Raw genomic sequence first — 72,089 nt, 5'->3', positions numbered from 1 at the left:
GCATCGACCTACCTCCAGTGGCGGAGCTTCATGGAGTGCAACCTGGGCCACCGCCCCCATCCCATGAAGAAATCCATCACCACCCCTAGGCATTTGGGCCATAAGTACAGGAAAATAAGGCCAGACCTCATAACTTAGCCCCCCACCCTCAGCCCATTGCCCCTCCAGAATTTTGGCCCAAGCTCCGCCACTGCGGCAGAGCTTCATGGAGTGCAACCTGGGCCACCGCCCCCCATCCCATGAAGAAATCCATCACTACCCCTAGGCATTTGGGCCATAAGTACATGAAAATAAGGCCAGACCTCATAACTTAGCCCCCCCTCAGCCCATTGCCCCTCCAGAATTTTGGCCCAAGCTCCGCCACTGCCTACCACAGTCCATCCCACGTGGATCCAATCGAGCGACACCGGCCGCATGGATGGAACCGACCGCTCCTCTCTGCTCCTCGACCTCGCATTGGGAGATCGGGATTGGATGGATCGGACGTGGTCGCTCCTCTGGATCCCCTTTAGGGAAGCCCAACAGTGGACCTACTCTGGTGAAGCGATATAATGGGCTGGCCAACGGCCCAAGGAACCACAAGCCTTTGTTTCGGCGTCCAGAGCAGCGGCCTATATGATAGACGTGCCAATGTTGGACATATGCGAGGCAAAAGGCTTTACGCAAGAGATCTGACGGCCGGATACATCCAGATCATGAAAACGGACGACCGAAAACGCAAATCGCAGTGAAAACAGGGATTGGGTGTGGTTATACTATCCTTAATTGGTCAGACTTTGTCAAGGAGACAGGGAACAAGAATATCAATTATGCATCTTTGCCTTCAAGATTAAAAGGGGGAACCATTGACACTATCTGTACGCTTTAAAAGGCTATGGTACAAAATCACAAGTGCATTATCTATGCAAAAGCGTTTCAGTTGTTATCTATCTCACGAACTATTCGCATTAGGTTCAAATGGAATGGAACCATGGAGTTAATCGACAAAGTAGTTGAACCAAGTTATATATTATTATGCCTAACTATGGCTTTGTAGTTTTACCGTCTCCATTGCCACTGTGTCTGGCTTTTGCTCACTTATGTTCCTGCTCTTACTACTGAACTTAATGCCAGCTATTTAGCTTTTGTAACCTCTTGACCATATGTTGCTTGCTTCTTCGATGGATTGGATTTTACAATCTCATGACTTCTGAACTCGATGATGTCTTGCTTCTGGTACAGAGTGAATGTTTTTTCTTCTCTTAAACCGGAAAATTCAGTTTTCATGTTAAATACATGTGCTAAACTTGCCTTCCTACCAACGCATCATATTGGTCGATTTTTACTCTGTGTGACACATTGTTGGGATGGGCACCCCTGTGCCAAGGCACGTTACTGATCTAGTATCATGTGACACACGATGTGGTCATGACTGATCTAGTAAGTGGACGTAGAACCTAAATTACAATCCAGAGTTTCTTTCCAGATTGATGATTGCATGAAAACCAATGAGCTGGCTGAATTTGGTGGACTCCAACGTCTCAAAGGAAACAACATAGATGGTAAAACTTTGTACAAACTAGAATAGATGCACATCAATGTAATATCAAGCATGTGCTCATGCATCTTCATCTCCGCCATCCAGCCACAGTATATATAGATTGTTTACATCTCTTTTGGGCATACTATTTTCGTTTAGAGAGCACACGTTGAGTGTGAGTTGATCATTCAATTCCGATGGTATGTTTACAGCCGTTGGCGATGAATGAGCTCGATGAGTAGCATCAATCCATCCATCAGTTCAGTTCACCCGTTTCTTGCTGATGAATGAGGGTGGTGTGACTCGTGTGGGCCAAGACCAATGGGCTGTTTGGTTTGCGACTAAGATTGCCAAAGATTGTCACACCTAAGGTTAGACAAGTTTGACCAACTTAGATGAGTGTTTGGTTCAAGCCACATTTTAGACAAGCCACACTAAGGCCCCACATGACATACACACAAAAAGTGTGGCAAGATTTTTTTAGACTTGCCAACTTGTGGCTCTCATTTTGAAGAACTAATCTTAGACAAGTTTAGCAACATTGTATGGCAAAGTGTGGCATTGCTAGGCTTAAAACAAAATGAATCCACAAGATACTCTATGTTTGAGCTGAGAGCGCCACATCCTTACACAGATTGACTAGCTAGGGAGTTATGGTTGCATTGAAGAAGAGCGGGAAAAGCAAACAGCATGTTCGGATGGCATCTTTAATCTTAAGACGGGAGGAGGAGAAGAACCTACTAAGTAGTGCGGTTGTTTGGAGGCCGGGCTCCAGTGAGCTTGGTATTTTGAAAATCTCAAAAAGCATATTTAGGAGTTTCAAATAAATCTGAAAAAAATCCATGAAAACATATATGTATTCCGTAAGAGTATGTTAAATCCCGTTTAGAAACGCTGTAGGTTGTACAAAAAAACCAAATTACGGCCTAATAAAAAGGCCCGTTTAAAAATGCGTACTTGTCTTTTTTTTTTGTATGCCGCATGCAAAAGTATAATCCTGTAAATTTTGCACATATATAGTATACATGTGTATGCGTGTTCAAAAATAAATTTGAAATTTTTCGTTCCCTGAGAAAATGAAATTTGAAGGAGCTCAGCCTCCGTTGGCATTCTCCGGAGAAGAACCCTGCAACTACGGCTGAATTAACAATTAAGCACGCACAGCAGTTGCACTATTCTGCCATCCGTATATACATTTTTATCTTCATTTTATGATTATAAGAAAGGGCAACCCGTGTATACGCACGAGGTTCTTCCAGCTCCAAGCTGGCACAGCATACAGATGAACATAATCGACATGGGAGGAGGAGGATAAGAAGAAGAATGTTGTTGTGTACTGTACAGATGAGCTAGAGCTGTCAGAGTGCGTAGTCTGCCAGAATGTAGAGATAATTAAGATTTAAGAAGGCAAACAACTGTACAGCTGGGGCTGATGCGTGTCTAATCTCTGTACTGCAATGTAATCTATGACCCGGGTCCGTATAAACAGATCTCTGGCAATTAAATTAAATTGACCCATCACGTCAAATTGAAGACTTTTGAGGAAACCGAACCAACCTTCTTGTTTATGTGTAATGATGATAAAGCTAGGTAGCTGCCTAACTGCACTGCATCCACATCAATCTTGTTTGCGGTCACTCACTCACTAGTGCCATGTTCAGATTGGATGGGCAGTTAATTGACCCTTTTGCGAGAGAGAGAGAGAGAGAGTTGAACCCAAGCAGGAGTAGTATGCGTGCCCATGAAGCATGTTGTACTACTCCGTAGAGTGTCCAACAAGAACTGTAGTAGCCTACGCTACCCTGTCGTGCTCGTTTTATGTCCGTCTGACCCTATTTTCAGACCAAATTTGAACTGGATTTGGGGCCAAAGCGAACAGAAGCGGACGCGTTCTGCGTCCTCTCCGTCCGCGCCAGTCCGGGGCGACCCCACTTGTCACCCACACACCCCCACCTTCCATCACTCTCTCTCTCTTCCTTTTTCTCTCTCCTCTCCCTTTCTCTGCCAGGCGCCAGATGCAGCCGCACACGCCATGGTTGAAAGCACGGCCGAGCCGGTGCTCCTCCCCGCCGGCGGACCAACGAGCACCAGCACCAGCCTCCCGAGCACGCGCAGGTCGCGGGGCTCCATCCGTGGCTCGCGGCGGAGCCGGCGTGCTGTGCCTGGCGCCCGGGGCGCAGGCAGCAGTGCACGGGCGCGGCGGGGCGCACAGTGGTGGGGCGAGCGGGGGTGCGCGTGGCGGGCGCGGCGGACCGAGCGGCGGTGCGCGTGGCGGGCGCGGCGGGGCGCTATGTTACATGGTACGGGGATACGGGTACGGGGATACGGATACGGCGATACGGGAAAACGACATTTTCTGAAAATAGACTTACGGGGATACGGCCAGTATATGTACAAATGCATAAAAAAATCATAACCAAAAAACAATTTCTTTGGGAGGATGAGTATCATTCAGGATTGGTATACTTGTTAACAGAGGATTGACGTTGCCTAACGTTGAGAAAAATAGATAGCTAGATCCCCTTCGTTCTGCCCTAAATCCTAATCCATATCATGCAAAAAAAACAGAGATCCTGAAACAATGGATTGAACCTTACTTGCGTACAGATTCCGGATGGCAAAGACTTGAAGAATGGAGACGAACTGTGAGGTCTGGCCGGCGGCGCCGAAGAGCAGACTGGATATGCGCCGAAACTATCGAGTCTAGCGATTTGGCAACTGCCCGGTGACGGCGAGAGGAAAGATTCCAGCGATTAGGTTTATTTATCCAATCGATTAGGCCGTCTGATGGGCTGCAGAGTCGAGTAGTAGCAGGCCCTTACGAATCCCTGATGTATCCCATGCGTGTCCCAGTCGTATTCCGATTTTTTTTTCTTTATTTTAATTCGAAAAAATGTGATACGTACGGACACGCGTATCCCACGCGTATCTGGCCGTATCCCCGTTCCGGTGCAGTATCCTGCACCGATTCGGCACTTCTCTGCCGTATCCCTGCAACATAGGCGGGGCGCAGCAGGGCGCGGACGCGGCGGGCGTTGCGGGGAGCGCGTGGCGCGGCCATGCGCGGGGCAGGCTGGGCAGTGCGCCGGCGCGGGAGCTCGCGGGCGCGGCATGCGACGGCAGGCGAGCGCGCAGGCAGAAGCGGACGCGGCGAGGCGGGCGCGGCGAGGCGGGGCAGGGCGGGGCGAGCACGAGGCGGGCGAGGGCGCGGCGAGGCGAGGGCGTGGGCGGGAGCGGCGAGGCCCGGCGAGGCGGGGAGGCGGGCGCGGCGAAGCGGGGCGGGGCGAGGGCGAGCGCTGCTGGGGCGTGACGGAGGGCGCGGGCGCGCGGGGCGAGCGCGCGGCGGCCGGTGCGCGACGGAGCACGCGGGCGCGCGGGGCGAGCGCGCGGCGGCAGTGCGTGGCGGCGGAGGGCGCGGGCAATGCGCGGCGGTGGGGCGCGAGCAGTGGGCGGCGGTGGGGCGCGGCGGCCGGTGCCGGGGCGCGGCGGCCGGTGCCGGGGCGCGGCGCGGCGAGCGGGCAGTGTTGGCTGCTGCTGCTGCCGGCGTTAGCGGCGGCGAGCAGCGAGGCGGCGCAGGCTCTGGAGCGGCAGGCGTGTGGCCGGGGCCGGGGCGTGGCAAGCGTATCGGAGACGGACAAGTTGAGGTCCCTCTGCCGCGGTGGGCGCCTCAAACCCAAACCGGACACACATGTCCATTCTTATCTCCGTTAACATTTTAAACGGACAAAATCCGGATAAAACGGACGTCCGTTTAAGGTCATGCGGTGGAGTTGGCCTTAGGTTACTGTTCCTGCACAAGATGGTTATTATGTCTCGGAGATGGGTCGGCGGTACGTACGCGTGCACAGCATCAAATCTGGCGGCTTCATGAGAGAGAGGAGAGCGGCTGCGGTATGGTTTGCGAGTGCGATGTCGATCGACATTTTGGTCATTAATTTTCTTGGCTTTGGAGGAAACAGGAGGAGGCAAGGCGAAGAACAAGTCCACGAGTGCGTGCAGCGGTTGCTGTCCCGGCGGGGCGGCTGACTCCGACCGCCCGCCGCGCCGCGGATCCAGGGGGAAATTCACCAAACATGGACCTGACCTCATTTACCGGCCGGCCTGATTCAACAAGCTGTTCGGAAGTGCATGGGTTCAGACCACATGCTTTCCTCGGGTCAATGTATACCGTACGTCTGTACATGCCTGAAAAGCTCTTGTACGCCGTGCGGTGCTCCTCGCGTTGATTATCCTTGATCTCTCTTGGACAAAAGAAAGCAAATTTAAACCTATTCGTAACAACACTCTGCACCATCATTACGGCTTCCAGACAATCATATTCAACTTGGATAGATAGATTGCTCCATTGGAAGGCCAACATTAGGCTTTCCTTTATTGCCAAAATCTCCGTCTCTAGAACATCGTCACGGGAGAATAGATGCCGACATGAGCTGAAAATAATGCTCCCATCATGAAGAATCATACATGCTCTGGCAATTCCATTTAGGACTGACCCATCGGTGTTAAGTTTAACATGCCCAGCCGGTGGGTGAGACCATGGGTTAGCTAAAGGGGTGTTGTTATTGCATGTATCAGCCATGAGCGGGTAACAAGTTGAGACGGAAGTCATTCCTGTATGCATGTTCACACATTTGGGTTAATGACAATGAATTGAAGAGATTCAAGATAGCTAGCTAAGAATCTGCACGAGACTTCCACAGGTGGTGCTGGTTTTGCATGGATTATTTCCTTGCGGACATACCAGATGCGCCATAGCAACATCATTAACCTGACCCTCATTTTTTTTGAAAAGGTGGTCTTTCTGGCCTCTGCATCAGAATAATGCATACAACCATCTTATTAATCCAAATAAATAGGATCCAACAAGGTCTCACAGTCTCCAAAAGCAAAACGTTAAAAAAAAGAGCTCACACAAAACCAAAAGGCTAGAAACACAAACTAGCCAAAAGAAGGATGCCACAACCGGCTGGCTAAAAAGAGATAGGTAAACTAATTGCCTATCCTATTACATGACCGCCATCCAAACCGGTTGAAGATATTCCGAGCTACCGTCTCCCAGCGGATAGATCCAGTAACCAAACGCTCCAGGGCCTCCGTCGGAGTGAGTAGCGACCATGAACGGATCAGCGCCGTAGCTCTGAAAATAACCTGCAAAAAATGAATGTGTGTTGTTCTGTTAAAAACCAAATCATTCCTGCAATTCCAGTTGGCCTTAGGTTACTGTTCCGGCGGTACGTACGCGTGCACAGCATCAAATCTGGCGGCTTCATGAGAGAGAGGAGAGCGGCTGCGGTATGGTTTGCGAGTGCGATGTCGATCGACATTTTGGTCATTAATTTTCTTGGCTTTGAAGGAAACAGGAGGAGGCAAGGCGAAGAACAAGTCCACGAGTGCGTGCAGCGGTTGCTGTCCCGGCGGGGCGGCTGACTCCGACCGCCCGCCGCGCCGCGGATCCAGGGGGAAATTAACCAAACATGGACCTGACCTTATTTAACAAGCTGTTCAGAAGTGCGTGGGTTCAGACCACATGCTTTCCTCAGGTCAATGTTTCCGCGACCTTGCACGTACCTGCTCCTCGCGTTGCACGGTGATGCCACTGTGGTCTTGCTATCTCCAAACTATATTATCGCATGTCTTCCTCAAGTCACATTTCTATGGCATCAATGCCCGTTTCTTGTGTACTCCTCAAGTCACATTTTCATGGCTTCATCAAAGCCTTGGGACCGGTCGGCAGCAGCACGCATCACATCATTCACATGCACACCACCATTGCTGCTGATCAATGCGGGCAAGGGAGTACTACGACCATAGTTGGCGGGTAGAGGTCCTCCAGTGATTCAGTTCAGCTCTTCACCTGCTCGCTGCTGCTGCTTATGGCGTGGCTGTGACGCGGACCATGGTAGACCGAGCCAGGCCTCGCTCGCGCGGGCGACGTGATAAGTTGGCGACGACTCCGACATGGGCTCCAACTCTGTAGCTTCACAGCTGTCCGGGAGAGAGTATCGACGGCCACCACGCCGTCAATTTCTCATCAAGGACTTTGTTGCCGCTAGCGACCTGCCCATGAACTGTCACAAAATGACGACGTTTGCTTTCTCCGACGATGGAGATTGCAGCCGCCGGCGTGGCTGAACTGCGGGCACAGCAGCTTCTGTCGTTTCACGGATCTAGCCTTCTTTTCTGAAACGGTTTCACGGGGCTTTGGACAAAAAGAGGAGCAGGCGAGGGCAAAGACAATCCTAGAGTAGAAGTGCGTGCCGGCAAAGAGGTGGCAAGGTAGTACGTCGATCTGTGACTTCCAGGCGTGTTGGCTCTCAGGCGTTGCTGTCCGGTCGGCCGACTCCGACCGCCGTCCGCACCACCACCGCGGATCCCGGAAGAATGGACGAGCACAGGCCAGGGAGAAACCGTGACTTGATTTTGCCGGCCTAATTAAACTGTCCGGAAGTGCAGGATTCATCAGACATAAAACGTCCCGTCGAGGTCAACTTTTGCACCTACGTTTGTTGGACGTGGCTGCACGGTGCTCCGCGCGCTTTCACGGTAATCCTACCTATGTGGCCGCAATGAAATCGTGGTCTTGCAACCTGTAAACAATGTCCCTATTTGTCTCCATTTTCGTGCGTTTCTCGTGAAGCACTTCCAAGTCACATTTTTACTACTTGGAAGACTTGGGACCGGTTATACAGTATATACAGCTGGTAGGTAGAGGTCAAGTACTAATTAAGAAGAGAAAATAAAAGGAGGGTCAAATCCAAGTCCAAGATCTTTCTTTTTTTTGATCAGGATCATGTATGGTGTGAGTGTGACGTGGGCCGAGACCAAGTCCAGGATCCCGTCCGAGCGGCCTCATCACATGGAGGCCTGCCGGTTGGCAAAGCACGGTCAATTTTTAATTAAGGACCTCGCTATTGCTACCGACCTGCAAATCGGCATTCACAGGATGACCGTACTTTCTGGCCTCCTTGGTTTAGAGGAATTTTGTAGGAATTTCATAGGATAAGATTTCTATAGAAAAAATTTCATTAGAGCCCTTTGGTTTGTAGGAATGGAATCCTATTCCTATGAAGGAATTCTTCTTATCCTTCACATTTCATAGAAAAATAAAATATTAGTCTAGACTCAATGGAAAAAAAATCCTATGATGTGTGAATCAAAGGGCATCTCCTTACCTATTCCTACTCATAGGATTTGAGATACATGTTACCTCATTTCTTAAGACTTTTCTATTTCTATGACTTTCTTATCCTATGAATCAAAGGTTTTAATTACGATGGAGGTCTAATGGTAACGCCGTGGCAGCAGCAGCAGCTTGTGTCGTTTCACAGATCTGTATCTTGCCTTCTTTATCCCATATCTGCCTTGTAACAAATACTCCTCCCTCCCTCCCTGTATGGAGACCAGCCCTGTTTTCCAAAGGTCACTTCTGGATCTTGTACCCTATTACTTCGTGTCTTCCTTTCCCCTGTCTCTGCTTGACCATGATTAATTCCAAGGTCGCCAAGTATAGCTTCCTCTTGGACCGTTGAGGGCACATGCTCGGTGCATCTCCACCCCGGGCCCGTGTGCACGCCCTCTGGATCGATCCCTTGGCAAGCAGATCGGACGCCATTAATCCCACCTTAATTGCCATCAGCATCTACTTCCTCCGTTACAGTTTAGAAGGCACAGTTAAATTTGCGTGCGTTTCCACAATAAACAAAGTTTAGGGCGCATTGCATTTATGTCTAGTAGCTAATTAGTACTCCTATATATACTATTTCTATATGAATGCATAGTGTGAATGCTATTTTCTAACTCATCTCACAACCAATAGATAACCACCTAGGTCCCAGAGAATTTCCAAGCGCGTCTTCTAAACCGTGACGGAGGGAGTAGCGCTGATGCGGCAGTAGCATCAGGGTTGGCGTCTGTTTGTTGTTTTCGCCGGTGGAGTGTGACGCTGCAGGGAGGGCCGAGTCCAATTCTGTCTGCGCCACTTGGCAACCTACCGGCGACGACTGACTAGTCGTCCGGCCGCCGCGCCATGGATCGGGGGGCATGTTTTTTTATTTTCTTTTTGCGATTGGAGGAGACATGTTTTTTTAATCACACAGAAAGACGTGCGAGAGTTGAGGCGCGCACATGCACAAGAATAAAAGGAGTGCGAATCCACATGTTTTTGATGGGTTTGGTTGGAGTCCGGCCCAGCAGAGCGCCTCGCCCACAACGCGGTCGACTGGGCCTGGCCTGGTCAGCTACCAACATTTTTATTAAAAGTTCCACGAATGTATATTTCGATCTTTAAACAAAATTTACAGTGACTGGGTTAAAGATGAACTTTTCTGTTAAATATGCCGTCAAAAAAACTTTTATGTTAAGTAATAAAAATATGCCTTCAGATTAATAAAAGGTCAGTATGATTTTAAAATATTTCACCCATTTAAAAAAATGTTTTACTAAATTTATTAGAAGTGCCCACACATTTAAAAGTGTTCATGAAATTTTAAAAGAGTTGACACATAGCAAAGTGTTCACATATTTCAAATTATGTGCATGCCATTTAAAGAAACATCCATGGAGTTTTAAAAGTGTTCTTGTACTCATAAAAAGAACGCTCCCTAACTTGAAAAAAACGGCCACGTGCATGTTTTCTGGAGCTAACATTTGGGCAACTAAAAAAAGTGTTTGCGAATATTTTAAATCCTTGTAAATATAATCGTGTGATATCTTTTTTGTGTGAAATGGCCGTGTTGAATTACTTATTGCCAAAGATGGCTAGACATGATCGATCTCAGCGGAAGAACACGTAATAAAAAAAACATGAAAAGCGGAAGGGGTTCGCAAAATCAAAGTCAGGCGAGATATTCTGACAGTACATGTACGTAGTGGGTCACTCATTTCATTGGCCAATTAATTAAGGTGCACGAATGTTGCGCGAATACACCAGGACAGCAGTGCTCGTGTAGTACGTACGTAGTCGTATATTGCTGCTGTGAGAGCACGTATGCAAATAATGGGAATAAAGACCAGTACTGTACTACTGCAGGCATGCGTGCTGAATGAATGAATGAATGAATGAATGAGATGTGCCGGCAATAACACGCACGCCTTTTATTGGCTCCCACAGCATGTGCTCGCTGGTCCTCCGAGCCAGTTGATCCGTTCATGGCGGTGCATCCGTGTACAAGCCCTCTCGCTGGCTCTCCTGACAGGCAGATCGGACGCCATTAAACTCGTCTCCTTTCCTTGATTGCCACCGGCATCCACTGCCCCCGGAGAAGAGAGGACAGTTGCTGTTCCTGGAAGCGAATCGTTTGATTAGCCGGTCGGTGCGGCATGTGTGTAGAGCACAATTGCTGTTGAATTGAATGTGTGGACGTGTGCATCGGCGGGCATCAGGGTTGGCGTCTGTTGCTGTTTCTGCCGGTGTACGCGCCCGCGAGCGTGACGCTGGGAAGGGAGGGCCGGGTCCGCCGAGCCGATGATCGCGGAGAAACGGTGGAACGATGATGGGACAGCGCGCGAGGCACTGACCTGAACAATTTATTAAACCCGGAACAATTTAAGAACATTTTTTGAATCCATGAACAGTTTTTGAATTGGCAATCATTGTGAATCCACAATATTTTTTCAACTTTGTAAACATTTTTTGAATCCATGATTTGTTTTTGAAATTTGTATCCTTTTGAATCCGCAAACATTACCTGAATCCACTGTTTGTTTTGGAATTCATGATTATTTTTGAATCCACAGATATTATTTGAATCCATGACTTGTTTGTTAGTTCATGATCATATTTTAATCCGCAAACAGTTTTTAATCCACATTTTTTTAAATTGTGAGCAATTTCAAATTCATGATCCTATTTTAATCTGCAAACATTTTCCGAATTCATGATATTTTTATAGAATTGTGAACATGTCCTGAATTCATGACCATTTTTTAATCTGTAAACATTTTTCAAAATTCATGAACAATTTTTGAATCCATCATTCGTTTTGAAATTTGTGAACATTTTTTAATTTCATGACCATTTTTTATCCGCAAACATTTTCTGACATGAACATCTTCTAATCCAAGATGTTTTTAAAAAACCTGTGAATATTTATTGAATCCACGAACATTTTTTTGGATCCACTATTTTTTTTGAATTCTTGGTCTATTTTAATCTGCAAACATTTTTTGAAATTCATGAACATTTCTGAATGCATATTTTGTTTAAAATTTGCAAACATTATTTGAATCCACAAATAATATAAGGAACCGTGAACATTTTTTGAATCCATGGACATTATTTGAATCTTTGAACATTATCTGAATCCCTGAACATTTTTTGATTTTTTTTGAACCCATGAACATTTTTTGAACCCGTGAACATTTTTTGAATTTTTGTATCCGTTAACATTTTGGTAATTCATGAGAATTTTTTGAATCCACAAACACTTTTGCAAATGCTGAACATTTTTTCTGTAAATATTTTTATTTTTTTTCTAGTTGCACTTTTCTCTTCTTTTTTTTCTTCTTCAATATTTCTTGTATGTATGGGCTGGGGCCCAAATAAGCCAACCGCGCAGCAGCAAAAGAAAGCGTTGGCCCACACCCCTACTTTGGATCGGCCCAAACTGCATAGGTGGGTGCACGTTTGGTCACGAACTGGTAGCCCACACATTATATTTTTGTTGAGTTTCGCCTAGCATTTCACCTAGGGTTCCACCCAATCCTCCGGCGGCTATCACCGGAGTCCTTCGGTGGCGGTGGGCTATATAACCTAATCTGTTTGTGTGAGCGTTGTTTTGCATGACACGAGGGACAACAAGCGCACCGGGGGGGATGAAGTACAGGCGACACGGGTGGTAGAAGGAGGGAGCGGGAGTGGAGAAGGAAACAGACACATGATGGTGGGAAAGACAACTAGACAAGATGAAGGAGGCGAGGGGGTCGGCGAAGAACGCTGACCCAGGATTGGTCGGCTTCCCTTTTTTTTATCCTTCGGGTTGGTAACTACAAGCGGAACTGAGAATTCAAAACTCAAACAAATAGCTTCATTTTTATTAAAGATTTTTTAAAATAATTTTTTTGAAGTTTGACCAACATTTATGTATATAAAAGAAATGCTCAACCATCCACAACAACAAATAAATAGTGTACTAATTTGGTGTTGTAGATGCAATATTTTCTATATTTAGCTTGACTTGACAAAATGTAGAATACACTACATTATGAAATGACGGGAGCACTAAAAGTTACACCCACCGTTCCACAATATAAGCCTTTTTTAGCAAACTATAAACTAGCTTGCTAAAAAGGCTTACGTTATGGAACAGAGGGAGTACATGCTTATCTTAATGAGTTCATATAGGAGAATTTGGCCACTACCTCTAAAATAATTGTCTTTATAGGCTGCCTCAAATCGGTGTTCTTTGTACGCAAAAGAATGATGGTATGTTAAAAACAAAGACACATTTTAATAGTTATTGTAGGTAATTGTGCTTTCGGCTCACCAATAAGTAATTAGAGGTGCCATCTTTGATTTGACTATGTGAATCATCGTATGGGACATCAGTACAACACTCTCGTGCAGAGCGATTGTAAGCGGGCATATCCCTTGTAATCACCTCAATCCAGTAGAGGCCATGACTGGTGGCAGAGCCCGCGATAGCGAGCACCTGCGTCCTCACGCTCGATCGCAAAACAAACGGGGCGTAAGTAGGTAAACAAAGCAACGGAAAACCTGACAAGTAACAAGAAATTGACATTCTTGATATAATTCCTCATTAGTCCTTTGCAATATCCTACTTCTCGGTTGATCTTTACTACGGTACAAGAAGCCGGGGACTTGAAAATCAAGCTCCCTGCAAAATGCAGGAAATTCCGTGGCTGTATCCTGATATGGGCACGGTATATGTATAAGCAGATCATGAGCAGAACCTTTGGAAATTGTAGTTGCGTTGAGGTGCTGGGCATATGGCTGTTTTTCCCCCCGAAAAGGGGATAGCCCAGGCCTCTGGCGCATATCGCAGTGTCAGTCGTGATCTGCAGTGTGTTGCTTGCATCCCCTGGGACCAAAATGCTGCGAAGTTTTGTGGACAGTCTTCCGGCACAATGCACAGAACCCTGTTTGGCATGACCCACAGGAGATGTGGTTATTGTTTCCGATCTGCGACCAAAGTAGACACATATCATGAGGCGTTTGTGCTGTGCAATGTGGAAAGAAACAATAAGAAGAAGCACAGCTTCAATCAGTTAAGAATTCATTCACTCGGAGCATGCATGCGGGCTCAAAGCCAACAAGCAATTATTACGGCTTGGAGATCAGCCGCTGATTTACTTTTATTTAGCATTATAAGCTACGCCAACAAACAATTTCTTTGTCGAAGTTATGACATAGTCATGAGTGATCCAAGTTATATATGAAACTGAATTTGGAATAAGCAGTCTAAATACTATATACACACACCTGCGTAGAGGCACCAAACAAAAGAGTAAAACCCCTAATGGCAACATTTTTCTTTTACAAAGAATGAACTGACCACGAATAGTTGTATAAGAAAAAACACTTAGTTTGATTTTTCGATGCAAAAGAGAGGCAACTGACAGTTTCAGAAACAAAAGGTAGGCAAATGCACCATTCTCATTAACTATTATTACGGTTGCTTGTCTCAGATATCTGTATATGAAAGCAAAGGAAAACAAGTTCACGTTACCTTTGGAGTTCCTTTGCCACATGTAGGACAAGGGTGACGATATCGTCCTTCAGGCAATGGGGCAGGAGCTGGAGCGTCCTCTACATGCCCCGTCCCTGGATTCATCCGCGCTTCCCATTTACGTATTTCCTCCCGAGAAAAAAGATCACATGCACCCGGTCTGAACGCAACACATGTTTCTTCCTTGTCAAGGCGGATATATGACAATGGGGGCAAAATATATCACTAAAAGAGAACTCACCTGAAATGTTCATATCCAACAATTGCAAAGTTACATTGGTAGCAGAAGTAATGCCCGCAGTTCGAACACGTCATCTTATTGCATCCTGATATCTTATATATAGCGATCTTGCATCCTGGGCACTGTTTTGCATCCCTCATAATTGCCTGGAGGCTGAGTACTTCATCTGTCAAATTCTGGTCGCCGCGTTCCTGCCTAGATTTTAGGCGTTCCTGCACCAAACAAAACAAAGTTAGTTTTCACATAGATCATTTAAAGACATAACAGATAAAAAATGACAGCAGATATGTAATTTTTTTTTTATCTCCAGAAAGAATACGTTTTGCGCTCATTTTACCAAAGTTGGTCGAAATGCAAAATCCTCTTCATCATAGTCATCCAGCAAATGTAAATAGAAAAGAGAAAAGTAAATGTGCACCGATGCTATAATATAAAACACTCCTAGCCATATCACTTTTCTAGATTTCTCATTTTCGCTGTTAGCTAGTGGATACTCCCTCCATTCCGGTTTATAGGGCTCAGTTTGGAAATATCTCCAATCAAGGTGGATAGTGAATGGTAGAATACATTTCGTAGTTTGCAAAAGTGCTTAATTAGTACACTAGTTTTTCTCAAAAAGTTGTCTTTATCGAAGCAACAATAATTGAGATACCAAGGGTTAACAAATTAAACGGAAAATATCCAAGTTGGACATGGCATGCATCATGAATACCCCCATTGCACTATAATTTTTATTGTATTACAAAAAAAAAGACAGTACCCTCAGAACAAAGGCAAACAAAAAATTCATCTGAATGAAAATCTCTAATATGCCATCTATGCAATGGTGTTACAGGTGTAGTATGTAGTTAACTCAAAGAATAAGGATAATGCATGAGGTAATGCACTAGTAGAAAAATGGTCAAACGTGAAGCACATTAGTGCCGGTTTGTATTTGAGCCGGCACTAATGTATACATTAGTGCCGGTTCCAACGGATAGCCGGGCCGCTTTCATTAGTACCGGTTCGTGGCGAACCTTTAGCACCGGTTCGTGCCACGAACCGGTACTAATGAGAGTGGTGGCAGGATGTTATCAGAGTGGGGCCCCTCCAGCACCTTTAGTACCGGTTCGTGCCACGAACCGGTACTAAAGGTCGTCCTATATAAACCCTTCGTCCACCAGCACTCTGTTCTTCCCCCTTTCCCCTCTCCGGCCCTCTCCTCTGTTCTTTCCTTCTTCCTCTCGAGTTCATCACAAAATTTGCCCAAAATTTGTCAAGATTTGAAGGCCCTCATCCATTCAAATGATCACAAAGGTTAGCAACTTTGTCCTTTCATCTCTCATTGCTAGATTAGCTCTTGCATTGGTTTATATAGTGATTAATTTGTGAGTTTAGTAATTTGGGAGGATATATATATATATATATATATATATATATATATATATATATATATATATATATATATATGTGCTAGTATTTGATTTATATGCAATTTGAGGTCAAAATTAACACTTAGTTTGCATATGTAGGTGTGGTTTACTTAGTGCCTTCTAAATCTTCATCGTAGCCACCGTCGATCGCCCGCACCGTCCCGTCGCCGGCACCACCTTGTGGTGAGCCTCTTGTTCATGAAATTTTATATAAAAATTGATGTTTGTGTGATTTGGATATATAGTTACTCGTATAATTATCTTACCCGTACGTTGTTTGTTATACATATAGTGCCATGGTTTTGATATCCGTCCCCGTCGGCCCTAGTCCTTGTTATGATTCGGATGTGGTATGTATATTCTCTTTTAAAACTAGTTGCATTTCGTGTTTATGACAAATTATGCCCATCAAGTTGACATAGAAATTTTTTCTAGGAGGTATCTGAACCGGAAATTCCAACCGACCCTATTGCCGAGAGGTTAAATTTAGTTGAAAGAGAAAACGAGTACTTGAAAGAAAAATTGAAAAGAATTGAGGGGGAGAAGATGGAATTGGAGTTGCATGTTGCCAATGTCATCGATGATCACAAGATCAAGATGGAGAAAATGCGCTTGAAGATTAGAAAGATTAGAAAATATGCCATCGATAGTGAGGCTTGGTATCATTATGCTGTTGGATCCATTGTTACCTTAGTTGCGATCTTGATCATATTTGTTGTTGCATTTAAATGCTTTAGCTAGAGAGTTATTTGTTTGTTGCATTTAAGTGTCGTATGAACTTTATGTATGAACTTGTATTAATTTGGTCTATTCGGTGTTGTGTAATGAAGATGAGCCGGCAATGGATGTACGATGACCGATGCTCTCCCCAGTTCGTTGAGGGCGTGCATACTTTTCTGCTTGCGGCTGAGGCAAACAAGCGGGCGGATGGTTTTATGCCTTGTCCATGTGCTCGCTGTAAGAATGGTCACAATTACTCTACGTCAAGAACCATTCACGTCCACCTGTTTAAGACCGGTTTCATGCCCCATTATAATGTTTGGACCAAGCACGGAGAAAGAGGGGTTATGATGGAAGACAATGAAGAAGAAGAGGACGATGACAGCTATCCTGGCCATGGGTTCCCTGAATACGATGATACAACAATGGGGGAAGAAGCTGAGCCGGTAATGCGGGAAGAAGCTGAGCCGGCAATGCGGGAAGAAGCTGAAGAAGAGGCATCAGATGAGCCCGTTGATGATCTAGGTCGGGCCATTGCCGATGCAAAGAGAAACTGCGCAAGTGATTTGGAGAAGAAGAAGTTGCAGCGCATGTTAAAGGATCACAAAAAATTGTTGTACCCGAATTGCGTAGGTGACAAGAAAAAGCTAGGCACCACACTGGAATTGCTGCAATGGAAGGCAGAGAATGGTGTATCTGACAAGGGATTTAGAAAGTTGCTGGTAATGATAAAGGATATGCTTCCAAAGGACAACGAATTGCCCGAGAGTACATACGAAGCAAAGAAGGTTGTCTGCCCTCTAGGGTTAGAGGTGCAGAAGATACATGCATGCCCTAATGATTGCATCCTCTACCGCGGTGAGTACGAGGATTTGAACGCTTGCCCGGTATGTGGTGCATTGCGCTATAAGATCTGCCGCGATGACCCTAGTGATGTCGAGGGCCGGCGCCCCAGGAAGAAGATTCCTGCCAAGGTGATGTGGTATGCTCCTATAATATCACGGTTGAAACATTTGTTCCAAAACAAAGAGCATATGCCAAGGCGATGCGATGGCACAGAGAAGACCGTAAGAAAGACGGAAAGTTGAGAGTACCCGCTGACAGGTCACAGTGGAGAAAAATTGAAAGAAAGTACGGGAAGGAGTTTGCAGATGACGCAAGGAGCGTATGGTTTGGTCTAAGCGCAGATGGCATTAATCCTTTTAGGGAGTAGAGCAGCAACCATAGCACCTGGCCTGTGACTCTATGTTTGTATAACCTTCCTCCTTGGTTGTGCATGAAGCGGAAGTTCATTATGATGCCAGTGCTCATCCAAGGCCCTAAGCAACCCGGCAACGACATTGATGTGTACCTAAGGCCATTAGTTGAAGAACTCTTACAACTATGGAATGGAACAGGTGTACATTCGTGAGATGAGCACATGGGGGAAGAATTTGACCTAAAGGCGTTGCTGTTCGTGATCAATGATTGGCCTGCTCTCAGTAACCTTTCAGGACAGACAAACAAGGGATACCGCGCATGCACGCACTGTTTGGACGGTACTGACAGTATATATTTGGCTAATAAGAATGTGTACCTGGGACATCGTCGATTTCTTCCGAGCAGGCATCCCGTAAGAAAGAAAGGCAAGCATTTCAAAGGTGAGGCGGATCACCGGACGAAGCCTCTCCACCGTACTGGTGCTGATGTACATGATATGGTTAAGGATTTGAAGGTGATCTTTGGAAAGGGTCCTGGTGGACAACCTGTTCCGAATGACGCTGACGGACGCGCACCCATGTGGAAGAAGAAATCTATATTTTGGGACCTGCCCTATTGGAAAGACCTCGAGGTCCGCTCCGCAATCGACGTGATGCACGTGACGAAGAATCTTTGTGTGACCCTGCTTGGCTTCTTGGGCGTGTATGGGAAGACAAAAGATACACCTGAGGCACGGGAGGACCAGCAACGTATGCACGGAAAAGACGGCATACATCAGGGTCATGCAAGCTACGCTCTTACCAAAGAAGAGAAGGAAATCTTCTTTGAATGCCTGCTCAGTATTAAGGTACCGTCTGGCTTCTCGTCGAATATAAAGGGAATAATAAACATCGCAGAGAAAAAGTTTCAGAACCTAAAGTCTCATGACTGCCACGTGATTATGACGCAACTGCTTCCGGTTGCATTGAGGGGGCTTCTACCGGAAAACGTTCGATTACCCATTGTGAAGCTATGTGCATTTCTCAATGCAATCTCTCAGAAGGTAATTGATCCAGAAATCATACCAAGGTTACAGAATGATTTGGTGCAATGTCTTGTCAGTTTCGAGTTGGTGTTCCCACCATCCTTCTTCAACATCATGACGCACGTCCTAGTTCACCTATGCGAAGAGATTAACGTTTTGGGTCCTGTATTTCTACATAATATGTTCCCCTTTGAGAGGTTCATGGGAGTCTTAAAGAAATATGTTCATAACCGTGCTAGGCCAGAAGGAAGCATCTCCAAGGGCCGTCAAAATGAGGAGGTCATTGAGTTTTGTATTGACTTTATTCCTGACCTTAAGCCGATTGGTGTTTCTGAATCGCGGCATAAGGGCAGACTGGATGGAAAAGGCACGCTAGGAGGGGAACAAATAATATGTATGGACGGACATTCTCTCACTGAAGCACACTACACAGTTCTACAGAATTCCGCCTTGATGGCTCCGTATATGGATGAACACAAGAATTTGCTACGCTCCAAACACCCGGAGCGGTCTGATGACTGGATTACACGTGAACAAACCAGGAGTTTTGCCAGCTGGTTGCAAGCACGTACCATGCATGACATCTCTATTGAAGATGACCTGTACTTGTTGTCCCAGTTACCATCTTCGAATATAATGACTTTCAAAGGGTACAAGATAAATGGTAATACATTTTACACGATCGCCCAAGATAAGAAGAGCACCAACCAAAACAGTGGTGTCCGCTTTGATGCAGAAACCAAGACGGGAAAGAAAACATATTATGGTTATATACAGGACATATGGGAACTTAACTATCGACGTGGTTTGAAGGTCCCTTTGTTTCGGTGCAAATGGGTCAATATGACACGAGGCGGGGTAACAGAAGACCCGCAGTACGGAATGACAACAGTGGATCTCAACAATCTTGCGTATGCAGATGAACCATTCGTCCTAGCCAATGATGTGGCACAGGTTTTCTATGTGAAGGACATGTCTACCAAGCCAAGAAAAAGAAAATATAAGGAAGCGAATGCATCGTACGATGAGTCAAAGCGGCACATAGTTCTTTCTGGAAGAGAAACATCGTGGGAGTGGATGACAAGACAGACAAGTCAGAAGATTATGAAAAGTTTGATGAAATTGCTCCATTCACAGTGAATATTGACCCGAGCATCCCGTTAAATGATGAAGATTTTCCATGGCTACGACGCAAAGGGACACACGCGAAGAAAAAGTTTCACACCCAAAGATCTGGGATGTGATCGGCTTAACTATCATCACTTTCTTCTGTGTTTCACACCCAGGAGGGAATCTCTGTAATAGTTAGGGTAGCTAGTTATGTGTTTTGGCATTTGAAACGCGAAGAAATTTTATGTGCAAGCAAATTCTTTCATGCATTTATTGATTTTTTCAGCTAAATGACCCTGAAATTGAAAAGCATTTCAAATGAACTCAGAAAAGGATGAAAGTTGGCATGGTATCATAATTTCACCCACATAGCATGTGCAAAAAAGTAGAGAGGGTTACCGCAAAAACTGGATGCACTTCGTGTACAAAATAAACAATCTGTTTCGAAGTATCAGGGTTTCGGACGAAAACTCATCCGTTACAAAGGCATTTCATTTTTAAATAACTTAAGCATTACCAAATTGAATATAATGATAAAACACACAAATATTAAATATAAGAAAAAAGAATCACTGGAAAATGTATTTTTAAAGTTAAGTTATTCACAAACTAGTGATTCACACAAATTTCAAATAATTCAAAATTTAAACTATTCAAATTTAAAAACTACCGGCACTAACTGAAAGTTTCTAAAAACTATCAAAAATATTCACAAAGAAACTCTAAATACAGCAAAAAACAACTAAAAATAAATAAAACAAAATAGATAAAGCAGAAAAGAAAAAACTAAATGAAAAAAGCCCACCTACCGGGCCACAGCTGCCTGCATACGACTAGAAACCCAACCTGTTGTTGGGCCAGGATGCAGGCCCGCAAGCCCAATAGGCCCCACAGGGTAGAGTAGCAGAGGTAGGCCCAGAAGGCCTGCTTTAGAGAGGAGCTCGAGACAACAGCGTCGACGGGGTTTATAAGCAGGTGTGAGCGCCCTTCGGCTAGCGAGGTGGGACTAAACTTCTGCCCCCCTCGCCTGGCAGCGCACACCCTTTAGTACCGGGTCGTGGCACCAACCGGTACTAAAGGGGGGGGGCCTTTAGTACCGGTTGGAGCCAGGAACCGGTACTAAAGGGGGGTGCTTCCCGCCGCTTGGCCTGGCCAAAATAGGCCTTTAGTACCGGTTGGTGGCTCCAACCGGTACTAAAGGTGTCCCCTATATAAGAAACACTTCGAAAATTTTCAGTTTCTCATCTCCCACTTCTCTCTGCCGCCGCCCCGTCCCGCGCCATCGCCGCCCCCGTCGCGCCGTCCCCATCGACTCCGCGACGCCCCCGTCCTCGTCGCGTCGTCCCCGTCGACTCCGCGGCACCCCCGTCGCCGTCCCGGTCGCCGATCCCCTCGCTTCGCCGTCGCCGTTGCCTTTGGATCGACCTCGCCTCGCCGTCGCCGTCGCCTCGACCTTGCCCGCGCGCGCTGTGAGCCCCTCCCTCGGCCCCTCTCCTCCCTCCAATCGATCGTAGCGCACACCGGCACCGACGCCGACCGTAGCGCACACACACGCGCGCACGCACACACACACTACATGCACACACACACACACAATACACACACACTAGACACGCACACACACACACAATTTTTCTGTTTTTAGCTTTTAGTTTTTTCTGTTTTTCTGTTTTTCATACAAAGTTTTAGATGAATTAATTAATTAGATTAGATTAATGTCAAATAGTATGTAGAAATGTTAGTTATAATATCTATAATGTCAAATGTTATAGAAATGTTAGTTATATAGAAATGTTAGAAATTTTGGAAATGTTAGTTTTAGCTAGCTAGATGAATTAGATTAATTTCAAATTGTTAGACGATAATCGATGTTTTTTTAGTTTCTTATATTTTTAGTTATAAAATTTAGAATTTGCATATATGAAATCATCACAATCCATCATTTAGAAAATGTTACTTTACTTTTGCGGCATATAGTATTTTTTTGTCGACGATGCCCAGCCCGCATCCTCACCGTCGACACGTCCGCGATGACGTCCTGCTTCAGAGGACCCATGTCTGGGACTGGGCTCCGCCGGGCTGGCACTGGGAGGTGCTACCTTCAGGGGCGCGACGCTTGGTGAGGAACCCGGCCCCGGGTCCCGTCGTCGACCCTCATCTCCTTTGGTGGCATTCGCGTGGGCCACTTTCGGTGCGGAGGGAGCCGGCCTGCCGGAGGTGGACGTCGCCGTGTCAGGGAGGAGGACGAGCACGTCCATCGCTACATGGCTGCTATGGACGTCAGGTTCTCCAATACCTGGCAGGTTCTTTGGGGAGATCACCCGAGCTATGATCCAGTGATGGTTCCTTCTCTTTGGGTGTCCACCGCCTAGATTACTCTCTAGTATTCGATCTTTATTAGCTAGCTAGCTAGCTAGTGATGTATTCGATATATAATATTCGAGATGATTTATTCAAGATTATATATATTATTTGAGACGATGTATTCGAGATTATATCTATTATTCGAGACGACGTATTCGAGATTAAATCTATTATTCGAGACGATGTATTCGAGATTATATCTATTATCCGAGACGATGTATTTGAGATTATATCTATTATTCGAGATTATACTAAATTGTTTTATATTTCTTTTGGCATAGTTAAATAAAAGCTATGGTGGACAATACCGACAGAGAGAGAGAACATACCATGTTCGATATCATACGCGGGCCAGATGATGATCAGAATGAAGAAGATTTTGACGGCTCTGAATTTCTAAACAACACCGGAGAGGGTGATATGATATTCGATCGTGACGACCGAGAAGATGAAGTCATGAACTACGACGAAGAACATGTTGATCCTGAAACAACAAACACCGGCGAGGTATATATATTTATATAAGAAGGAATCTGGTGATCATCGCATGTTTTAAATGAGTTGAAGATATATTAACGAATCGATCTTTCTTCTTTCAGCCATCCGAATCGAGCAAATCTTCAGGAAAAAGGACGAAACGAGGCCCGAACAAAAAGTTGAAGGAGGGCGTAAAGTACAATATCGAGGCATTCAAACCTAATGGCGAACCATTAGCGCCTAAGAAGATTGCGGACAAGTTTGTTCGTCAGTGCGGAGTTCTTGTGAAGGACCAACTCCCGATCTCCCTTCAAGAATGGCGAAAGCCAGCAAATCCACGTCCAGATGTTACTTTTGTCGACGAGAATCAAAAAAATCTGCTTTGGGATACTCTCATGAAACATTTCACCCTACCAGATAATTTCACAGAAGCAGATGTGCGGAAAGTCAAGGATGCTGCTTTTAGGAAGATGGCGGTTGCATTCAAGAACCACAAGAGAATGACGTGGGAGAAGTACGTCAAGGGAGGAAGGAAGACTCCAGTATTCGAGGGGATACTAGAGAATCAAAGTGCTCATTGGGACGATTTCGTGAAATTCAAGGATTCAGAATTAGCTAAGGAACGGTCGAAAATAAACAAGAAGAATGCCGAAAAAAGGATAAGTTCCATAAGCTGGGGCCAGGTGGCTACGCGGTGGCAATGCCTAAGTGGGATAAGTCTGAGAAAAAGATGGAGGATGCAGGTGTCACTCCGGTTACTAAGAGCTGGCCCCCCAGGTGCAGGACTTGGTTCTATGCGCATGGGGGGGAGTTGGACCCGAAGACAGGCAATGTTTCGACGAAGGCATGTCTGAACGGAGCCGACGATGCGCTACTTGTTGCAATAGAAGAGGCTCGATCGGGGGTGTTCCAGCCCAACAGAGAGAACGACGAGCTTACGTGTGCCTTGGGAAATCCTGAACACCCGGGAAGAACACGAGGCAAGGGCGCTCTTCCGTGGTATGAGGGGTTTTCGGACTGGAACACCGACTACAGAACCCGTGCGAGAAAGAAGATTGCGGAGGAGAAGAAGAGGAAGATGGAGGAGGAGTAGAGGAAGCGGGACTATGAACGCCTTCAAGGCCTAGAAGCAAGTCAAGCACAATTGGCAGCTAAATTCCAGCGGCAGCAGGAGCAGATCGACTCACTTAGCCAGCAAAGGGGGTCTCAGCATCTGCAGCAGCTAGCGGATGATCCAGCATTGGATACCACCGCCCCATCCATGCCGAGAAGCAGCATGGGTTCCACCCCGGGCGACGCAGTAGTGCTGGATAGATACCCCGTGGATGACATCACGGAGAACACTAACTGCGAGCTACACTTCAAAATGAAGAACATATCCATGAAGGTGGCGGACGCTGTTGCTTTTTCAAATTCCCCCGAGGTAACCTTCCATTGCAACCCGATTCCAGCGGGCTATACTCGTGTTTTGGTTGATGAGGTGGTCGATCCATATTCGGAGCTACAGCTTGACATTCCTGGAGGTGACGACGAGCACACATTGGGAGAGGCCATACATCGTGTCATCCTATGGAGAAAGGATTGCATCATCTTTCGAAGGCCACCGACACCGCGTCACCCGACTCCTCGTCGAAGTCCGCCACCGAGTCAGCAGACTCCCGCTCCTCCAAGTCCACCAACGCGTGAGGCCACTCCTCCTCCTCCAAGTCCGGCAAAGTGTCAGGCCACTCCTCCTCCAAGTCCGACACAGCGTCAGACGTCCACTCCTCCTCCAAGTCCGGCACAACCTCAGGCCACTGCAAGTCCGGCACAGCTTCAGGCCACTCCTCCTCATCCAACTCAGCCCCGTCAGCCGTCTCTGCTGCCTCAGCAGTCGCAGAAGAGACACCCCGCAGCTATGGTGCGTAGCGGTACGAGTCGAGGTCATAGTACAGGAAGTACAGGCGGAGGCAAGCGATATAAATATGGTCCAAACCTCACTACTCCTCTTCCTGTGAGGGCTTACGACAGGACCGAGGAGCAAACCAATGCCATAGTGCAGGCAGAAGTCGACGCCCATTTTGGACCGAAACCGCCACCGCCGCCAAGGGAGAAAGTGCCTGTGGAAGTAGTTGACCACTTCATTCGTATGGCTCAACCACCAGCTCCTAAGCCTGTTGACTCAGACTATGAGCGCCAATCAGGAAGTTACATCGACGATGTCTACAGAAGGAGGCGAGCTCGAGCTCGAGCAAACAACAAGCAGCTGTCAAAAAATGCAGGAAAACCGTTGCCCAGCTGGGAAAACAGGCGGCGCAATCGACCCCCCCCCCCCCCCGCTTGTTGTGCCGCCAACAACACGTGACAGTACGCGCGCCCAATATTATTGTGGCCAAACAGTTTACGTTCCCGAGGTGGGCAATGTGGTAATAACCCAGGAGCATATAATGCAGGCTGAAGAACTCAAGATCACTGTTGGACAACTCCTCGAGATCGAGGACATGCCTGGGATTACAGAGGAGGAAATAAAAGGGAAATATGTCCGGGGCCAACCTTTGGTCGAGCCAGAAGATGTCAACAAGCTCCCAACGAGAATGTATGAATTGCATCAATGGTACATGGACATTACCAAGAGATCCAATCAAGAGTCCCTCATGGTGAATATCAAGAAGGATGATTACTACCATGAGAAAGCTGTGGCCGTTGAGTATCCTGAACTGTTTCAGTTATACAATCAAGACGCACTCGACAAATCTATCGTCAGTTGCTATTGTCTGTAAGTGATTTCTTTCTGTAATTTAAGTCTCAAGCTAGCTGTAGTGATCCTTTTGATCAATAATTACCTGTAATTATCCTCACTATATTCTTTTCTGTGGTATTATGCAGGATGAAGATGTATGAAATGAGAAAAGGTGGATGCTATGGCATTGGGTTCATTGACCCAAACACCGTTAATGAATACACATGGAAAATGAACAAGCATCAAGAAAAAGAGGTAGAGGACAGCATATGCTAGAGTTCTTGAAGCGCCTCAAATACAATGAAGATATACTACTTCCTTACAACTTCCAGTGAGTCACACTTTCTTGTACTACAAATTCTTTGTTTTTGCCTACTAGCTAGCTACATGTTTTTGCTTACATATGCCCGCTTAATTAAGACATGCAAACGTGTGTGCATGCAGATTTCACTGGATCTTGTGTATCATTAAAGTTGACACCGGAACAGTTAAAATACCGGACTCGCTACTCAAAGCAAATAGTGACTATAACATCTTGTTTGGGATAGTCAACAGGTAATTTCAATTATTATTAACTATATATCTCGGCCTATTTAGTTCGTCATTAATTTCATGATATGAACTATTTAATAACCCCTTTATTCATTTTCTTTGTCGGCGGGCAGGGCTTGGGCAAGGTTCATCAGCGTCACGGAAGGCGAATGGAAACCAAAGCTGAAATGGTTTCGATCCAAGGTAAGTAATTAAGTAGTACTAGCTAGCTAGCTAGCTGCCATCTCTTTAATTATCATGCTTGATTAATTATTATCTGATCAAATTAAATTCCATTCTCGTAATAAAGGCCCTGAAGCAGGCGCATGGGATTGATCTGTGTGCATTCTGCGTTTGCGAGAACATTCGCATGATGGCGTCCGAAAGGAGCAGATCTCAAAGACAGGAATGGGTACGCTTGTCAGAACACTATTCACAATTTTTACACCATTATCGATATCTAGTCACACAACTAATACACATGCATATTGATCTCCTTCTTAACAGTTCAAAGAGGTGCGGGACAAGCTCCTACCAACGGAGCGCGTAGAAGCACTTCAAGAGGAAATAGCGGGATTTTTGCTCGACCAGGTCATAAATCCGAAGGGAGAATACTATTACCCGCTACCGCCCCCATGAACCACTTCCAATTGTCATCGTGCTCCGAAGGCACCAATTAGGCTTATGCCACTGGCTCCGAAGGCAACATGCATATGTAGGAGAAATTGTATATAGCTATACATGTGTGTATGTGTAAATTAATATGGTGGTTTATGAGACATTGATGATATATATATATGATTGGTTCTACTAGAAATTCTATATATATATATATATATATATATATATATATATGCATAACATGTACAATGTGTAGTACCGTAAAATACCAGCGAACGAAAAAGAATTAAAATGAAAAACACAAAATTAAATGAAAAAGAAATCATAAAACCAAAAACCCCACAACCATTTAGTACCGGTTGGTGTTACCAACCGGTACTAAAGGGCTCCCGGCCCCCGGAGCTGGCTCATGCCACGTGGATCCCCTTTAGCACCGGTTCGTGCTGAACCGGTACTAAGGGGGGGGGGGGCTTTAGTGCCGAAACTTTAGTGCCGATTCCTAAACCGGCACTAAAGGGCCTTACGAACCGGTGCTATTGCCCGGTTCTGCACTAGTGATGGGGACTAGCGAAAATAGGCCATTGTTAGTTACTCCCTCCGTAAGAAATATAAGAGCGTTTAAATCACTAAAGTAGTGATCCAAATGCTCTTCTATTTCTTTACAGAGGGAGTATAACACAGCTCAAGACCTCTACGTATAAGTCTCTATATAACACTACAAACAGCTATGCAAAAACTAAGACTTACCAGGAAACTCGCTGAAGCATATCATGCAGCCATGAATATCATGTAAGAAGGCTTCATGGCGCTTATCATCATCGTATCTCATAATCCTTGTAATTATAACATCAGGTGCAGAATCATCTCGACAAGCACGCTTATCCCCACCATCTTCATGACAGGTTAGATCACCCTTGCTTAAAATTATCTCATCAGTAAACCCTAGGTGAGAAAGTAAAGAGTTTTGGAGCCACTGAACCCACTGATATATTACTTCCATGCCCTGTTGCTCTTCCCAAATCATCTCAAGCATTTGACATAATGATGAAATCTTCACTGTATCCAGCCATTCGGTGGAGATAGTGAAAGAGGGAGGTTGATGACTCGGGTAAGACGAAGGCAGGTAGCATGTTAGTAGGATTGGAGGCAAATGCTCAACCCTAAACTTGTAAACAAGATTATCCAAGGCATCACCATTGCATGTTTCCCCATAATTTAATGTTTCAGTACCATAATCGAGCTTTGCTGAGACATCTATACCATCATCTGGTATCTCAATATGTACATGAACCTGTGTAACAACATTGACATATTAAAACCTCAATTGCCTTCACTAGCAAGAATTAATATGGCTGGAAAATTAATAATTGTGATGGACATACCTGGAAAGACCACTGACCTTCTTTTTTGTTTAAAATGACTATGCTGTCTCCAAAAAATTGCTTCCAAGGCAAATATCTGGGCATTAAGTTTAGTTTGTATCAGACACAAAAAAGTGATCACCATACGTCCAATCCAATTAAAAAGCAGGCGCACACTTTGGTGTATTTGAGAAAGAAAAAAAACATATGTCCAATTTAAAAACAAAATAACAGCAAAATAAGAATGAGAAATCAGCACAAAAGCAGGCATGGCTTAACTGGTACACAGAATATCTCTTCTCTGGGTGAGCAAAACACAACAAAAATGTCGTTATGAGCGCAGGCCTGCTATTTCACACACAACATGAAAATATAATTCCAGACCTCACAATCGGCCCTTAAAAATTACACGCTATATCGTTTAGAAAACGTCGTGCGCTAAGGGGCTTTTGGATCAAACACATGAACACACATTTTAAATAGCTAGTGCACTATAGCTTCACTATAGAACATTATAGCGTTTAGAAAAGGTCCGCCGCTAAGAGGCTTAGCGCACTATTTAAAACTATGCTATAGAATCATAAAGTACACTACGGTGATCTAATATAGAATGTACTCATTTAACATATTTATTTCCATGAAGCTACTCAACTATGCTTTACCATCTACAGTACTGAAGAGCAAGATGATGCATCCCCAAGTCTGAAAGAGAGAAAAAAAGCTGACACATCACCTCGTCCTCCTGCATCTGATGGTTAGCGCGGAACTCCTCCTGACTCAACTCCATGTCAATCCCTGCCAGCTTTCCTGCTATTTCTTCCTCCACGAGAGCATCCTCAGCGGTGGCGACGGGGACGCCTACAAAGGCGTCGTCGTCGGACACCTCGGCGGCGCGGGAGCGGGAGCACTCGGGGACCTCCGCGGGGATGGGGTTAGGGTTTAGGGCCTTCCAGTGAAGCTCCGGCGCGGGCGCCACACATCCAGGGCCTCCCCTCGGCTTCCAAGACTTCCGCGGCATTGCCGTCCAACGACCTTGGTTGCTACCGACGACTACACGAATCGGTCGGGGCAGTCGTTTTGCTCCGGCCACGAATTTGGCGTCGGGCAGGGCTTGAGGACAATGAATCACGCACGGGGCGGTCGATTAGAACACGTTGTCGCGTGTGCTTGCGCCGCCTGTGCCACCTTTTGTATCGGAGAGACTTGCGAGCGTTTGATCGGGACTATGGTAAGATTTACTGTTTGAGATGTTGCAAGTCTGTTTATGTTCGTTCGGACTCCTTCAGTTTTTGTGATATTTGTTTTCTTTTCAAGCCTTGAGCCGGAGAGTTTATAAGAAAACTGGCCAAAAACCATACAACACAGAACGCATCACGCGAACCAACCTGTGGCTGGATGTTTAGAGAGATTGTGGTATTCCCAGCCTATCAAGTTTTAAATTGATGCTCGCATTTATTTCTGAATTTATTTCAGAATTTTCGGCGATGCACATTCAGTGGGAGGAAACGTTTCCGTCGACAACGAGACGTCTACAGTGACTTCATAAATCTAAGATGATATGCCGGCTCAATCTTTGCGCGTGTATATGAATGCTTGTGTCTGTACTGATATTCAGAAAAACACAGAACGCACCATGTTGCTCCCGTGGCCGTGCCCGTAGACGAGTTGACGACCAAGTCACACTGAGTCCACCTTCCGACTTCTTACTGGTTGTAAAGTGGCTTGATAGCTCTGTAATTTGGCTCATGACCACTGGCTTGGCTTGATCTAGGTGATGCATGATTCGTAGTTTGCTTGGGGTGTGTGTGGCTGCTAATCCTAGTGAATGACGTTGTAATTAATAGTTGAAAGACATTGTACCCGGCTTCTTTGCCGCTTCTTCTCTTTGCGATGATACGCATGCTTATACGTATTTGAGAAAAAAAAAACGACCAAGTCATCCTACCAACCAAAGCCGACACCCAGACATGTCAACGCAATGGCGGAGGTGAACATCCGGAGCTTTTGATCCGGACTATGGTGTAAGTAAGATTTATTTGAGCAAGTTTTAGTTCCCGAGCTCACATGCTCCTGCTAGAGAAGAAAATTCAAAAAACCTAGTAAGACAATTCAAAAAAAAACTAGGAAATTTTGGAAATAAAAATATCTAAGTGGTCTACATCGTGCAAAGCTTCGTGACGAAATGACACTTGTGGTGCCTTGTGCGAAGAACAAAACCAATGCTCTAAGAGGACATTTTTAAATCCCATAGTGGCTAGTGATTTTTTTCTTGGTACAAAGCATCACAAATCCGTGCGACAGCTACACCGACTTGATGGCGAGTCAACAAAATCAGGGAGGAGTATTCCCTGCGCGACACTGCCGACAAGGGCAAGCGCGGGGTTCCTAGGACAGGGTCGATGTTCGCCGAGGAGGCCCTGCAAACCACGTAGGAGGAAGTCGAGCGGCTCCTCCATGAGTGCCACGCCGTGGACGGGCAGGGCTTCCGCATCCCTGCCCTCCTTCGGCCCGTGGAAGGACCACTCTGATAGCAACAACGGTATGGACGGCGATGGAGGTGCCGCCCACCAGCCCGGCTAGGCATACAAGGTCACCGTCAGCTACTAATTAGTTTATTTTTTTAGTTTTAGTTGAATGGACGAAATATCGTTCGGTTTATGTAAATTACATATATCAAACTTATTTCTCTTTGCATGAATTGTGTTCTGTTCGCATGAATATGTCCGAATTTGTTTGTATTGGGGTGGGTGGGTGGGGGTGGGGTGATGTACGTGCCGACAAATACTATGTGTGTTTTGATGCCGGCCGGCTCCCATATCATGCATTGTCCGCGAAGAGTCTGTATGTATGTGCCGACAAATACTATGTGTGTTTTAAGGCCGGCATTGAAGATTCCCCAAGATTATGGGGTAGGTTAGATGCAAAACCATAAAAAAATTATATGACCACTATTAGGTGCCGGCACGTCGGCCAAAATTTGGGTCGGTCGGCTCCAATACAATGATTAAGGGTCGTTAGATCTGCGCCAGAGCCCCACACCACAACCAGAAACAAAGGAGCTATGTGCCCCGCATTGGCTTGTCCCTGATGCGTGGCGGCGACGACCGGCTCAGCTTGAGGAGGGGATCCCCCGCTAGCGCACCCTCGCGTGCCCCTTGGTGACCGCGCCCAACCCCACCGGTTGCAAGCTCGAAGCACGCCGTCGGCGAGCTCGAAAAACCATCGTTGCTCGCCTAACTCGTCGCACTGCTGGTCCCGCAGGTCGTCGTCGGTTGGAACTCCCGCCCCTCGCCACCGACACTCGTCGCACAGGTTCCCCGCAAACGATGGCCACCAGTCTCTGCCATCCAAAATGGATGTAAGAAAATTTTCGCCTAGTCGTAACAAAAACTGACGGTGGTGGCAGCAAAACGTCGTCGTCTCGTCACAGGGTGGTTGCTCTGCCATGATGGATGTATCAAAAAACTAGTCGGTTGTAGCAAACTCTGAAACGGTTGCAGCAAAACATCCTTGCCATCGTTGCAGGTTGCAACACCATCATGAATGTATGTAGCAAATTTACTTGTCGGTCGTAGCAAAATCCAACGATAGTTGTAGAAAAAGCATCGCGCCACCGCCGTGGCTGGTCATAGTTCCGCCTTGAATGCATGTAGCAAAAGCCACCACAGGTTCCAACATCTAGACGTCACGGGTCCAGCATTTGGACGTCGTAGTTGCAGCACCCCCGGTCACGTGTGGTCACCACCGGCTCGCGCTGGGCGGCCAAGCAGTTCCAGCAAACTGCATGACCGGCTGCAACATTTTCACCGCCGGTTCCAGCATTTCGTTGTTGGTTTCCAGCACCGCACGGTGGAGGTCGTTACCAGGCCTGAGGTCGCCGCCGTGCTTGTAGCTCGCCGCGTAGCCGGTGCCAGAAAAATCCAAGGCCGGTTGCAGCAAAAAATGTTGCCGCTAGAGCAAAGTCTCCTCACGGAGGATGTCGTCGCCATTTGTGTGGAGATAGAGGGCGCAAGCAGGCTACCTCTGCACGGGAAAGAGGAAAAAAAGGAAGAGGGAGCACAGGAGGTGCCGGACAGCGCGCGGTTGTGAGGGTGGCCGGCGGCGGCGAAGGCGCAGGGTGGTGGAACCTGCTAGGCGGCGACGGCGTGGCCGTGGGATGGCCTGCGACAGGATTTGCGCGTGTGGTGAAGGAAGAAGAAGAAACTGACGTGGGGCCACAACAGCGTGTATCGTCGATGGGGTGTTGTGGGGCACACGATTCGGTAAGCTCCAGTGGCGCACGCGACCGGCGGAAAGTTCGGTCGGCACGCCGGGTCCGAACGTTTTTATTTTTATTTTTGAGGGATCAAACGTTTTCCTTTGGACGACGATAACTGCCACACGTGTGGGTGTTAAGGAGTCTACCCACATGTTTTGTGTGGTGTTTAAAAGAACCAGACTACACGCCTACGTGTGGGCAAAACAATTAACGCCCATACGTCACTTTTTTCCTTGCGGTCCCTCTTACATGCCTATGTGTGGGCAAAATGCATAACGCCCACACGACCTCTCTCAGCCACCTACTTCACGGTCCCGCACGCCCCGCGTGACAGTCATCACGCGTCCTCGTAGTTGCCATGGTCCGGACCCTCTTCAATGTTCGTTTAAATGCAGTTGTCATGTCGCTGAACTACAGTTGCCATGTCGGACAACTACAGTTGCCATGGTTGCTCAACTGCAGTTGCCATCTCAGGTCGAGTGTCAGATGCCATTTTGGACAACTGCAGCTGTTGCCATGTATGATCTGGTTTACTATAGTTGCCATGATTTGAAACTTTAGAGGTTGCCACCTACTAACACTAAGCAGTTGCCATGTATGGTCTGGTTTACTATAGTTGTCATGATTTGAAAATCTTAGGAGTTGCCACCTACTAACACTAGGTAGTTGCCATGTAGCGCTATAAAGAGACATGGCAAAACAACATGTTCGGATAAAAGAGAGAGTTGCCATCTGCTTACAAGCACACTAGGGCAGTTGCCGTGTACCCTGCAAAACACATGGCAACTGACATGCTCAGGTAAAAAAAAAGAGTTGTCATCTGCTTACAAACACACTAGGGCAGTTGCCCTGTACACTGCAAAACACATGGCAACTGGCAGCTTGGGTGTGGAAGAAAAGAAGGGCATATGGGCGAGATGGCAAATGCCCACACACCAGCCCTTGTGCGTGAGTGAAAACTGACGTGTGGACGATCTGCTAAACGCCCACACACCGGCCCCTCCGTGTGATGAAACGGACGTGTGGGTGACCGGATGAATGGCCACACACCAACCCAGTCCTACATGGCACCACAAACATGCCAAGATTCATGCATCCACAAACAGACGTGGATCCATGCGTGTGGGCGAGATGCAAACGTCCACACGTGTAGGCGTTAGTGTTTCCGTTTCCTTTTTATATACTACTCCTTCAGTTCCAAAATATAGTGTGTCCGCACTTCTCAAAATTTAACTTTGATCATAAACTAGTAAGGTGCCCGTGCGTTGCCACGGGAAAATAAATATAGTTCACATGACATATATACATATAAATAATCGATCAATCTCTCACCCAATCCTCAATTCCCAACCCACCACGTGCCTCCCACAAAAAAATATGCTCCTAAGCAAGGGTAATGGCCATTCTTCATCCACACACACACACCAATAGACGCTCAGATTTGGACAGCCGACGGATTGGAGTGGCACGGTTGGCAAAACTGTGGACTTTGCCCGCTTTGCAAACGTGTTGACGAGACGGGTGCACACCTCTTCTACAAATGCCGCTACACCATAAGGCTATGGAACTCGGCCATCCTTGAATTCGGTCTAGCGCACATCGACACCTCCTCTTGGCACTTGGATGGATCTGTTTTGAAATGATGGGAAAAGCAAACCTGCTTGCAAAACCCAAACCGACGAGCCTTGGCCTCGCTTACAATGCTTGTCTCTTGGACAATCTGGAACGAGCGTAATACTTGGGTCTTCCGACGCAAGAGCGCGCCGCCTCTGGTCCTTCTCCATGCTATCATCAACAACATTAAGCTTTGGGTTCTCGCGGGAGCTAAAAAACCGGGGTATATTCTTGTGCGCGAGTAGTTGCCATGCCGGGCATGTGGGTCATTTGTAACACTCTAAAACTCTTCTCTCTTATTTAATGAATGAGGCAAATCTTTTGCCTCCGTTTGGAAAAAAAATAGACTAATAGACTAACCAATTAAAGTCTTCACCTGAAGACAAAACATGCATGTACATGTCGTTGCATGCCAAATTGAAATATGGAGGTTGTGAAGCCAAATAACCAACTCTCGTTTGTAAGGAAAAGAAAATACTTATGACCACATGCTTGTATTTAGACATGCTAGGTCCAACACATGTCCTCCTTTTACATCAATGATCTTCTCTTCTTTACCACTACTGCCGTCCTCTTTTTCTCCCACGACCATCTTCTCTATCTTACCATTACAGCCGCTTCCATTGGTTCAACTCGTCATCACCGACAACATGCAACTCATTTCAATCATATATACAGTACAATGTTCAAGGAGCACTCCAGCTTTTAGATACATAATTGTTGATGTCTAAATTGGATCAAGCATACATAGTACCTCTGCACAAATTACACGAGAATGATTCTGTCAAAAGAAACGATGCAACCAACAGAATTCATATTTTGGCTACAATAAACAAAGGATAAAATTAGCACCAGTGCGGTTCAGTTTACCTGATCATAATTCTTCTCTCGCATATGTGGAAATAGTCCTACTACTTCAACATGGAAGCCAGGCACATCCTTCATGTAGTAAATTGTATGTTCACAAACCTTATGAACATTTAAAAATGTAGCCTGCATTTTCACAATCACCTAAACAATATTGTTCACCCGAACTGGATTAAAAAGTAAAAGGGTATATGAAAAATAATCATACATTAAAACTTACTATGCGAACATCTCATATATGCTCAGATAGTAGTGTGATTTGATCATCCAAATTGCATCGAAAAGTTGATCTCAATATATCCGTGAATCCTCAATCATTGCCTGGTGTAGAGGAAGAAATGCTCAAGGCACATAGACAGGAAAACCAAATCAACATGCCCGTTCAAGTGATTGATGCCGGTTCCATCGTTTTATGTACAGAAGTATGGCACTGACACTACAAGATACATAAGGTCAGCTGAGACCGGTACATTGTTTACCAACTGTTCTTTGTAATGCTTGAGTCATCCTCGTTCACCTCCAATCTGAATGTTTTCCCAACACAAAAATTTACACATACGTGCAACTTCAACAATGTTTGTGTTCGCTTGTCTAGAACAGTTACCATTCTAGTCGTACAATTGCACTTAGGATTTGAAATTGTTCCTTTTGCATATGGTTGGAGCTGCCCATTCACCATCTTCCTCAACATCCTAGTCCTCGTGATTGGTTACATCTAAATGGCAATTAACATTTATGTAACAACTTGTATAACTCTACTGAAAATCATATGCATGCAAATTTTCAACAGCTAAGTTATCCCACACGGTATTTCGCAAAATGATTTTTTAATGGGTCCAAATTTAATGCAAAGTAACCATTGATCCACAGAGAAATCAAAAGGGTAACAAACCATTCCATTTTCTTATTTTGTATGCTAATCATGTAGGTCAGGCATCGTCACTAATTGTAGCCTCAAAGTGACACAGGTTTATTTAACTTTGCAAACAAAGATAGTAAGATGGAGACATCGAGAGGAAGCGAACTATCAAATTTCAATCTTCATTATGCAACTAATAACAAACAAAGCTTAACAATATTTTCTATTTTCTTCTCTCATGTTTGTCCGTGTTTTTTTGTGCAACTACTCAAGGGAATGACCATGTCTTTTTTAGCAGAAAAGGCTGGAGCTCTGCCATTTAATTAAGCAAGAAAAAAATTACGTACATCAGACTCCAGGATAACATTCAGGGATAATCCATATGAATTGCTTATTGCCTTCTTCCTACTTCCTTGTTCTGCTGTCTAGTTGATACAGTCGTTTACAGGGAGGTCTCCAGGTGAACATGTTGGTCATTTAGCTTGGCAAGAGATTAACTTTAGGGCCTATTATTATGTAGGCAAGCAAAGCAATTGAGGACAAGTAGTTTCTTTGGCTTGTTGGGTTATAGGCCTTGTTCCTTTAAATTCAGAGACGCACTATAAATTTTAACCAATCTCAGCTTCATGAATAGGCAGTTCTCCTGCCCTTTTCTTAAGATTATCTGGCTGTTGCATATGTATGATCAAAGACAGAGAAGCGCTGTAGATATAATAGAAATAATGCACTCACACTGTTGTCAGGTTCCTTGTACTTCAAGTAATGATGACGCGGCAGGGGGTAACAATCTCGTACCATGTTAGGGAGTCGCCGGCGGGCTTGGAGGAGGACCAGAGCACGTTTTTCCTACTCTGCTTTGCGCATCTCCGCCTCCTCGTTCGCTGCTGCAACATCTTTCCGTGCCCATTGCAGGGGGTCGTCCTCCCCGGCTGGGTATAAACCACCTTAACCGTCGTGGTGCCGCCTCTTCCAGTCATTCATCCACTTGTGCAGGACCGCCATGACCGTTTTGCCTCATAAGCACATAATTCAACAATATATGGGATATAAGTAAGCACCATTGCTCATGTTACAGAAATATCTCTTAAAAACATCACTTTCTCTATAGACAATGTAAAGAAAAACTGATAACAATTATTTTCAGCAGACCAAGAAAGAACGAGGGTTTGCCGAGAAATACTAATGAAACTAACAATTACCATTGTACGTTCTAGCATATTAGAAATTTCATTTCATTTACCATGTAGTACAAAACCTAAGTTATTGTCTGGAAGCATATACGTCAAATAAATATAGTGGAAAGGACCACAATGACATACCTGCAGAAGAGCCACAACTTGAGCAGCAAATTGCAAAATAACTTAGTTTGCTTGAGGAAATATCACATGGTAAAATCTCCATGGTTCCCTAGATGCATAAACATCATCACCCTGCAGGCAAACATGACTTACCAAAGCGGATCAGTCTACAACATCCAAACTTACCAATAAAAGATCTACATATGATGGGCACAAAAACTCCACGGGCATGAATAAATCCAGAAAATGTGAAAAGATCTACACTGTTACGGCAAGCACGACAAACACTTTAGAAATTTGAGCTTTAGTCATGTCGCTGGATATTTGGAACACCATAATGTTATTCCTACTGAACCTTGTGTCAGCCATTTGAATAATTACAACTAAAATGATATGTGACCTTTTATATCTGGCTGAACCTTGCGTCAGCCATTTAAATGTAATACTGTAACAAATTCCTACTGAACCTTGTGTCAGCCATTTAAATGTAATACTCTAACGAATTCTATATGTGGCTAAATTGACTACCTAACGTCCATGCTTATATAGCACAAAAAGTGAAGATTAATGTCCATGCTTATACAGCCCACCTTTCCCCAAACAAGGATGTACACGATTATTTTGTTTCTGGAAATATTGTTGACAGTGTACACACACAACCTCAAATTCTCAACTGGGAAAAAGCAAAGCTAATCATCACTGAACTATTGTGCTTCTTTTGCATCACATCTCCCATGAAGAAGCTGCCACCGTGGTGGATGGGAAACTCCCATGGTGTGCTACATCTGCATCTGCAGCAGAGGATATGAAGAGAAGGTGAGGTGTAGAGGTGGCATATCCCGGCCAAGATAGAGGGAGGGACGAACCTAGTGCCGCCGGAGACGCGCCGGCGAACCCTTGCCAGAAACCCTAGCCACGGGGGTGGGGTTGCGAGTGGGTGGTAGAGGCCGGGAGCGGAGAATCTGGACGGAGGGGAGGGAGGCGCGGACCATGGTGAGCTTGGGGGCGTGCTGCGCGGCGCCGGAGCTCGCCGGAAGCGGCCGGCGTGGGTGGTGGCGGCGGCGAGGACTTCATGGGTGAGAGGAAGAGGAGGCGAGCTTGTGCGTGTGGTTGTGTCTGTTTTTTTTCATTGCAAATCTGATTGGACGGCGGGTTGAATACGACAAACTACAGGGACTCTTTTGCAAGAATGAAACGTTTTCTCTGGTAGTTACTTAAAAAGGGATTGCGGGTTGAATTCTAAGAAATAGAGGGATTTTTATGCAAAAATGCCCACGACGTACGACCAGAAGCGACCGCTGGTTTATTAGTAGGTAGAGATTTAACCAACGAGATCAACTATGACGGGAGCAAAAATTATATATTTGATGAAAACTTCTTTTGAATACGAATTCACTGGTATAACTTTTGCTTCCGCCGTAGTCGGTCTTATTGGTTAAATTTATGATCAAAGTTGAAGCACAGAAACCGAGGACGCACTATATTTTCGAACCCACTATATTTTCGAACGCATTATATTTTGGAATAAAGGGAGTACCACTCCACTATAATTAAGAGCTAGCTATACAAAATCTGATAGGTGGAGTTCCTTGTCCTGGTAGGACAGGATGTCTTGTGGAGAGATAGATAGAGAGAAGGAGGAAGAAAAGCAGCATGACATTGCGCTACGCCAAATCTTGTCGATCATCTCCATTACAAGGAGTATATATCTAAATAATCAATCTAAGCGTGGTTTCCTCTGTGACAGATCGTACAGGTGGCCGTCCTTGGGATGCTTCATCTCATCGTCACACGCGAGGCAGTAATCCACCGGCACGAGCCACGGTCGAGCTTTGGCAAACCAGTTGCCGGCGAGACCGCCGACCTGATCGTCTCCTTCTCCGTCCAGCAAGCACAGGCAAGTCGGAGTCCGTATCCTGGCTCCACCAGGGCCACGCCTGTACTGATCATGCAACTCGGCGAAGAAGAAGAGCTCTTCCTCTTCCGTGGAGTTCGTCATGGCCCTAGCGAAGAAGTTGACATGCCTTGGCTGTTCAGAAGACCGGCGTATCTCATGGCTCTGGTCAGCTCGAGCTTGACCTTGTTGCTGGCGTCGGCGTTGTAGTGGTGCAGCGTGTCCTCGGCGGCCGACGTGGCTAGGCTCGTCTGGAGGTGCTGCCGCGCCGCCGGGTCAAGCCGTGGTGCGTACAGCGTCCGCTCCTCGTAAGGATACGGTTCCGATAACTCCGGATATTCTTCTTGGTCTTGTGGCGGTTCCTGCTGCTGGGCCGCCGTCGCCGCTGCCGCCTTCCATGTGCAAGGGGACATCGTCGGCGGGAGCCACCCGGCGCCCAGGCATGGCCCAGGAGGCTCGCCGCCCGGAGACGTCGGACAAGATAGCCATTCTCCCTCTTCCTCGTCGTGCTCGTCCAGCATGTAGTAGCGAACCGGCGGAAGCGGTGGGGCTGGGGGCAACACGCCTGCTCGACCTTGACGACGGGGCCTTCATCTCCATGTGCATGCGACACGGATGGGAACTTCTTGGCCTTGTGTTCGATTGGAAAGACGCTCCCCTCTCCAGGTTAATATAGCCAAGCGACGCGCTTTCTGTACGTGTGCGCCGCCGCCAACCAAACCAATCCGTTGCCGATCCAAGTCAGCACGCGATCGAATATCAATCTGTCGCCTAGTCTATATTGGATCACGCATCCGGACAGACTTGCGATCGACCTGTCATGCGGACATGCTTCGATCAGGACCTTCAAATTAGCCAAGGAGTACTCCGGGTCCTAGCTCGTCGACGTGTCGACTGCCGTCGCATCCGTGTGTTTGTTTCTCTTCGCCATGTGCACTACCAGATAAACTGGGGTTGCCGACGGCCAAATCTATGCCGACGGCCCCTGTCGGCATCTATGGACCTATGCCGACGGCCAAGGATAGGCCGTAGGCGTAGAATAGCCGTCGGCATACAACCATCTATACCGACGGGCCGTCGGCATAGACGAGGCCGTCGGGACCGCCCGAGATACGCCTACGGGGCCCGTCGGCATAGGACAGGCCGTCGGCATAGCCCGGGCCCCCCTGCCCGGTCAGCGCTGACCATTTGACGGCGTTGACCCTACGCCGACGGGGGGTAATGGCGGCCGTCGGCATATCTGTGGCAGAGGTATGCCTATGGCACAACCGTCGGCATAGGCCCCTTCGCCACGTCATCGATCCGTGTGCCACGCCACGTCATCGATCCGTGGGACAACCTCTGTGTGTGCACAGATATGCCGACGGCCTTGCCATCGGCATACGTGTATTTTACTTTATTTTTTATTTTTACATTGTTTTGTTAATTTTACTTTATTTTAGTTTTTGTTTTTGCATAAGATAATTATGCCTTATCTAAAAACATACCCGATGGTATATCGATTGCCCCCTGTTACGAACGTCGCTATCGCCGTGTCACGGAGGGGGGAAACGGTCGACACGGAAGGAATTCTGGTTGGTGGGGGGATTCGGGGTGTGTAGCTATGTAACCGAAACATCGCACGGGTCCCGATGCATATGTGAAAGTGTTCATGCATGCGTAGACGCCCGTCTTGGGGCTCCGGGGTGTGCCCCCCTCACGGACAGCGCTGCCGCCGGCACCTAGAGGGGGGAAACGGACGCGTCGGGTCTACACGGAGGGGATCTTGCTGTGGGTCTAGCCCAGATGTTGCTCCAAAGTGTTCCTATGGGCTGACCTAACACAACCGGGTGGGGAGGTCCACTGGTCAAAGCCCGTTCGTGCAAAGTCAAAGGGCTAGATCCCGTGGTCAAACGCTACAGGGTTAGGCGGGACGGGGGCACTGGTGTTGGGGAACGTAGTAATTTCAAAAAAAATCCCTACGCACACGCAAGATCATGGTGATGCATAGTAACGAGAGGGGAGAGTGTGATCTACGTACCCTTGTAGACCGACAGCGGAAGCGTTAGCACAACGCGGTTGATGTAGTCGTACGTCTTCACGGCCCGACCGATCAAGCACCGAAACTACAGCACCTCCGAGTTTTAGCACACGTTCAGCTCGATGACGATCCCCGGACTCCGATCCAGCAAAGTGCCGGGGAAGAGTTCCGTCAGCACGACGGCGTGGTGACGATCTTGATGTACTACTGTCGCAGGGCTTCGCCTAAGCACCGCTATAATATTATCGAGGGCTATGGTGGAAGGGGGCACTGCACACGGCTAAGAATATGATCACGCGGATCAACTTGTGTCTAGAGGTGCCCCCCTGCCCCCGTATATAAAGGATCAAGGGGAGGAGGCCGGCCGGCCCTCTATGGCGCGCCAAGGAGTCCTCCTCCTAGTAGGAGTAGGATATAAAGGATCAAGGGGAGGAGGCCGGCCGGCCCTCTATGGCGCGCCAAGGAGGAGTCCTCCTCCTAGTAGGAGTAGGACTCCTACTAGGAGGGGGAAAGAAGTGGGGAGGGAGAGGGAAAGGGGGGCGCCTCCCCCCCTCTCCTAGTCCAATTCAGACTAGGGGGGAGGAGGCGCGCGGCCCACCTTTGGCTGCCCCCCCTCTCTCCACTAAGGCCCATATGACCCATTACTTCTCCCGGGGGGGGGGGGGTCCGGTAACCCTCCGGCTCTCCGGTTTTCTCCGAAATCACCCGGAACACTTCTGGTGTCCGAATAAAGCCGTCCAATATATCAATCTTTATGTCTCGACCATTTCGAAACTTCTCGTCATGTCCGTGATCACATCCGGGACTCCGAACTAACTTCGGTACATCAAAACTCATAAACTCATAATATAACTGTCATCGAAACCTTAAGCGTGCGGACCCTACGTGTTCGAGAACAATGTAGACATGACCGAGACATGTCTCCGGTCAATAATCAATAGCGGAACCTGGATGCTCATATTGGCTCCTACATATTCTAGGAAGATCTTTATCGGTCAGACCGCATAACAACATACGTTGTTCCCTTTGTCATCGGTATGTTACTTGCCCGAGATTCGATCGTCAGTATCTTAATACCTAGTTCAATCTCGTTACCAGCAAGTCTCTTTACTCGTTCCGTAATACATCATCTCACAACTAACTCATTAGTTGCAATGCTTGCAAGGCTTATGTGATGTGCATTACCGAGAGGGCCCAGAGATACCTCTCCGACAATCGGAGTGACAAATCCTAATCTCGAAATACGCCAACCCAACATGTACCTTTGGAGACACCTGTAGAGCTCCTTTATAATCACCCAGTTACGTTGTGACGTTTGGTAGCACACAAAGTGTTCCTCCGGCAAACGGGAGTTGCATAATCTCATAGTCATAGGAACATGTATAAGTCATGAAGTAAGCAATAGCAACATACTAAACGATCGGGTGCTAAGCTAATGGAATCGGTCATGTCAATCACATCATTCTCCTAATGATGTGATCCCGTTAATCAAATAACAACTCTTTTGTTTATGGTTAGGAAACATAACCATCTTCGATTAATGAGCTAGTCAAGTAGAGGCATACTAGTGACACTTTGTTTGTCTATATATTCACACAAGTATTATGTTTCCGGTTAATACAATTCTAGCATGAATAATAAACATTTATCATGATATAAGGAAATAAATAATAACTTTATTATTGCCTCTAGGGCATATTTCCTTCAGTCTCCCACTTGCACTAGAGTCAATAATCTAGTTCACACCGCCATGTGATTTAACAACAATAGTTCACGTCACCATGTGATTAACACCCATAGTACACATCGATATGTGATCAACACCCAAAGGGTTTACTAGAGTCAGTAATCTAGTTCACATCGCTATGTGATTAACACCCAAAGAGTACTAAGGTGTGATCATGTTTTGCTTGTGAGATAATTTTAGTCAACGGGTCTGTCACATTCAGATCCGTAAGTATTTTGCGAATTTCTATGTCAACAATGCTCTGCACGGAGCTACTCTAGCTTATTGCTCCCACTTTCAATATGTATCTAGATCGAGACTTAGAGTCATCCAGATCTGTGTCAAAACTTGCATCGACGTAACTTTTTACGACAAACCTTTTTGTCACCTCCATAATTGAGAAATATTTCCTTATTCCACTGAGGATAATTTTGACCGCTGTTCAGTGATCTACTCTTAGATCACTATTGTACTCCCTTGCTTAACACAGTGTAGGGTATACAATAGAACTGGTACTCAGCATGACATACTTTATAGAACCTATGGCTGAGGCATAGGGAATGACTTTCATTCTATTTCTATCTTCTGCCGTGGTCGGGCTTTGAGTCTTACTCAATTTCACACCTTGCAACACAGCCAAGAACTCTTTCTTTGACTGTTCCATTTTGAACTACTTCAAAATCTTGTCAAGGCATGTACTCATTAAAAAAACTTATCAAGCGTCTTAATCTATCTCTATAGATCTTGATGCTCAATATGTAAGCAGCTTTACCGAGGTCTTTCTTTGAAAAACTCCTTTCAAATATTCCTTTATGCTTTCCAGAAAATTATACATTATTTCCGATCAACATATGTTGTTCACATATACTTATCAGAAATGTTGTAGTGCTCCCACTCACTTTCTTGTAAATACAGGCTTCACCGTAAGTCTGTATAAAACTATATGCTTTGATCAACTTATCAAAGCGTATATTCCAACTCCGAGATGCTTGCACCAGTCCATAGATGGATCGTTGGAGCTTGCATATTTTGTTAACACCTTTAGGATTGACAAAACCTTCTGGTTGCATCATATACAACTCTTCTTTAAGAAATCCATTAAGGAATGCAGTTTTGTTTATCCATTTGCCAGATTTCATGAAATGCGGCAATTGCTAACATGATTCGGACAGACTTAAGCATATATACAAGTGAGAAAATCTCATCGTAGTCAACACCTTGAACTTGTCGAAAACCTTTTTCGACAATTCTAGCTTTGTAGATAGTAACACTACTATCAGCGTCCGTCTTCCTCTTGAAGATCCATTTATTTTCTATGGCTTGCCGATCATCGGGCAAATCCATCAAAGTCCATACTTTGTTCTCATACATGGATCATATCTCAAATTTTATGGCCTCAAACCATTTCGCGGAATCTGGGCTCATCATTGCTTCCTCATAGTTCGCAAGTTCGTCATGGTAGTAACATGACTTCCAAAACAGGATTTCCGTACCACTCTGGTGCGGATCTCACTCTGGTTTACCTACGAGATTCGGTAGTAACTTGATCTGAAGTTACATGATCATCATCATTAGCTTCCTCACTAATTGGTGTAGTAGTCACAAGAACAGATTTCTGTGGTGAACTACTTTCCAATAAGGGAGAAGGTACAATTACCTTATCAAGTTTTCTACTTTCCTCCCACTCACTTCTTTCGAGAGAAACTCCTTCTCTAGAAAGGATCCATTCTTAGCAACGAATGTCTTGCCTTCGGATCTGTGATAGAAGGTGTACCCAACAGTCTCCTTTGGGTATCCTATGAAGACATATTTCTCCGATTTGGGTTTGAGCTTATCAGGTTAAACTTTTTCACATAAGCATTGCGACCTCAAACTTTAAGAAACGACAGCTTAGGTTTCTTGCCAAACCATAGTTCATACGGTGTCGTTTCAACGGATTTAGATGGTTCCCTATTTAACGTGAATGCAGCTGTCTCTAATGCATAATCCCAAAACGATAGTGGTAGATTGGTAAGAGACATCATAGTTCGCACCATATCTAATAAAGTATGGTTATGACGTTCGGACACACCATTATGCTGTGGTGTTCCAGGTGGCGTGAGTAGTGAAACTATTTCACATTGTTTTTAACTGAAGGCCAAACTCATAACTCAAATATTTTACTTCTGCGATCATATCGTAGAAACTTTTTATTTTTGTTATGATGATTCTCCACTTCACTCTGAAATTCTTTGAACTTTTCAAATGTTTCAGACTTGTGTTTCATCAAGTAGATATACCCATATCTGCTCAAATCATCTATGAAGGTCAGAAAATAACGATACCCGCCGTGAGCCTCAACACTCATCGGATCACATACATCAGTATGTATTATTTCCAATAAGTCAGTTGCTTGCTCCATTGTTCCGGAGAACGGAGTCTTAGTCATCTTGCCCATAAGGCATGGTTCGCAAGCATCAAGTGATTCATAATCAAGTGATTCCAAAATCCCATCAGCATGGAGTTTCTTCATGCGCTTTACACCAATATGACCTAAACGGCAGTGCCACAAATAAGTTGCACTATCATTATTAACTTTGCATCTTTTGGTTTCAATATTATGATTATGTGTATCACTATGATCGAGATCCAGCGAACTATTTTCATTGGGTGTGTAACCACATAAGGTTTTATTCATGTAAACAGAACAACAATTATTCTCTAACTTAAATGAATAACCGTATTGCAATAAACATGATCAAATCATATTCATGCTCAATGCAAACACCAAATAACACTTATTTAGGTTCAACACTAATCCCGAAAGTATAGGGAGTGTGCGATGATGATCATATCAATCTTGGAACTACTTCCAACACACATCGTCACTTCACCCTTAACTAGTTTCTGTTCATTCTGCAACTCCCGTTTCGAGTTACTACTCTTAGCAACTGAACCAGTATCAAATACCGAGGGGTTGCTACGAACACTAGTAAAATACACATTAATAATCTGTATATTAAATATACCTTTGTTCACTTTGCCATCCTTCTTATCCGCCAAATACTTGGGGCAGTTCCGCTTCCAGTGACCAGTCCCTTTGCAGTAGAAGCACTTAGTCTCAGGCTTAGGACCAGACTTGGGCTTCTTCACTTGAGCAGCAACTTGCTTGCTGTTCTTCTTGAAGTTCCCCTTCTTCCCTTTGCCCTTTTATTGAAACTAGTGGTCTTGACTACCATCAACACTTGATGCTCTTTCTTGATTTCTACCTTCATCGATTTCATCATTATGAAAAGCTCGGGAGTTGTTTTCGTCATCCCTTGCATACTATAGTTCATCACGAAGTTCTACTAACTTGGTGATGGTGACTAGAGAATTCTGTCAATCACTATCTTATCTGGAAGATTAACTCCCACTTGATTCAAGCGATTGTAGTACCCAGACAATCTGAGCACATGCTCACTAGTTGAGCGATTCTCCTCCATCTTTTGGCTATAGAACTTGTTGGAGACTTCATATCTCTCAACTCGGGTATTTGCTTGAAATATTAACTTCAACTCCTGGAACATCTCATATGCTCCATGCCGTTCAAAACGTCTTTGAAGTCCTGATTCTAAGCCATTAAGCATGGTGCACTAAACTATCAAGTAGTCATCATATTGGGCTAGCCAAACGTCCATAACGTCTGCATCTGCTCCTGCAATAGGTCCGTCACCTAGCGGTGCATCAAGGACATAATTCTTCTGTGCAGCAATGAGGATAAACCTCAGATCACGGATCCAATCCGCATCATTGCTACTAACATCTTTCAACACAATTTTCTCTAGGAACATATGAAAATAAACACAGGGAAGCAACAACGCGAGCTATTGATCTACACCATAATTTGCAAAATACTACTAGGACTAAGTTCATGATAAATTTAAGTTCAATTAATCATATTACTTAAGAACTCCCACTTAGATAGACATCCCTCTAATCCTCTAAGTGATCACGTGATCCAAATCAACTAAACCATGTCCGATCATCACGTGAGATGGAGTAGTTTCATTGGTGAACATCACTATGTTGATCATATCTACTATATGATTCACGCTCGACCTTTCGGTCTCCGTGTTCCGAGGCATATCTGTATATGCTTGGCTCGTCAAGTATAACCTGAGTATTCCGTGTGTGCAACTGTTTTGCACCCGTTGTATTTGAACGTAGATCCTATCACACCCGATCATCACGTGGTGTCTCAGCACGAAGAACTTTCGCAACGGTGCATACTCAGGGAGAACACTTCTTGATAATTAGTGAGAGATCATCTTATAATGCTACCGTCAATCAAAGCAAGATAAGATGCATAAAAGATAAACATCACATGCAATCAATATAAGTGATATGATATGGCCATCATCATCTTGTGCTTGTGATCTCCATCTTCGAATCACCGTCGTGATCACCATCGTCACCGGCGCGACACCTTGATCTCCATCGTAGCATCGTTGTCGTCTCACCAATCTTATGCTTCCACGACTATCGCTACCACTTAGTGATAAAGTAAAGCATTACAGTGCGATTGCATCGCATACAATAAAGCGACAACCATATGGCTCCTGCCAGTTGCCATAACTCGGTTACAAAACATGATCATCTCATACAATAAATTTTAGCATCATGTCTTGACCATATCACATCACTATATGCCCTGCAAAAACAAGTTAGACGTCCTCTACTTTGTTGTTGCAAGTTTTACGTGGCTGCTACGGGCTTAAGCAAGAACCAATCTTACCTACGCATCAAAACCACAACGATAGTTTGTCAAGTTGGTGCTGTTTTAACCTTCGCAAGGACCGGGCATAGCCACACTCGGTTCAACTAAAGTTGGAGAAACTGTCACCCGCAAGCCACCTATGTGCAAAGCACGTCAGGAGAACCGGTCTCGCGTAAGCGTACGCGTAATGTCGGTCCGAGCCGCTTCGTCCAACAATTCCGCCGAACCAAAGTATGACATGCTGGTAAGCAGTATGACTTATATCACCCACAACTCACTTGTGTTCTACTCGTGCATATAACATCAACATATAAAACCTAGGCTCGGATGCCACTGTTGGAGAACGTAGTAATTTCAAAAAAAAAAATCCTACGCACACGCAAGATCATGGTGATGCATAGCAACGAGAGGGGAGAGTGTGATCTACGTACCCTTGTAGACCGACAGCGGAAGCGTTAGCACAACGCGGTTGATGTAGTAGTACGTCTTCACGGCCCGACCGATCAAGCACCGAAACTACGACACCTCCGAGTTTTAGCACACGTTCAGCTCGATGACGATCCCCGGACTCCGATCCAGCAAAGTGTCGGGGAAGAGTTCCGTCAGCACGACGGCGTGGTGACGATCTTGATGTACTACTGTCGCAGGGCTTCGCCTAAGCACCGCTATAATATTATCGAGGGCTATGGTGGAAGGGGGAACCGCACACGGCTAAGAATATGATCACGTGGATCAACTTGTTTCTAGAGGTGCCCCCCTGCCCCCGTATATAAAGGATCAAGGGGAGGAGGCCGGCCGGCCCTCTATGGCGCGCCAAGGAGGAGTCCTGCTCCTAGTAGGAGTAGGACTCCTACTAGGAGGGGGAAAGAAGTGGGGAGGGAGAGGGAAAGGGGGGCGCCGCCCCCCTCTCCTAGTCCAATTCGGACCAGGGGGGAGGAGGCGCGCGGCCCACCTTTGGCTTCCCCCCTCTCTCTCCACTAAGGCCCATATGGCCCATTACTTCTCCCGGGGGGGTTCCGGTAACCCTCCGGCTCTCCGGTTTTCTCCGAAATCACCCGAAACACTTCTGGTGTCCGAATAAAGCCGTCCAATATATCAATCTTTATGTATCGACCATTTCGACTCCTCGTCATGTCCGTGATCACATCCGGGACTCCGAACTAACTTCGGTACATCAAAACTCATAAACTCATAATATAACTGTCATCGAAACCTTAAGCGTGCGGACCCTACGGGTTCGAGAACAATGTAGACATGACCGAGACACGTCTCCTGCAATAACCAATAGCGGAACCTGGATGCTCATATTGGCTCGTACATATTCTACGAAGATCTTTATCGGTCAGACCGCATAATAACATACGTTGTTCCCTTTGTCATCGGTATATTACTTGCCCGAGATTCGATCGTCGGTATCTTAATACCTAGTTCAATCTCGTTACCGGCAAGTCTCTTTACTCGTCCCGTAATACATCATCTCACAACTAACTCATTAGTTGCAATGCTTGCAAGGCTTATGTGATGTGCATTACCGAGAGGGCCCAGAGATACCTCTCCGACAATCGGAGTGACAAATCCTAATCTCGAAATACGCCAACCCAACATGTACCTTTGGAGACACCTGTAGAGCTCCTTTATGATCACCCAGTTATGTTGTGACGTTTGGTAGCACACAAAGTGTTCCTCCGGCAAACGGGAGTTGCATAATCTCATAGTCATAGGAACATGTATAAGTCATGAAGAAAGCAATAGAAACATACTAAACGATCGGGTGCTAAGCTAATGGAATGGGTCATGTCAATCACATCATTCTCCTAATGATGTGATCCCGTTAATCAAATAACAACTCTTTTGTTTATGGTTAGGAAACATAACCATCTTCGATTAACGAGCTAGTCAAGTAGAGGCATACTAGTGACACTTTGTTTGTCTATGTATTCACACAAGTATTATGTTTCCGGTTAATACAATTCTAGCATGAATAATAAACATTTATCATGATATAAGGAAATAAATAATAACTTCATTATTGCCTCTAGGGCATATTTCCTTCAACTGGGGAGTAGCAATGCCACCGGAGCGTCGCATCGGGCCCTCATACATGCGGGGTGGTGTGGTGGCATGTCCGAAGAGGCGGGACGCGTCTCCGGGGCATGGCCCCCCCTCACGGACGGCGATGACACGGTAGTAGATGTTCTGCGGTAACGATGCGGCGTCAATATTACTAAATACTCGGAGCGCGATAAAATCATGAGTTTTTTTGCACGACGTGGGCACATGTGCTATAGGAACGATGGTATTTTTTCATAATTTTTGGTGATGGAGAAGTATCCGAAAAATTCCCTCTACGCGGATTGCCCTTCGCGCGTCTACGGCTGTGGCCGGCGGCCTCCGGGGGCTAGCATGCCGCCAAATCTTGCGTAGGCGGCCTCTCACAAGTCTGGAAGTGTTGTGGCGGTTGCAAACGCCCGGCACGCGTGTCCGGGGTGTGCCCCCCTCACGGACGGCGCCGCCGCCGGCACCTGGAGGGGGGAAACGGACGCGTCGGGTCTACACGGAAGGGATCTTGCTGTGGGTCTGGCCCGGATGTTGCTCCAAAGTGTTCCTATGGGCTGGCCTAACACAACCGGGTGGGGAGGTCCACTGGTCAAAGCCCATTCGTGCAAAGTCAAAGGGCTAGATCCCGTGGTCAAACACTACAGGGTTAGGCAGGACGGGGGCACTGGGGGGTAGCAATGCCACCGGAGAGTCGCACCGGCCCCTCATACATGCAGGATGGTGTGGTGGCATGTCCGAAGAGGTGGGACGCGTCTCCGGGGCGTGGCCCCCTCTCACAGAGTGCGATGACACAATAGTAGACGTTCTGCGGTAACGATGCGGCGTCAATATTACTAAATACTCGGAGCGCGATAAAATCATGAGTTTTATTGCACGACGTGGGCACATGTGCTATAGGAACGATGGTATTTTTTCATAATTTCTGGTGATGGAGAAGTATCTGAAAAATTCCCTCTACGCGGATTGCCCTTCGCACGTCTATGGCTGTGGCCGGCGGCCTCCGGGGCTAGCATGCCGCCAAATCTTGCGTAGGCGGCCTCTCACAAGTCTGGAAGTGTTGTGGCGGTTGCAAATGCCCGGCACGCGTGTCCGAGGTGTGCCCCCCCTCACGGACGGCGCCGCCGCCGGCACCTGGAGGGGGGAAATGGACGCGTCGGGTCTACACAGAGGGGATCTTGCTGTGGGTCTGGCCCGGATGTTGCTCCAAAGTGTTCCTATGGGCTGACCTAACACAACCGGGTGGGGAGGTTCACTGGTCAAAGCCCATCCGTGCAAAGTCAAAGGGCTAGATCCCGTGGTCAAACGCTACAGGGTTAGGCGGTACGGGGGCACTGGGGGGTAGCAATGCCACCGGAGCGTCGCACCGGGCCCTCATACATGCGGGGTGGTGTGGTGGCATGTCCGAAGAGGCGGGACGCGTCTCCGGGGCGTGGCCCCCCCTCACGGACGGCGATGACACGGTAGTAGATGTTCTGCGGTAACGATGCGGCGTCAATATTACTAAATACTCGGAGCGCGATAAAATCATGAGTTTTTTCGCACGACGTGGGCACATGTGCTATAGGAACGATGGTATTTTTTCATAATTTTTGGTGATGGAGAAGTATCTGAAAAATTCCCTCTACGCGGATTGCCCTTCGCGCGTCTACGGCTGTGGCCGGCGGCCTCCGGGGGCTAGCATGCCGCCAAATCTTGCATAGGCGACCTCACACAAGTCTGGAAGTGTTGTGGCGGTTGCAAACGCCCGTCACGCGTGTTTGGGGTGTGCCCCCCCTCACAGACGGCGCCGCCGCCGTCGGCATATCCCTGGTCCACGAGCAGCGACTGGTCGCCACGTGGCACACCTATGCCGACGGTCTAGCCATCGGCATAGTTTTTGACTAAGCCGACGGCTAGGCCGTCGGCATAGGGGTGCCACGTGGCGATCAGTCGTTGGGCAGACTTGACGGCGGCAGCCGTTAGGCGTGATTGTTGCCGACGGCAAGGGCCGTCGGCATAGATGTACGGCCCCCGTCGGGAAAGCATCTATGTCGACGGCTTTTCTATGCCGACGGCCTCCCTGGCTATGCCGACGTATATGTTGCCGACGGCCCTATGCCGACGGGGGCCGTCGGCATAGGTCTGTCCCGACGGGACTCAGGGCTATGCCGACGGCCCTGGCCGTCGGCATAGGGGGTTATTCTGGTAGTGGTGGTCGCCTCCCTAATATCTATTGCCACCCCTTGCCTCACCCCTCCTCCGCCAGGTCCAATGCTCGCGCTTCCGGTGGCTCCCTTTGCCACATTCGCCGTCGGGCATATGCTCCCCAGAACCAAAACGAGGATCCTGAAACGGAGGGAGTATTAAAAGTGAAATGTGCTTGTATACCCAAATATTAGCTCAGAATTTCGTAAATACAGTTCTAGACCCCTCTTCTCAATTTAACCTTTGAAACCCCATTGTCTCCCGGTTCCACCTCCCTACATAGAGAGTATACCAACACAACAAAAATCGGTCGACTCGTTGCTTTGCACATTGCTTGCAACTAGCAGTGCTAACTCGCGGTGCAACGTTGTGCCTTCAACTACGTTAGAGCATTTTCAACAGACGCGCTAGATAAGCCGCATGCTGAAAAAAACAGCTATATAGAGCACGCGATCAAAACTAGTACTCCAGCAGCTTCGCTAAAATCCTACGCGCGGTTTGATTGTGAGGGTGATTGGAAGCATGTGCTTAATGGAGGACCATGGCAGTTTGATTTCAATGTGGTTGTGCTGAAAGAGTATGAAGGTAATACTAGGCCGTCTGAGATGGTTTTTGATTCAGTGGAGGTTTGGGTTAGGGTTACTGACCTTCCCCTGGATAATAGAACAGAGGCTTTTGGAAAGGCCTTAGGGATCTGGCTAGGTTCAGTGATACGGGTGGACGTGGGGAAAGATGGATCAATTAAAGGAGCGCACCTTAGGGTTCGCACAAAGCTGTCCATCTTCGAGCCCCTTGTGAGGGGTTTCAATTTGAAGGAGACAGAAGACGATCCTGAAGGAATATGGTACGAGTTTGCTTATGAAAAAATCCCTCACTTCTGTTTTGATTGTGGAAGGCTTGTTCATGGCCCAGAAGGGTGTGTGCCCCCTATGCAGTCAGATATGCAATGGGGAGAGTGGCTCCGTGCATCACCGGGGCGATCTTCCTCTTTAAAGGACGGGGTGCAGCAGGGAGGGGGCCAAAACAGCCATAGTTTCAACAGTGCTCCCTCGAATGAGAGCAATGGTGACAGGAGGAGATCTGGTTATGTCCGAGATATCCCTACGAAGAGAAATCTGGATAGGGACTTCAACGTGTCGGCTGATTCCCGCACTGGCGGCAGCGAGAAGAAGAATGAAGAGGAGGTAAACAGCCCGAATAAGCAGCGGCACTGGCCGGCTGTGGAAAAGGGAAAGGAAAAGAGGAATTGGCAGGAGGGTGAAGGAAGAGATGAGATATGCACAAAGGATCTGAGGGAAGACTTGGAACGAAGAAAGGAGAAGGAAATAAGGACCGAGCTAAAGAACAGACAGATAGATATGAGACAGGAACTAAGGAAGAGATATGTGGCAAAGAGCTATGATGTAGCAGGGTGTTTGGGACAATCCTTTTAGAGAGAGAGGCGCCCTGGGTATTATGTGAGGAGAACGAGGGATGAGTTTGAGTATCAGCCAAAGCAAAACTATGATCATAACTACCCCACTAGCAGGAAGAGGGCTCCAAAACAAATGTGGGTGGGAAAGGGTGACATGAACCAGCATGACAACCAGGGAAATTTTATTCGGGCCACGAAGCTGAAGACGGATTCAGTGTTTGATCGAATATCTGAGAACGAACGCTCTGTTTTTGACCGTATCTCAAAAGCTAATGATGGATCGGCGGACCCTGCAAGAGCGCAGGGCCGCCTGGAACAATGATCGCCCTAGCCTGGAACTGCCAAGGATTGGGGTTGGACTCGGCAGTGGGTGAACTACGAGACCTGATTAGGTCATACAACCCAGCGGTGGTGTTTTTATCAGAAACAAAGAAGAGGTCAGGGGCAATGGAGAGGCTCAAGTGGAGCATGGGGTTCAGACAAGGGGTAGCGGTGGATTGCAAGGGTAAAAGTGGGGGACTAGCACTATGGTGGAGGGATCACGTTGATGTTACCGTGCGGCCCTGGTGCGAATATTATATAGATGCAAAGATTGTGTATGAGGGAGTCCTGTTTAGATTCACTGGAATCTATGGGGAGCCTAGTGTTGAAAAGAGAACAAAGACATGGGATGTAATTCGATACCTCCGAGCACAAGATGATCCGCCGTGGCTCTGCGTGGGGGACTTTAATGAGGCACTCCGACAAAATGAACAGCAGGGTGGTAATCCTAGGTCTCTGAACCAGATGGCACTTTTCGAGGAATGCTTGTCCGACTGCGGGCTAGCTGATTTGGGATTCTCAGGATACCCTTTTACTTGGGATAATAAACGGGATGCGAACGACAATATCCAAGTTCGACTGGACCGGGCGACATGCAATGCGGAATTTGCGCAGATTTTCCCAGCGGTCGAAGTGCAACATATTATGACGGAGGAGTCGGATCACCAAGCGCTACTTATCAAAGAAATGACAACTCATGTTGAGAAGAGGAGCGAGGGTCAGAGAGCGTTTCTATATGAGGCTGCATGGACAAGACATGAGGGGTATGAGGACATGATCGCTGCTGCATGGGGTGAGGCCCATGCGGCGAATCAGCATGACGGGGATCTCGAGACTGCATGCAGTCGGCTGCGGACCGCTTTGATAGCCATGCAAGAGTGGAGCCGAAGGGTTTTTGGCTCAATTAAAAAACAGATTGCGCACTTGAAAGGACAGCTTGTAGATGCTAAGGAGCGAGCTGCAAAGTCAGGTTACAGACAAGAAGTGAAGGAGATTGAAGACCAACTGCATGAGCTATATGAGAGGGAAGAGGTGTTTTACAAGCAAAGATCGCGGGTTGACTGGCTAGCAAAGGGTGACCAAAACACACGGTACTTCCAAAATAGAGCCTCGCATCGGAAAAGAAAAAATACGATAAAGACGCTAAGGAAGGAAGATGGGTCAAAGTGTACAAATGATGAGGGTATGCGCATGATGGCCGCTCAATACTACGCCAACCTCTTTGCTTCTGAAGGGTCGACGGGCAGTGACAGGGTGTTACAACATATTGAGAGAGTGGTTACGGATGAGATGAATGGAAACCTTGGTGCGCCTTTCACAGATGAGGAGATTGAGATGGCCCTATTCCAAATGGGGCCTACAAAGGCGCCGGGACCGGATGGATTACTGGCCATGTTCTACCAACGGCACTGGCAGTTGGTTAAGAGCGATGTATGTGGTGCGGTAAGAGAGCTTTTGGCAGGGAAGGCTGCACCGAACGGATTTAATGACACCATCATTGTTATGATTCTGAAAGTAAACTCACCGGAATTACTTTCACAGTTTCGCCCAATTAGCTTATGTAATGTTCATTATAAGATTGCGGCTAAGGCACTGGCCAACCGTTTAAAAGTTGTGCTTCCTTTCATGACATCTGATGAACAGAGTGCTTTTGTACCAGGAAGATTAATAACGGATAATGTGCTAGTGGCCTACGAATGTGTTCATGCAATCAGGAAGAGGAAAAGGAAAAAGCCGATGTGCGTAGTAAAGTTGGATATGATGAAGGCATATGATCGGGTGGAGTGGGATTTCCTGGAAAAAATGATGCTGAAATTTGGCTTCTCTGATCACTGGACAGAGATGGTCATGCAGTGTGTGAAATCAACAACTTTTTCAGTTAAGTTGAACGGTGGTATTTCTCATCATTTCAACCCGTCCAGAGGGCTGCGCCAGGGGGATCCCCTCTCCCCATACCTCTTCTTGTTCTGTGTGGAAGGGTTCTCCGTGCTCTTGAGGGTTGCGCAACAGGAGAAGCAAGTTAAGGGATTGGCTTTCGGGAGTAGTGGACCTACGGTGACTCACCTCCTCTTTGCTGATGATAGTGTGGTGTTTGTGGAGGGCTCACGAGATAACTTTGAGGATTTACGGTCCATCATTAAAGAGTATGAGGATGCCTCGGGACAGAAAGTCAACCTCCACAAATCTGCAATCTTCTTTGGAAAAGGAAAACCAGATGATAAAAAGGAGGAACTAAAACAAGTGCTAGGGGTTTCGGAGGAGGCACTGAGCGAGAGATATCTTGGACTACCCACGGTGGTGGGGAAGTCGAAGGACGGAACCTTCAAATATGTTGAGACAAGTGCGAGGGGGAAGGTTTCAGGATGGAAAGGGCAAGGACTATCCAAGACCGCAAGGGAAGTACTCATCAAGTCGGGCCTCCAATCTACACCAACTTTTACCATGAGCTGTTTTCAACTCACGAAGAAAATGTGTGGGAACCTGTCTTCTATTTCATCGAAATTCTGGTGGGGTCAAGCAAATGGTAAGAAGAGGGTGCATTGGATCGCCTGGGACAAAATGTGTACGAGAAAGCATGAAGGAGGAATGGGTTTTAGAGATCCGGAGGCTTTCAACCAAGCTATGCTTGCCAAACAAGCTTGGAGACTATTCCAGGAACCCGCCTCACTATGTGCTCGAGTGTTGAAAGCCAGGTATTATGTTGATGGATCCATTTTAAATGCATCTTGTCCAAGTGGTGGCTCGTACACGTTCAAGAGCATTTTGCACGGGAGAGATCTCTTACTCGACGGTCTGATATGGAGGATTGGAGATGGCTCCAAAATTAAGATTCATCACGATAATTGGATTCCGAGGAAGGGTAGCTTGAAGCCACTGGGCCAGAGCTACATACAAGGGGTTGTGAGAGTGTGTGACCTGCTGGATGAAACGGGCAGCTCCTGGGACGTGAACAAAGTGGAATTCATGTTTCCTCCTGATGAGGCTCGAGAAATCTCCCAAATCCCAATTGGTGGCCCGGAGGTGGAGGATTACCAGGCATGGAATTACACAAGGAACGAGGTGTTTACGGTCCGGTCTGCCTACCACTTACGTATGAGTCAGAAAAGGATGCGTTCAGGCCGGCCAGAGACCTCGTCATCTGTTGCGGATCATAAATCCTGGCTAAACCTATGGGATACGGTGGCACCAGGCAAGGTAAAGACACATATGTGGAGGTTGATACGCAACGGGCTAGCAGTGGGGTCGGAGCTATCAAGGAGGAAGATTAAAGCAGGTGTCTTTTGTCCGGCTTGTGGACGAGAGGAAATGAATCAACACAGGTTCTGGAGTTGCTTCCACTCTGCAAAATTTTGGAAGACAATGAACTCGGTATTGGGAGTACCGGTGGCGATCCCACCGGCGTTGATTTGCTCTCAGAGTACTTTGTCGCGGTGGCTCTTGACGTGGTTCGCAGAAGCATCAGATGATGAACGTGCTGTCCTTGTACCGGGCGCGTATGCGCTCTGGTTAGCAAGGAATAATGCACGTGATGGCCAGAAGATTGAAGATGCGGACGCGATAGTGAGAAGAGTTGTCAGTTTAATGGAGGAATGGCAGTCCATACATGGCCGAAAACACAATCCGAAGACAGCTGTAGTGAAGGATAAATGGCGTCCACCACAAGATGGGTGGGTGAAAGCCAATGTAGATGGAGCTACGTCCAAGGTGGGGGAGAATAGTGGCACGGGTGTCGTGCTCCGGAACCATGTTGGCGCATACATGGGTGCAGCAAGTCAATTCCTTCCAATGTGCAGCGATCCAGCGGCTGTGGAGCTTCGTGCTTGCAAAGAAGCAGCTCGGCTAGCAGAAGAGCTAAACATACAAAGTATACACATTGAGACCGACTGCCACGAGATCGCCTGCAAGCTCCAGAGTAAAGGGAAGGATTTGTCGCCGCTGGGACCGATTGTGGAGGAAGTGAAGCAGATGCTTGCATCGCGGGAGAGATGGAAGGTGTCGTGGGTCAGAAGAGAGGCAAACAGGGCTGCACACTTAGTACCTAGAGAAGTAGTGGCCAATAAGCTAGACTATATGTGGCGCTTTGTGCCCCCAGATTTCATATTGCATGTGATTTCAGACGAGATCCCCACGGGGACTGATTAAATAAAGTTGGACTTTTTTAGTTTCAAAAAAAAAATCCTGCGCGCGGTAAACAAGATCAACGCCCTGGACAAAATGGCATCGCGCGCTGCATACTTGGTGCGCCCGCTCGTGTGCGCTGCATATTTTTGTGCCTTTAGTACATTTCAAAAGAAGGTTCCTGACCATCTATTAATGAGTGCACAACAAAGGGAATGACATGTTCATGGTCTAAGATATAGTAGTGAACAATAACTCAGATCTGATGCCGGATAGGTAATTATTCTTTGTGACGAACCACATTCCATTTGCGGATCGGCATCTTCTACTTTCATTTGGGCTATGGCATGGGTCTGTGTTTATACAATAACAAATTTCTTCATATTTTGCACCATGATACTTTCAGCTAACTATATGATGTGTTTTTTATTTTTATTCTGCATAATGTTGTCGTACTTTTATTGCAACTAATTACACTGTAACAATTATTGACTTATATTTCCAACATCTTTGATGTAAAAGGTGATTTTGAAGTGTAGCACTATTATTTGCACAATCTTTGAGCAAAAAATGTATTTTTGTTTTCCGATGACAGATGAATATGACTTTGACCTTACAACAAACCTTGTCTACCAACCGTTTTTTTCATAGAAAGGGGATTTGGGATGTGATATGTTTGGGGATGGCCGTACAATTGAGGGAATTGGGTGGAGGGAAGGGAACCGCGAAATCTCCTCCTCCATCCCCCCCCCCCCCCCCCCCCCCCCAATTGTTTTGAAAACCCTTATTGCTAAATGAGGCCGAAATCTAGTATCAAGTTAAAGAGAAGTAACTAAGCACATTTATTAAATGGTATCGTCCTCTGCATATGGCATGAACTTTAAATCACTATATCTTATATAATGTGGTGCATGCCTCAGATACAATTGCCAACGCCCTATTTTGGCCCTCCCGCTCTAAACCTCAAAGTCAAAACGGTTGTGCAAATAGAAGCGAGGAAGAGACACATTGTTGCTCAAAGAGAAGATCACATGAAGATGGTGAGGGCTCCATAGATGGTCTAATCAACGGTAATTGTAATGTATCTTAAAAAACCTTCTAAATCTAGATTGTTTGTTAATGATAGTTAACCATGCACATTTTTTTTGGAAACTTGTGATTCTTATGCGCCCTCTAATGGGTAAAGGAAGGAAATAGTATGTTCGTAAAAAGAAGTGCCAAAAAGTTAGTAAAGAAACACAAAAAATATGAAAAACTCATTTTGTGAAGAAAAAAAATTGTTTACCTTAGGATACAAATTATTTAAAAACTTTCAATAGTCAAATCGACACAAATTTTCGTGTGTATGAACATGTGTATTCATGAACATGGGTAATATCTCTCTTCAAGTTTGTATGACACATTGTTTTTAGATCATCAATTTATAGGTTTAAAGAGGGACCATTCAACATGAAAGTAAATGTGTAGATGAGCATTGCATTATATGCACTTTTCCCTAAGTAGAAAGGTATACCTAGATATTACTTTTAAAAATGGTGATCCATACAATGGAATGAAAGCAGAAATTTGTGGAGAAATGGAGTGTCTACAGACAACAGTCCAAACATTGTTCCATGAAAAAAGCAAAAAAGCCGTCAAGCAGAAGTGAAACCCCATTGTAACCCCCGTTGAACTCACGCATGCACACGTCCCCCCCCCCCCCCCCACCCCTGCCCCCGGTTTACTTATTCACCAGCGATGTTTCCACCTATTTCGCCTTTCTCCCATAGTTCCATCGCTACAGACAAAACCACCCTCCTCCTTGTCATATCTCGCCCTTCAATCCTCCTCACCACATCCACGCCATACCCCTTTTGCCGCCGCCGCTGCCAGATCTGGAGTGGCTGCAGAAGCGCCGGTTGATGCTGCGACTTTACCCGCGGCCATGGTGAATTCGACGGAGCCATCGGCCGAGCCTCTATCGTCAGATCCCGCGATCGAAGGTGGCGTCGGGGATGGGAGGGGCACTCCTGCAAAGGCTGTGACGGCTTCATTCGGTTTCCACCGCGGCACGCCGTTGTCGCTCCTGTCGACACTCAAGATGTGTGGGAGCCAAGGATTGCTGCGGTACACTCCCGTCAACCGTGTTGGCGAAGCAGTAGCCCCGACCATGGGCTCCTCCTCGCAGGATCTGGACGAGGTCAACCAGAGTCTACAACTCGGCCTCGATGAAGTGACCGCAGCACCGGGAGTCGGCAAGCCTGCGGACCACGAGTCCGCTAATGTCACCGAGGTGGTTTCTTCGCGCCTGTTGAAGGTGCATACCCGCCGCCGCCGTCCTGCTATGCCATCCCAAGCAGAAGAGGTAGCCATGAGCGCGCCACCACAGGCGTCCGAGCGCAAGCGACGTTCGGTCCGCGCCGATGCGCTCGACAAGCCACGGTTCTCCGACGCTCTCCGCGGAAGAGATCGAGGAAGACATCTACGCCCTCACCGGCGCGCTACCGCGTAGCCGCCCTCGCCACCGCCCACCTGCAGTGCAGAATCGGCTCAACGTAAGATCTGTCTCCTCATATCCCTCCCTCCCTCCCCTTATATTCGAGCTCCTGTCACTCCTCAACAGGGGCCCATTCGTAATTCTATAAACGTTCTTGTCCCCAGCTGCTACTTCCCGGCGCGCGGTTATCGGAGATCAACGCGGAGTCCTACCGGGTGCCGGACGATCACTGACTCTCTCAACTCACCAAGCGTCGTCGGTGCACTGTGCAGAGAGGTTATGCGGCCAAACAAGAGGGACTCGAAAAATCCGGTAGGTCTCGAAAACGGTCAACGGAGGCAAGGGAGGGGGGACGCGACAACTACGAATTGATGCAAACTTTATGAAAACATGTGAATGCAATGCACATGATGACATGATAATGCAACAAACAAAATAAATCATACGGCGATCACGGAATATACGGAAGGCATCTGGAGCGTCGGTCTCGGGTCGTTACAGCGTGCCACCCACGCTACGACCCGACGGGGCGACGCAGCGGCAGCGCGATGGTCGGTGCAGCCTCGGGAACGGCCTGGAGCGGATGGCCTTGGGGCGGCGGTTGACCGCGGGCCGCGGCACTACGGCCTGAAGGCGACATAGCGGCAGCGTGCAGATTTGTGCAACCACGGGAACGGCCTCAGGGCGGCGGCAGGGACCACGTGCCGCAGCGCAACGGCCCGAAGGGACGACGCAACGGCAACGCGGAACGGTGCAGTCACAGAAAGAAACACAAAGCGGCGGCGCTGCGGTCCAACGGAGCGTACGCAGCGGCAGCCCATTGCTCGATCCGTGAAGACATGCGCTTACTCAGTGATGATCTTCATAGAATCCAACGCAGGCACGCACATGCAGTTGATCAGACCGCACGGCATGCGTCAGGCAGCTAGACATAGAAGGAGCGTGCAGCCGGACATGGACACACGTTGTGGACGGCGGCCGGCTAACACACGCACAAGTACGCAAGCAGCTGTACTGCCGTAGTTAACACAAAGTGCACGAGCACCCATCAATCCATCATGCACACAGCCATGCGATCTGGATCCCTGGGCCAACGCGGGCGCTCGAGCAGCCACCACACCACGCGAGGCGCGTGAGTGGTCGCGGGCCACGCGACGAGGGCAAGAGGGCCATCACAGGATTGCACGACGGCTGACGTATCAGCGGCGCATGTGAAGCCAACAGCGTCCTCCGCCGATCTACTCGAAGGCATGAAGATGCTGATGGAGTAAACGCAACTCGTAGAGGACGAATGGACGGCGTGCGACTCAATCCGATCAGGGATCGGAAAACCAAACAAGAATAACACCGATCAATCGATCGGCAAGAGAGCCGTATCAGCGGCGTATGTGAAGCCAACAGCGTCCTCCGCCGATCCACTCGAAGGCATGAAGATGCTGATGGAGTAAACGCAACTCGTAGAGGACGAATGGACGTAGTGCGACTCAATCTGATCAGGGATCGGAAAACCAAACAAGAATAACACCGATCAATCAATCGGCGAGAGAGAAAAATCCCAATCAACGGATTAGGAAAAAGACTCTACGGCAACTGATCAACGTGATCGGTGGGACGAACCCTAAGTACGGGCGGCGTGGCCCCAGCGGCGATCATGGAGACCGACCGCCCCGTGGGCAGCGCACGGGACGGAAGCGACGGGCGGCGGCTAGGGTTTGGATCGATTAGGCTGGTACCATGTTAGAAGAGAGAGAGGGATTACGCAGAATAGTTGTTGTATTGCTTGATTCAGCCAGCGTTGGCCCCGCCCAGGCTTTGGAGCGAGAGGGTGGAGTCTGAGGATGATTTTGAGCGCTCGCTTCCGGCGCTTGATTTTCTGCCTGGGAGCTCGGATGGCGCGAGGTCGTTGCGGCACCTTCGTTACCGTCGCTGGCCGGCCGTGGGGGTCACCGTCCGGGGCAGGAGGCTTTGGACCTTCCCTCCTCGGCGTAGGTTGCTGCAACCGTTCCTCTTCTGATCAGGGAGGCTCAGGGTCACGTGGCACGGTCAGAGCCGGCTACGCCGCAGATTGTCAGCCGAGGGGGAGACAGTGTGGGGCAGGCGGCCTCACATCTCCTTTCATCGGCGCCGATCGCTGCGCCTCTTTCTGTGACGCCGCGCGGGAGCTCGAGGCAGGTGGCCCCGGGACATTCCGCGTCCTCAGCCGGGACGCCGCGCGGGAGCTCGGGGCAGGTGGCCCCGGGCCATACCGCATCCTCAACCGTGACGCCGCGCGGGAGCCCGGGGCAGGTGGCCCCGGGCCATACCGTGTTCTCAGCCGTGACGCCGCGCGGGAGCGCAGGGCAGGTGGCACCGGGCCATATCGCGTCCTCACCTACTGGGATGGTCTCTCCCATTTGCGTGACGATTGGAGCGGAAGGAGTGCTCGGGCAGGAGGCCCAGGCACAGCCTTCTCCCGCTATCCGGCCTGGGAGCCCCCCGGCGTGGCTTCCTACGAGTGGAGCTACTCGTGAGGAGGTTATTACTTTTGGTGGCATTCCGGACCCGGTCTCTGAGGGAAGACGGATGAGCTCTCGTCTCCAGGATATCCCTGAGGTTGATGACATGCAGCAGAGGTGTGCTATGAGGGCGGCCAAGCTTCGTGACGTTGAGGTCACTACGGGTATGTCAGTCAACATTTCCAATTCTATTATGCATTTTTCTTCGGAGGAGATTATTAATAATGCAAACCAAATAGGGGTTTCGTTAGGGAATACTAATTCTGAAATTAGCAATTCGGTTAATGATCTTCTTGATCTAGAGGCGGAGCGCGCCTTAGAAACCATTCGTAACATAGCGGCAGTGAAACCTATGAATGATGCTGAGATAAATGCATTGGGGGCGAGAGTGCTTGATAATTGGTGTGCAGACCTTGATCCTGCCACTAATGAGTCGGATGAGGAGGAGGTTAGTGTTGAAGTTCTTGCGAATCAACCACCGGAGACCGGTTCTGAGGACCGGATGGTGGGTAATGATAAACCAAAATGTAAGTGGAAGCGGAAGGTGTATCCCGTTTCTGCGGTACGTAGGAGTGCTAGGATCCGTACGGCCAAGAAATTTCTTGATGACCCATGAAAGGAATCTTTTGGAATAGTAGAGGTCTGAAGGACTTGGCTAAAAGAAGATTTCTCGCGGAGGCATCTTTGGAGCATCGATTAGATTTTATCGCTCTTTCTGAGACTGGTAGAGATAATTTTGCTCCTCAGTTTCTTTCCTCTCTTGTGGGTGGTGTGGATTTTGACTGGCATTGCCTACCTCCGCGAGGACGTTCGGGCGGAATCTTGCTAGGAGTGAGATGCGATTCCCTTGAGGTCCGGAGTGTAGTGATGGGTGACTTTGCGGTTAAGTTTCGGGTTAGGTCCAAGGTGGATGGTTTCAATTGGGCCTTGGTGTCGGTGTATGGTGCCGCACAGCCGGAGCTTAAACCGGATTTTTTGGCGGATCTAGTTCGAATTTGCGGGTCCGAGCAGCTACCGATGTTAGTTGGGGGAGATTTCAACATCATTCGGAGGAGAGAGGAGAAGAACAATGACAACTTTGACGGCAGATGGGCGTTTATGTTCAATACCATTATCGAGAGCCTAGATCTGAGGGAGATAGAGCTTTCCGGTAGAAAGTTTACCTGGGCCAATGCACTGCCTATCCCGACCTATGAAAAGCTTGATCGAGTCCTCGCGAGTGTGGAGTGGGAACAGAAGTTCCCTCTGGTTACGGTCCAGGCCCTCTCACGGGGAATATCTGATCACACACCACTGTTCGTCGACTCTGGGGAGCCGAACCATGTGGGAAACAAAAACACTTTCTCATTTGAGATGGCCTGGTTTGAACGTGAGGGGTTTATGGACCTTATTGCCAGGGAATGGGTTAAGGGAGTAGGGGGTAGGACAGCGGTTGAGCGTTGGCAGAACAAAATTAGGCATTTGAGAAGTTTCCTACGGGGATGGGCTAAGCATCTCAGCGGGGTCTACAAGATCGAGAAGGATAGGCTCCTTGATCTAATACAAGCCCTGGACATAAAGGCTGAGTCCGCGATTCTTATGCCGGCTGAGTGCCAGGCTAAAACAGAGGCGGAGAAGAGGTTGAAAGAACTTCTACGGGAAGAAGAGTTGAAGTGGGCGTTGCGAGCTAAGGTTCGGAAAGTAGTCCAAGGGGATGCCAATACTCAATTCTTTCATCTGATTGCTAATGGAAAGCACAGAAAGAAGCGGATTTTTCAACTAGAGCAGGATGAGGGTACGATCGTCGGGCAGGATAATCTCAAAACTTATATTACCGAATATTATAGGCAGCTTTTTGGACCACCGAGGTTAACTGTGTAACACTCGATGAGTCCAGGACTGAGGATGTACCTCAACTGTCCAATGCCGACAATGATATCCTACTTGCCCCGTTCTCGGAGAAGGAGGTTTTTGATGCGATTGCACAAATGAAAAACAATAAGGCTCCCGGACCGGATGGGTTCCCGGCCGAGTTCTATAAAAAGTGCTGGCATTTTATTAAGGGGGACCTGTTACCTATGTTTCACGATCTTTTCTCTGGACAGCTTCAATTATTTAAATTGAATTTTGGAACTATTACATTGCTCCCTAAGAAATCGGAGGCTGTGAGGATTGAGCAGTTCAGGCCGATTTGCCTTCTCAATGTGAGTTTCAAAATCTTTACCAAAGTCGGGACCATTAGGCTCTCACAGATTGCGTATTCTGTGGTGCAACAATCCCAAACTGCTTTCATGCCGGACAGAAACATCCTTGAAGGGGTGGTTGTCCTCCATGAAACGCTCCATGAAATTCACTCCAAAAAATTAGATGGGGTAATTTTTAAGGTGGATTTCGAAAAAGCGTATGATAAGGTCAAGTGGCCGTTTCTCCAACAGGCTCTGCGTATGAAAGGTTTCGACGAGGCATGGCGCCGGCAAGTCGAATCATTTACGCAAAAAGGAAGTGTGGGAATTAGAGTGAATGACGATATAGGTCATTATTTCCAGACTCATAAAGGCCTCAGGCAAGGAGATCCAATGTCCCCTATCCTGTTTAACATTGTGGTGGATATGTTAGCAATCTTGATAGGAAGGGCTAAGGACAATGGTCAAGTGGGTGGTTTGGTTCCTCATCTTGTTGATGGAGGTGTATCCATCCTTCAATACGCAGATGATACAATCATCTTTATGGAGCACGATTTGGCCAAGGCGAGAAATATGAAGCTGTTGTTATGCCTATTCGAACAATTATCTGGGTTAAAGATTAACTTTCATAAGAGTGAGCTGTTCTGCTTTGGTAGAGCTAATGACGAACAGGAGTCTTATAGACAATTGTTTGGATGTGAGTTGGGGAGCTTGCCATTCTCTTATCTTGGTATTCCCATTCACCATCGAAGGCTGACAAACAGAGAGTGGAAGTGTATTGAGGACCGATTTGAGAAGAAACTGAGTTGCTGGAAGGGTAAACTCATGTCATACGGAGGCCGACTAATCTTGATTAACTCGGTGCTCACGAGTATGCCTATGTTTCTCTTATCGTTCTTTGAGGTCCCAGTGGGTGTGAGGAAAAGACTGGACTTCTATAGATCACGTTTCTTCTGGCAGGGTGATGAACTTAAAAGGAAATACAGGCTTGCTAAATGGGATATTATCTGTCGACCGAAAGACCAAGGAGGGCTTGGTATTGAGAATCTTGAGGTTAAGAACAGATGCCTTCTCAGCAAGTGGCTCTGGAAGCTTGCCTCTGGGACTGACGCCATGTGGGCACAGATCCTTCGTAGCAAGTACCTTCATTCTAGAACCTTGTCTCAGGTAACGGTTAGGCCGACTGACTCGCATTTCTGGAGAGGACTAATGAAAGTCAAACAATTATTCTTTAATAGGACTAGAGTCGTACTTGGAGACGGGGTTACTACACGTTTCTGGGAGGATACTTGGCTTGGCGATTCACCCTTGGCCGTTCAATATCCGTCTTTATATTGTATTGCTCAACGACGTGAGGTGTCAGTGGCGACGGTATTTCAGTCTATCCCCCTCAATATTCACTTTAGACGAGCGCTTGCGGGCAATCGGTGGGAGGTTTGGCTCCATTTAGTTAGGAGACTGATGGAGGTTCAACTTTCTGACCAACCTGATGAATTACGCTGGAGTTTGACTAGGTCTGGAATATTTACAGTTAAGTCAATGTATATTGATGTCATTAATGTGAGTTCCATTCCAACTTCCAAGAACGTCTGGGATGTCAAAGTTCCTTTGAAAATAAAAGTGTTTATGTGGTTTGTTCATAAACAAGTGATTCTAACAAAGGACAACCTATTAAAGCGTAATTGGACAGGACCTACTAGGTGTAGTTTCTGTGACCAGGACGAGACGATTAAGCATCTCTTTTTTGATTGCCCGCTGGCCAAGGTTCTTTGGCGGACGGTTCACATTACTTTCAATATCACTCCACCCAATACTGTTAATGCGCTATTTGGGAGTTGGCTTAATGGGTTTGAGACTAATTTAGCAAGACATATTCGGGTTGGAGTTAGCGCTTTGTTGTGGACCATCTGGCTTTGCAGAAATGATTTGGTGTTTAACAGATCATCACGGGTTCATTTTTTGCAGGTTATTTTCCGAGCTACGGCACTGATCCGTTCGTGGTCGCCACTCACTACGATGGAGGCCAGGGAGCATTTGGTTACTGCGTGTATCCGATGGGAGACGGTAACTCGGGATATCTTCAACCGGTTTGGATGGCGGTCATGTAATAGGATAGGAAATTAGTTTACCTGTCTTATTCTAGCCAGCCGGTTGTGGCGCATTGTTCTTGGCTAGTATGTGTTTCTAGCCTTTTGCGCTCTGTGTGAGCTGCCTTTTATCTCCAGATTTGAGACTTTCGAACCTTTTGGACACCTATTTAGTTAATAAAGAGGGCCGTATGCATCGCTAGATGCAGAGGCCGGGGAAACCCCCTTTTCGAAAAAAGACAAGGTAGAATAATATCCTACGCTATCCTAGCTTTCCTAGTAATGACGATACTCAACAAGCTCGTCGTATGGATACGGTTCCGACTCTGGATCTTCTTCTTGGTCTTGCGGCTGTTACGGCTGCTAGGCCGCCGCCGCCACCTTCCATGTGCGAGGGGACTGAGGGAGTCCTGGACTAAGGGGTCCTCGGGCGTCTGACCTATTGGATATGGGCCAGACTGATGGGTTGTGAAGATACAAAGGCCGAAGACTCTACCCGTGTCCGGATGGGACTCTCCTTGGCGTGGAAGGCAAGCTTGGCGACCAAATTTAAAGATTCCTTTCTCTATAACCGACCTTATGTAACCCTAGATCCCTCCTGTGTCTATATAAACCAGAGGGCTAGGTCCGTAGATATATCCGCATAATCATAGTCAGACAAACTAGACTTTTAGGGTTTAGCCATTATGATCTCGTGGTGGATCAACTCTTGTAATACTCATATTCATCAAGATCAATCAAGCAGGAAGTAGGGTATTACCTCCATAGAGAGGGCCTGAACCTGGGTAAACATTGTGTCCCCCGTCTCCTGTTACCATCGACCTTAGACGCATAGTTCGGGACCCCCTACCCAAGATCCACCGGTTTTGACACCAACATTGGTGCTTTCATTGAGAGCTCCACTGTGCCGTCGTCAAAGGGATTGATGGCTCCTTCTACCATCTTCAACGACGCTGTCCAAGGGGAAGTCTTCCTCCCCGGACAGATATTCGTATTCGGCGGCTTCACACTACGGGCCAACTCTCTTGGCATCTAGAGTAGATCGAAAGCTACTCCCCTAGCCACCAGGTCAGATTTGGAAGCTTGAACTACGTTGCAGATATCCGCGGAGACTTGATCTTCGAAGGACTCAAGACCACGACAGCCGCTCCTTGTCGTAAATCCGTTGTCATTGGACCATACCTAAGAGATAGTACCCGTAGCTGCTCTGGCCTTAGATCCGGAGCAGATTGCGCCATCCGAGGACAGAAAGCTCAACCCCGCCATGGAAGCTACAGACTCAGCGGCGTTGGAGCCGCACAGATACTTAAATTCAAGTGAAATCTATGTGCTACCTCCTGAGCACTGCGTTGGTTTTCCCCGAAGAGGAAGGGATGATGCAGCAAAGTAGCGTAAGTATTTTTCTCAGTTTTTGAGAACCAAGGTATCAATCCAGTAGGAGGCTACGCGCGAGTCCCTCGTACCTGCACAAAACAAATAAATCCTCGCAACCAACGCGATAAGGGGTTGTCAATCCCTACACGGCCACTTACGAGAGTGAGATCTGATAGATAAGATAAGATAATATTTTTGGTATTTTTATGATAAAGATGCAAAGTAAAATAAAAGCAAAGTAAAAAGAAAAGGAAATTACTAAGTATTGAAAGATTAATATGATGAAGATAGACCCTGGGGCCATAGGTTTCACTATTGGCTTCTCTCAAGAGCATAGGTATTCTACGGTGGGTGAACGAATTACTGTTGAGCAATTGACAGAATTGAGCATAATTATGAGAATATCTAGGTATGATCATGTATATAGGCATCACGTCCGAGACAAGTAGACCGACTCCTGCCTGCATCTACTACTATTACTCCACTCATCGATCGCTATCCAGCATGCATCTAGAGTATTAAGTTAATGAAGACAGAGTAACGCCTTAAGCAAGATGACATGATGTAGAGGGATAAACTCGTGCAATATGATGAAAACCCCATCTTTTTATCCTCGATGGCAACAATACAATACGTGCCTTGCTGCCCCTACTTTCACTGGAAAAGGACACCACAAGATTAAACCCAAAGCTAAGCACTTCTCCCATTGCAAGAAAGATCAATGTAGTAGGCCAAACCAAACTGATAATTCGAAGAGACTTGCAAAGATAACCAATCATACATAAAAGAATTCAGAGAAGATTCAAATATTGTTCATAGATAGACTTGATCATAAACCCACAATTCATCGATCTCAACAAACACACCGCAAAAAGAAGATTACATCGAATAGATCTCCACAAGAGAGGGGGAGAACATTGTATTGAGATCCAAAAAGAGAGAAGAAGCCATCTAGCTAATAACTATGGACCCGTAGGTCTGAGGTGAACTACTCACACTTCATCGGTGGGGCTATGGTGATGATGTAGAAGCCCTCCATGATCGATGCCCCCTCCGATAGAGCTCCGGAACAGGCTCCAAGATGGGATCTCGTGGATACAAAAAGTTGCGGCTGTGAAATTAGGGTATTGGCTCCGTATGTGATCGTTTGGGGGTACATAGATATATATAGGAGGAAGGAGTACGTTGGTGGAGCAACAGGGGGCCCACGAGGGTGGAGGGCGCGCCTGGGGGGGTAAGCGCGCCCCCTACCTCATGGCCTCCTCTTTTGTTTCTTGACGTAGTGTCCAAGTCTCCGGGGTCTTGTTCGTTGAGAAAATCACGTTCCTGAAGGTTTCATTCCATTTGGAATCCGTTTCATATTCCTTTTCTTCGAAACCCTAAAACAGGCAAAAAACAGCAATCCTGGGCTGGGCCTCCGGTTAATAGGTTAGTTCCAAAAATAATAGACAAGTGGATAATAAGCCGAATAATGTCCAAAACAGTAGATAATATAGCATGGAGCAATCAAAAATTATAGATACATTGGAGACGTATCAAGCATCCCCAAGCTTAATTCCTACTCGTCCTCGAGTAGGTAAATGACAAAAACAGAATTTTTGATGCGGAGTGCTACTTGGCATAATTTTAATGTAATTCTTCTTAATTGTGGTATGAATATTCAGATCCGAAAGATTCAAGATAAAAGTTTAATATTGACATAAAAATAATAATACTTCAAGCATACTAACAAAGCAATCATGTCTTCTTAAAGTAACATGGCCAAAGAAAGTTATCCCTACAAAATCATATAGTCTGGCTATGCTCTATGTCAGGACCCCGATTCCAAGTCACATCGATCTAGCCGGTAACACCTCATATCACTTTGCGGCCTCACGCACGGTATTCCCACGGGTGTCGCCTTACCATGGCCCGGGACCGTTTGCGCCTTTTGGCTCACGTATATGATAGTGTTGCTAGCATCCATATGACAGAAAATACGGGCCGACATGACTAGTCGTGAACCAAAAGTGGCACTAACTTACGGGGACAGGCATACATGAATCAACATCGAGCATGTCGGTCAGCAGCGTGCGAATCTGGGCTGTAGCACTGGGCTAACAGGACTCCGGTGAACCGGGCTGTAGCAGGCTAGGCAGGACTCCGGATGTCACCGCGTGACATTTCCCCGAAGGGACAGACACAGGAACGAAGTGAATCACATGCCGGCCAGTCAAGTGTTCCGGAGCAGTAGTGCTGGGCTAGCAGGACTCCGGTGAACCTGGCTGTAGCGGACTACTATGGGTCATGGAAGCACAAGACTACATTTCCCCATAAGAGAGGCTACTAAGGATAAAGAACTAGGTTGTCGGATCCCACACATACCAAGCATTTCAATCGTACACACAATATGCTCAATATGTGCAATACAACATGGCATCACAACAAGACTCTACGACTCAGAGTATTATTCATTAGGCTCCGAGGAGCGAGATATTACAAACATGGGTCTCATGACCCAACAATCATAGCATAGAATCAAAGCACATGCGGAAGCTTAACATGTCTGAGTACAAACATCTATAAATGAAAAAGGCTGAGAAGCCTGACTATCTACCAGATCATGCCGAGGGCACAAGATCATAGTTGAGGTAACAAGCTAAACGTCAAAGTCAGTGGAACTACTAGCGAGACTGAAGTCTCTCTGCAAAACATAAATTAAGCAAACGTGAGTACAAATGTACCCAGCAAGACTTACATCAGAACTAACTACATATGCATCGGTATCGACAAAGGGGGTGGTGGAGTTTAACTGCAGCAAGGTAGCTTTGACTCAGTGGCTAACCTGAACTACGACTGCAAGTAACTCTTTTGAGGTGGCGCACACGAGTCCACAAATTCACCATACCAATACACAACTATGGATCCGCTCCTGTCTCCCTGCGAGAACGCCATCCATAGCACTCACGCTTATCTTGCGAGTTTTAGAGTATCCACTTTCACTTGTCTATGAACTATGCAAGGGGTCCAAGTTTCCATATCCGAGGAATCCGGCTATTCGAATAGATAATGATAACCCTGCAGGGGTGTACTTCTTCACACACGCTCTCGCCACTTACCACCATGTACACGTCGTGTATCTCGGCAACCTTCAAGCGGAAGCCTGATGAGGGAGTCGGCCACGACTTGACTAACCACACAAGTCTCTAGTCCAGGTTTATCGCCTATTCGGGTTCCATCCGCAAGGAGATCCGGCCGAGGTGTCACTCACGGCCCCAAATGATGTGTACAGGATTCCCAAGCCCACCATCCGGGTGCCACTTGGTACACCGGGCTACTGTACCTAGTCTGTCCCAAGCCCATCTGTACCGGGTGCCACTTGGTAGACTACTAACACTACCTACAAACACCAGAAACTAGTTGCAACTCCTGGACAGAGATCGAGTTGATTAATAAATCGAGAGAGCTTGGAACGCCCGGAGCCCAATGTGTGGTAGTAACTGTTCATGGATCACAAACACAGAACTCGGTTCCTGAGGACGGCTGCAATGAGACAACCCACCATGTACTCCTACATGGCCTCTCACCGCTACCTTTATCAAATCGTGTTCACACACTTAGCTCACACACAGTAGGACATGTTCACCATATTCCAATTCATCCCCGATGAATCGGACCTGACTCAACTCTAAGAAGTAGCATGCATGACAAACAAGCATGAATGAGTAGGCACATCAGGGCTCAAACAACTCCTACTCATGCTAGTGGGTTTCATCTATTTACTGTGGCAATGACAGGTCATGCAGAGGAAAGGGGTTCTACTACCGCAGCATGTAATAGTTGAATCGCTGTTGTCCTAATGCAGTAAAAGAGAGCAGGAGCGAGAGAGTGGGATTGTATCGGAATGAACAAGGGGGTTTTGCTTGCCTGGCACTTCTGAAGACATTATAGCTCTTCATCGGTGTCATCGAACTCATCGTCGGGATATGCCTACCAAGAGGGGACAAGCACCGGCAATAGAGAAGAACACAATCAATGCATATGCGACAATATGATGCATGATAATGGCATGTATATGTGATGTTGTTTGTGCTAATGCAAACAGCAACAAGTTCAATGGAGCTCATTTGAATCAAGGATTCAAATGCAACTCCAAACTTA

General features: G+C 47.0%; 1 long non-coding RNA gene and 1 pseudogene across 7 annotated transcripts; both read right to left on the bottom strand.

Annotated features, from left to right (window-relative positions):
* Positions 1 to 34,234: 34,234 nt before the first annotated feature.
* LOC123188062 (uncharacterized) lies at positions 34,235 to 38,019 on the bottom strand. Of its 7 annotated transcripts, none has more exons than XR_006494333.1 (6): positions 37,748 to 38,019; positions 37,472 to 37,672; positions 36,316 to 37,013; positions 34,945 to 35,439; positions 34,728 to 34,850; positions 34,235 to 34,613 (listed from the first exon to the last, which is right to left on the bottom strand). It is a non-coding gene; the product is annotated as an uncharacterized lncRNA (long non-coding RNA). The 7 variants fall into 7 exon arrangements; XR_006494335.1 differs by having other exon boundaries at positions 37,542 to 37,672; XR_006494336.1 differs by having other exon boundaries at positions 37,587 to 37,672.
* Positions 38,020 to 38,598: 579 nt separating this feature from the next.
* LOC123089671 (uncharacterized) lies at positions 38,599 to 39,375 on the bottom strand (annotated as a pseudogene).
* Between the last annotated feature and the right edge of the window lie 32,714 nt (positions 39,376 to 72,089).

The sequence above is a fragment of the Triticum aestivum genome, chromosome 1A (assembly GCF_018294505.1).
Source record: "Triticum aestivum cultivar Chinese Spring chromosome 1A, IWGSC CS RefSeq v2.1, whole genome shotgun sequence".
NCBI lineage: Eukaryota > Viridiplantae > Streptophyta > Magnoliopsida > Poales > Poaceae > Triticum > Triticum aestivum.
This window is presented reverse-complemented; position numbering and strand designations above follow the sequence as displayed.